This window comes from Coregonus clupeaformis, unplaced genomic scaffold, assembly GCF_020615455.1.
Source record: "Coregonus clupeaformis isolate EN_2021a unplaced genomic scaffold, ASM2061545v1 scaf2373, whole genome shotgun sequence".
Lineage (NCBI taxonomy): Eukaryota > Metazoa > Chordata > Actinopteri > Salmoniformes > Salmonidae > Coregonus > Coregonus clupeaformis.
In genome coordinates this window covers 1963-74051 of record NW_025535827.1, presented here as the reverse complement: position 1 = coordinate 74051, position 72089 = coordinate 1963, and the positions used below count along the sequence as shown (strand labels likewise).

The following is a 72089-nucleotide window of genomic DNA, read 5'->3' as shown; positions in this document are numbered from 1 at the left end:
TCACTGTATCGGGCAAAGCAACGTGAACGCGAGCTGGGTCAGGTTACGTTAGCAACAGCATCACGGAAGTCAGCATCCCACACCCAGCGTAGTAACCAGGCCGCCTAGCGCAGGTCTCTCAATCAACCGACAGCCGCCTCTGATTGGGAATACACTGCCACATAGATCTAAATATACAGATTCCCACATAGACGACACAGCAGATATCACACTCGACAAACCACAGCGACCTCTATGTCAGGCTTCGACAGTACTTCGTGTGTGTGCTTATTTACGTCGACACCCGACCACAGTGAGGTCCTACTAGCTCGACATGTCTCGCTCAAGTGCGACGATCTTCCTCTCGCCTGGCCACCCTTCTTCCTTTCTTCTGTAATTGAAGCCTCGCTGACTTTGGTGTTCGAACCCGAAACCCGCCTGAAGGGAGCCGCCGATCGAAAGCCGAACTGACCTCGCGGAAGGACGTTCTTCCGAGTGGAGCGATCGTAGCTGATTGATTGTCGCGGATGACGTTTGCCCGACGCGATCGAAACAGAACCGTACCTCGCGGGACGACGCTCTGGCATTGGAGCAGCCGATCAGAAGGATTGGCCCGGGCGGATGGCATCGCCTGGCACCGGAGCGGGAAGGAAGCGATCGGTGACACCACCACCGGTTCGGCGCGGTAGTCGCGCGGTCGCCATCGCTGGAACACGCATCACTACCCGGTGCGAGCACGGCCGCAAATGACTGGAGACGCCGTTTGGCAGCGAGAGCACAGGCCGTGTCGACTGGGAACACACACCACGGCATCGGCCATGACATCGCTAATTTCCAGCGAGATAGGCACGGGTCGCAAGCCGACTGGAGATATTACGCCATCGACCGGTGCAGGGAGCAGTGACATACATCATACCGTGATTTGCGCGGGAGCAGCGGGCGTACTGCTGGGAGACTGGTGACATGCGTGAACCGAGTAGGATATATTGAATGGAGAGCAAGATGAGGTTCGAGTAACAATTCGCTTGCTGGACGCCCATTCACACGTTACGGCGGGCACTGGCACAGACGAGCCAAGTTTTAGTCGTACTGAATAGCGCACTTCGATACCTTGCTCAATGAACACACTTGCCGATCAGCCGCGTATCCATCACTTTCCTCTCAGCTTCCGCAGCACCTCCTTCTTGAAGGAGTTTTCCAGCCTGACCATTAACCGATCTCAAGAGGCCTGAGACCTCTAAATAGCTGCCTTCCTCCTTCAGCAGCTGCCTCGTACCAGCCAGTTAATCTCTCGCGTGCCCTCAAAATGTAGTTGGGATCAGCTCGTTTTGATCGCTATTTGCACGCCGCCGCCTAAACACTTCATGAAGGCGATTCATTCCAGCATGGATCTTCTTCCATGCCCATGAAACCTACCACACTTCAGCGTCCATGATTTCGCTTTCGAGACGCGCTATTCCCAGCTTGCGGGATTCAGCCACGCTCACACAAGGCGCAGTGCGTTGCGCGACTCAAATAGTTAGAACGAATAAATACCAGACAAAAACAAGAATGCACGCCGGTTAACATTACACACAACAAGTTAAACACGGTCAAGACTTACACCATAAGTGCACCAGGTGATTTCAACAGAATTTGCTTATTGTGCCGCCTCTGATTAAAGAGATCTGGGGATATCAGATCTCCACATAATTACATTGTTTGAACAAATAGCGCACCCAGCAGTCAGGGGGACACTGAGTGTTTCTATTGCCACAACACAGAGAGACCCAGTCACACATTTTGATTAATCGTGGCAATAAAGATAAACATCAGGTAAAACCTAGGTACATTTGCATCTCGAAAATTCTGACCACACATTAGAATGATCAGTGCCGCGCATTACTCGAGGAATACAGCCAAGATATATCGCTGCCAGACCGATACAGAGAGACTTCATCAATGCCAATGCTGCAGCCGTTGGCCTGGCTCATGTTGGCTATCAACTGCAACATAATGCTGAGAGCGGCAGCGATCAAGACCAGACGCAGAGTACACATTACAAAGCGTTTACATCTTCGTACTAGCCGCCTGGGTGAAAGTTTGCATCAATTAAAGATTGTTTTAAACAATCATTTATTGTACCACAGACATGCTTTTAGTTATGTTCTCAGTAAATTGTGTCTCAGCAGTATTTTTTGTTTCAAAGCCTAGACGGTTATATTATTGATAGCAAAGTTTTTAAAGTTATTATATACCAGTCGGTATAGTTTGCCAGAGAATCTCCAGGGGGTCGAATGTGAATATTAAAAGAGATCTAAACACATCTAGTAGTTGTTGTTGTAGCAGTAGTAGTAGTAGTAGCTGCTGTTGCTGTTTTTGCTGTAGTAGTAGTAGTAGTAATATAGTAGCCATCTTCCTCCTCTCTTCTTTCTCCTCCTCCTTTCCTCCTCTCCTCAGTAGTTGCAGCTGTGTAGCACAGGTACATAGTAGTAGCTGTAGTAGTAGTAGTAGTAGTAGTATAGTAGTAGTAGTAGTGGTAGTATTTGTTGTTGTAGTAGTAGTAGTAGTACAGTAGTATTGATATTCTTCATTCTTCTTCTCTTCCTTCATAGCCAGAGTTGTAGAAGGATCGCCTTGTGTTGTCTTCTCACAGGAGAGGAGGAGAGGAGAGGAGGAGGAGGAGAGAGGAGGAGAGGAGGAGGAGAGAGAGTAGTACCACCTGAAAGCAGTGTTCAGATGGCATAAAGTCGGTTGCTGTGTTCTGTCAGTCTCACACAGCAAATACTTCTTAGAGGCAGAGGCAATATGCAATGAGTGTTTCAAATTCTGGGTAGGCTTCCATCATAAGAATATATTATCTTGTATAAGTTTCAGCTTAATAATATGGTTAGCGGGGTGCTATATTTCGTCTCGCGGATGGGGATATCCTTGCCCTCTCACAGCACCATTATAATGGCGACCGTTATGCCTGTTAAAGGGCACATCGACAGATGCCTTCGCCAGTCACTGGACTACAGTTTGGTAACAATGATAATCTCTACCAACAATTCTGTTAACTTTTAATAAAGGGAATATATACATAGCTTACAAATAAAATGTTATTGATCAAATGATAAATTGTAGGTTGTTCGTTTCGATTTAAAATTGCAATATAATTTAAATTTCGGTATGCCAATTATTTTGTATAGTATTTGATACAGATTCATCGTGCTGTTGCTTGTGCTTATGGTTTTCACGTTTGCGTGAAGATAGTTCGAGTTGCGTTTGTAACTCCATTTCATTTATCTAACATGCTTGATTCGCACTTCAAACACATATGAAACAACATGCAGCAGTTATTTCTTGATCGCATCCATTCCCAATGTTCGTGTGACATTATGTCATTTACTTCATGATAAGATTTGGTCGCTCAACACTACGTTACTAATAACGCTTTCTTAATCATTGGTCATTTAAATTTATATTTGTTTGGTTCATGAATCTGCTTTATATCATATTACTTGATTGTTTTCTCCACATTTTAAATACCTAACTTTACATTCACATTTAAAAGGCATTTCACCACTCTTTGTTGATGTAATCTCTGCCGAAGATACGCTGTAGTTGCATTTCGATGTGTCGATGCAAAATATTTGAACCAGGTAATGCGCCTCACATTTCGCTCCGCCTCTGCGAGCTGGGTTGTTGGTCACACTGATGCCCGGCCACTAGCCGATCATGTCGAGGTGGACGGACCAGTAGCTAGCAGAGGTCAGCTCAAGTCTCTGAGAAGGATCGAGCCAAAGGGAGCAGCATCTCGACTCACTGCCCAGGACTGGGCAGGAGAGGTGATCCCAGCAGGTCTCAGTCACCAAGATCCCAGGAGACACCTGGTAGACTACCTCGTGGAGAGAGGTTGTTGTCTCTTTCTTCTGACTTCTGCACTGAGATCAGATGCCTCGTCTCACGATCTCCGACATATAGATTGAACAGGCTTGCTGACATGTGATCTCGTAGACCGAGTTGTATCAAAGTGCCAGATTGATGCGCCAATACCTTTTGGCCACAGATACTGTAGAATGTTTGCTTGATGCTTTGATACTAGATGAAAATAAACATTTTCCTTGGAACAAATATTTTTCGCTGTACCCTTTTCTCAATACCTTTAGTCAAATGTTGAATGACATGCAGTCATATTGTAAAGCCGATTACAGTTTCTTGAAATATCGACCAAATGTCATAGCCAGTTACCACTTGAAAACACACCGTCATCAGCCGTAGGTCATAGTAACACAAGATACGCTAATGTTGTCGATTAACAGAGAGGTTCAGACATCACAATGTTAACAGATTAACAGGAGAGTTCAGATACCAATGTTAACAGACAAACAGGAGACAGTTCAGATACTACAATGTTAACAGACAACAGAGGTTCAGAGCACACAATGTTAACAGATTGCGAGTGTCTGGCACACTGTCAAAATAACTGACAATACAGAGGTCTTTTGCGCTGAAAAGTGTTTTATTCGTTTATAGACACTTCATTGTCCACATACTAGCTAGAAAATAGATCATAGTTTCAAGATATCATAGGTCTTCTGCTTCCGGGCCTCGGGGAGCGCATCTGGCATAGTATCGTTCTGATTCGCACCAGTGAGAATCACTGGTTTCATCATGAAATTCAGCTACCACAGCTACAGTTCAGTAGTCGAACAGCTTCACTGCCGAAATACCATGAGCCGTCATGTGAGCGGATCAACTTGCGATCCAGAAGCGACATGAACATGCCATCAATACCTATCTGAATTGCTGTCTAGGTATGGTAAATTCATCCATTTCTGCGATTTTAATATTGATTGAGATAGCGTCAGATATCGTTAAAGCGATAACTGATTTTTTTGAAGACGCCTGTCCTAAAGATCAATCAAAATTCATCATTGATGGTCTGACAATGGCCAAAGAATATGTTGCGTTAATCAGCCACTGAGAGTTTGAAAGATTGTCAGTTCGAGTCAGAGATGAGACAGTTGAAGGGAATAATCCGGTTCGCAAACTTTTGAAACTTCAGTCAACAAGCTTATTACGATTTTTATTGTAGCGACTTTGCACCAGTTGGTCTTCATCCGATCGACACAGCTTTTAGTCAACCACAGATAATCATGCCCTCTCAACAATCTTCGAGAGTTAAGACTCCCGTTCACTCCTGTTAAAGTCATTTGTAATATCAAATGCTGCTCGTCAGTTCAGGAAAATAGCTTGGCCCGATTACACTATTTTAGAGGAATCAATGCGTAAGACCATCAGATGCTATATTCAATATTATGTACCACTTCTGATTGCAGCAATTCAGTTGTCAACCACAATAGCCTTGCCTCAACAAATATAAATACATATTTCATTGGAATGTTATTACGGGATGATTTAATACACGCGATTTGGGAATTTTGGAAGATGATTGTACGGTAAAGAGAAGTTTAGATTTCGGCACCACAGAGTGGTTCACCATTTCTGCTGGCGGGATACAAGTTCAACACTGAATCGTGGTCGCCCAGCCTGTCGGCAATGCCTTCGCGATTCGCCGGACGATTGCCACGCAGCCACCACACATCAGTTACTCGCTGCACGATGAATACCGTATTTCACTATGCGATGGTATGTTCATACCGTTATCACAGGATTCAACCGCAGCGTACTACATATTGCATGATTTTTGGCAACAATTTCTTCTTATTTATGACATATTTGATACATCAGAAAGCAGAACTGAAACCTTGCTCTGTACTGTTAGCAGTAGATCATAATGCTTTGTAGTCAATACCGCATATTCACCTCCTTCATACACTTCACTTTCAGCTGGCCACTGCTGGCCATTACCTCATTTTTCATTGACAGCACTGACTTTTCACTCCAGACTCCATGTTTACGGAGCCACTTCGTTGCCCGGCTGTCGCCTTTCGTTAATATGCTGAGACTTCCAGCCACGCTCTACGGGAAGAAGATTCGTATGATATACACCATGGCATTAACAGCAGTCGTTTATGTCCTTTCGCAGCATTCCAGAAGAATGATGTTTCCGTTCACAGCCACTGCTGATGGCGCAAGCTGTATCATCTTCCTCCGAACATATGCAGCGGGAGTTTCAGACCGTGCCTATTGTTCATCAGAGACATGATCTTTCCTCATTCTCTCTTTCCGATCGTTCAGACGTCGCTGGCAAACTCGCAGCTGCTTGCACCGCAGTGATTTTGTCCATGACGCACAGTGTTACTGCTGGAGATTGTGGTCCCAGCTCTCTTCGAAACAGCTGATCAGAACTTTACCAAGCGATCCTCATGACACGATACCATTGAGGTGAGTTTTTGCGATCGCAGGGTGATGATCGTCATCTCTTCATTTTCGGTTACTTATGCACAGTTGCCGTTTTTCAATAAGCCGCCGCTTCATTGCCTTCTGTAGCTCATCCCGTTTTGCATGTCTGTTACCAACTTGATGCCCGTTTTTCGTCTACAGTAGGTTGCCGGCGTGGACAGGCGCGAGCACAACGAAACAGTGCGGTTAATGCTGGTGGTGGACGAAAGCGAAGAACAGGCGGCTTTCAGCCGAAAATCTGGCCAGGTTCGCGAGAGCCGAAGTACCGGTTGGTAAGACGTCATTTCATGTCATTAATTATTTAAAATTTATATCTTTCTGACTTTTGTTTTGTGATTCCCGTCTCTCGGCTGTTGAAGTGTAACATGATAAAACCGCTGGCATTCCTCTACATGCTTGTAAGTAGAAAACCCGTAAAATGGTAGTGTATGAAATACTTCAATTTTCCCCACTGCATTTAACCGTGCCAACATTACAAATTGTTCAAATGGCCGGGTGAAACTTTTGGTTTTTCAGATAATGCACTTTTAAAGTGAATTTAAACGAACAATGACTTCCTCTTTCTAGGCCAGATAATAATCAATAAAGTTAACCCGTGTATCGTGAGGCCACGCAGGAGTGATGTTGGTGGGGAGCGATGAATGAAGCACAGCCCAGATGACAGGCAGATTGCGGGACACAGAACACCCGGGCACAATATCTGACCAGCATTGCCTCGCGCTCACAGGTTGGGCTCAGCTGCTGCGCCAACGATGGATTGCTGCCTTCAGAGATCGAATCGCCAACAGCGCTTTCGTAGCCTTGCTTTAGACGGCAAACATCACAATAGAACTAACCATCAGAGCATCATTTAAACGTCACTGACAACCAGCGTTAAGTGACGGGCATCACGCTTTGTCATGGTTTGGGAAATAATCTCGATTTTTTTGCACACGCTGTATGTGTGCTAGTCACACGCCGAAAATATGTAAAGTGCCCACAAGTCATAATACCGCAAGTGTCGACGACATGTTACGATAAAATGTCATAACACATATTCATGTAATATTGCAGCCAAACTCGCATGTGACATTGACAAAGCCTTCATTTACAGTCACATGTCACCAGACAAATTAATACTGTTATATTTCATTCTTTTGATTACCTATAAGTTTGATGAGCTGTGTTTAAAAAGATGTTCCAGTTTTCTCTGGGCCTTCAGGAGTGTCTCTTGATTTTTTCTTTTTTTTCACCTTGTTTGCTGCAGCACAAGCTGAGAACAAGCTCATTTACACCCGTAATCAAGACAGCAGTGATAAAACAACACAAGAAAGCTAGGCGGCAGGTAAAAGCCAAAACATAAAGTCAAAATACAACAGAAAATATAGTGTGTGCAATGTAGTTAGTTATGACAAGGCAATAAATAGCTATAGTGCAAATAATACAATAGCATATCACTGAATGCGCAAGAGAATATGCAAATAGATATTGCGTAAAAGAAAGCAAAATAAATAATACTATAGGGATGAGGCAGTTAGTGGCTATCTCAGGCCGCTGTATGCAGTGATCGGTAAGGTGCTCTGACACCGATGCTTGCCAGAGGAGATAAGAAATCTCCAGTTTCAGAGATTTGCCTGCGCACGGCGGCCAAAGGAGGTGCCGGGCTGGGGATGACCAGTGGAAACTCTGCCGAGCGCAGGAGCCACGGATGGGTGTTGCCATGGTGATCAATGGTTAAGCATAAGGCGGGGATTTTTTTTCCAGTGACGAGATGGTTTCGGACAGTGCAGCTTCGCTTATCGAATGCTGTAGTGAGACCAGCCAACAAGAGCGCAGGTGGTGGGCAGTGCTTGGTGACAAAATTGCGATATCATACCACCCCAGCGAGCTGAGGCCATAGGTCGACTGCCAATGGGTAGATAGTTTGATGAGAAGGCCAAGTGCTATTTAGTGAAGGAGCCCTTTTGTTGCGAATAGAAGCCGATTCTAATTTTGGAGATGTTAATGTGAAAGTCTGAGCAGTTTACAGTTCAACCAGACACCTAGGTATTTGTAGTTGAACACATACCCAGGCCGTCCCGACTAGAATCCCACTCTCTCGACGGGTCTGTTACCAGAAGTATGTGGACAACTACAAATACCTAGGTGTCTGGTTAGACTGTAAATCTCTCTTTCCAGACTCACATACATCTCCAAAGTTAAATCTAGATAGCTTCCTATTTCGCTTAACAAAGACTCCTTCCACTCATGCTGCCCAAGCATGCCCCTCGTGCAAACTGACTATCCTACCGATCCTTGACTTCGCGAAGTCATTAACAAAAATAGCCTCCAACACTCTACTCAGCAAATTGGATTAGTCTATCACAGTGCCATCCATTTTGTCACCAAAGCCCCATATACTACCACCACTGTGACCTGCTCTACGCTCTTGTTGGCTGGTCCTCACTACATATTCACACAAACCCCACTGGCTCCAGGCCATCTATAAATCACTGCTAGGCAAATCCGCCTTATCTTAGCTCATTGGTCACCATAGCAACACCCATCCGTAGTATGCGTCTCCAGCAGGTAATATCTCACTGGTCATCCCCAAAGCCAACACCTCCTTTGGCCAGCCATTCCTTCCAGTTCTCTGCTGCCAATGACAGAACGAATTGCAAAAATCTCTCTGAAGCTGGAGACTCTTATCTCCCTCCTAACTTTGAAGCATCAGTTGTCAGAGCCACCTTCCGATCACTTGCACCTGGTACACAGCCCATCTGAAATTAGCCCGCCCAACTACCTCATCCCTATATTGTTTATTTATTTTGCTCTTTTGCACCCCCAGTATCTCTAAGCTTTGGCACATAATCTCTTGCACATCTAGCATTCCAGTATTAATACTATTGTAATTATTTTGCACTATAGCCTATTTAATGCCTTTTACCTCCATAACTTGCTACATTTGCACACACTGTATATATATTTTCTGTTGTATTTTGACTTTATGTTTGTTTTACCCCATATGTAACTCTGTGTTGTTTTTATCGCACTGCTTTGCTTTTATCTTCGCAGCCAGTTCGCAGTTATAAATGAGAACTTGTTCTCAACTGACGCTTACCTGGTTAAATAAACATGAAAAAAAAAAAAAAAAAAAAAAAAAAGAAAAAAATCAGAGGACCTCCTGGAAAGGCCAGAAAACTGGAACATTCTTTTTTTAAACACAGCTCTGTAAGCCATTTTAGGTACAATCAAAAAGATAGAGTCATGTGAGTGTGGACGATATTTGTCATTTGTCTGGTTGACAATGGCGGTACATAGGTCAAAATGGGGCTATTACCAGTCAAATGTCCACATGCAGAGTTTTGAAGCACAGCAATAATGCATGAGGCCATGTGTTCATGACATTTTTATCATGGCTGTGATATCCTCATACTTTGAGGCGAAGAACATGGCTTGTGACATAACACATGTTTTCGAGGATGTTATTGCTTTATACAACAGTGGTTACCACTATAAAAATCAAGATTATTTCCCAAACCATACATTTTTCTACAAAACGTGATGCTACATCCACTAACACTGGTTGTCAAGTGACGTTTTAGGTATTCTCTGGGTCGTTAGTTCTATTCTTATTGACTGCCATCTAAAAGAAGCAAAACTACCCAAGCGTGGTTGACAGTTCCATAGATCCTCTAGGGACCAGCTGTCCATGGATTGTGAACGCATGAAACCAGCCCTGGCAGCCACGAGTATGGCAAAAGGGGCCAATGCCCACTTAGTTGGAATATTGTGCCCCCTCAGTTTTGTGTGTTTCTATTCTGTCCCACAATCTGCCCTCTGTCATGCCAATTTGTTGTTGCCAGGCTTCATTCATGCAACTCCCTTGCACGCATCAACCTACGTAATACACATTTTACAGGTTGAAAAAAACAAAAAAAAAAACTATTGATTGGCCATCACAGTAGAAGGGAGGAGTCAATTTGACCGTTTAGGTTCACTTTAAAAAGTTACGTACTACGAAAAAAATCTTCAAAAAGTTTCACCGAGCATTTGGATGGAATTTAAGCTAATGTTAACAGTTAGGAAAGTTTTAAAGTGAGGAGAACAAGTATTTCATACACTGCCGATTTTGCAGGTTTTCCTACTTACAAAGCATTGTAGAGGTCTGGTAATTTTTATCAGGTACACTTCAACTGTGAGAGACGGAATTCTAAAACAAAAATCCAGAAAATCAAATTGTATGATTTTTAAGTAATTAATGACATAAGTATTTGATCACCTACCAACCAGTAAGAATTCCGGCTCTCACAGACCCTGTTGGATTTTTTTCTTATAACCCTCCTGTTCTTCACTCATTACCTGTATTAACTGCACCTGTTTGAACTCGTTACCAGTATAAAAGACACCTGTCCACACGCACTCAATCAAACAGACTACAACCTCTCCACAATAGCCAAGACCAGAGAGCTGTGTAAGGACATCAGGGATACAATTGTAGACCTGCACAAGGCTGGGATGGGCTACAGGACAATAGGCAAGCAGCTTGGTGAGAAGGCAACACAACTGTTGCCGCAATTATTCGAAAATGGAAGCAGTTTAAGATGACGGTCAATCACCCTCGGTCTGGGGCTCCATGCCAGAACTCCTCGTGGGGCATCAATGATCATGAGGAAGGTGAGGGATCAGCCCAGAACTACACGGCAGGATCTAGTCAATGACCTGAAGAGAGCTGGAATTTGCCACAGTCTCCCAAAGAAGACCATTAGTAACACACTATGCCCGTCATGGATTAAAATCCTGCAGTGCACGTAAGGTCCCCCTGTTGAACCAGCCATGTCCAGGCCTGTCTGAAGTTTGCCAATGACCATCTGGATGATCCAGAGGAGGGAATGGGAGCAGAAGGTCATGTGGTCATGATGAGACAAAAATAGAGCTTTTTGGTCTAAACTCCACTCGCCGTATTTGGAGGAAGAAGAAGGATGAGTACAACCCCGAAGGAACACCATCCCAACAGTGAAGCATGGAGGTGGAAACATCATTCTTCTGGGATGCTTTTCTGCAAAGGGGACATGACGACTGCACCGTATTGAGGGAGAGAGGATGTATGGGGCCAAGGGTATCGCCGAGATCTTGGCCAACAACCTCCTTCCCTCAGTAAGAGCATTGAAGATGGATGTGCTGGAGTCTTCAGCATGACAACGACTCCAAAACACACAAAGCCAGGGCAACTAAGGATGGCTCCGTGAAGAAGCATCTCAAGGTCCTGGAGTGGCCTATCCGGGGTCTCCAGACCTGAACCCAATAGAAAATCTTTGGAGGGAGCTGAAAGTCCGTATTGCCCAGCGCCGACAGCCCCACCAAACCCGAAGGATCTGGAGTGGTCTTATGCTGAGTGGGTGGGCCAAAATCCCTGCTGTGTGTGTGCAAACCTGGGTCAAGACCTACAGGAAACGTATGATCTCTGTAATTGCAAACAAAGGTTTCTGTACCAAATATTAAGTTCTGCTTTTCTGATCTATCAAATACTTATGTCATGCAATAAAATGAAAATTATTTACTTAAAAATCATACAATATCATAGGTACACTCACAGTTGAAGTGTACCTATGATAACAATTATAGACCTCTACATGCTTTATAAGTAGGAAAACCTGCAATCGTGCGTGTATCAAATACTTGTTCTCCCCCACTGTAGGTAGCTGATAGTATGATGGATACTATAAAAGTGGCTTTGCCAGGGCTACTTGGCAGCATCGGATCAAAGCGGCGGGAGGAGAAGCCTCCACAGAGGCCAAGCAAGGCCTTTGGGGCAGACCGTTCCTTGGTCAGCTGAGGATTTCTTGGTATCTATAGCAAGTAAGGCATAAAGGACTTATTTTTCTGTGAATTGCGAAATACAAAAAACTTCAATGCTACCATTTTTCCAAGTCAATCTTCAAAATTCCCAAATCAGCGTTTGTGATGATTAAATGCATCAATGATGTGCATTTGTGCTCGTAATGGCCATAATCCAAAAGCATATTTGTTGGGGTAGAGAGGGAGGAAGTGCAACCCTTCAGAGACACGGTTCCCAAATTTAACTAGATTCCCTTACAATCCAGAAAGAGTGGTTACATAATAATCTGATATAGCCTTTCTGATTAGTCTTTACACGTTGGATTCCTCCTAAATAATTCCATCCGGCCAAAGCCTGTTTTCCTGGACTTGACCCAGGCAACATTTCGTATTACAAATGACTTTGGATAATTCAGGAGTGAACCAGGAATTCAAGTGCACCTTTAACTCTCAGATTGTTGAAGGGGCATGATTATCTGAAGGCATTGAGGACATTTACAAAAAAGCTTAACGCTAATCAGGTTCAGAGATAATGGAGATAAAATCAAAGTCACTACAATAAAAATCATGTAAAAAACTTTTGACTGAAGTTTTTAAAGTTCCTCTTATGACACAGACCCAGAATTTATATTCTCACAACTCTGACTCACAACTGAGCATTTCACTAAAATCCAAAGTCAGGAACACTCCTGTTAAAGCAACATATTTCTTTTGGCGAATTTGTCAAGATTAGATCAATGAGGGTAGATTTTGATTCTGATCTTTAGATTGGCGCAAGTGGTCAGTTATCGCTGAGACAGGTTTTAGCTCAGAGCAAATATCTGACACTGGCATCCTCAATCAATAAAATCACCCAAAATTAATAGTTCAGATTTACCATACCTAGACAGCAATTCAGATAAATTGTTGATGGCATATATGTTATGTGTCCCTTCCTGAATCCACTAAAGAGTTTAAAACCGGTCACTCCCTCACACTGACCCAGTCCATGCATATTTCCAGGGCAGTGAAACTGTTCAACTACTAGACTATTGAGCTGTGAGAGGTACTGAGATTTCGTAGACAGGGCTCGGTGGTCTGCTGGTCCCAGAGATAGAGCAGTACTGTCACCAGATGTTCACTCCTGTCCCCAGGGGTTGAGTAGAGAAGACTCCCATGACTATCTTGAAGCTGTGATATTTCTAATAGTATGTGGACAACTAAGTCTCATAAATCCAAAAGCAGGTCAAAATCTTTTCAACAAAGACCTCTAATATTAATCATACATTGTAGGGGTGTCTAGACCTCTCCTGTTAATCTGTGTATTGCCCAGTATCTAGACCTCTCCTGTTAATCTGTACATTGTATCTAGACCTCTCCTGTTAATCTGGGTTAACATTGTAGTATCTAGACCTCTCCTGTTAATCTGTTAACATTGTGTGTCTAGACCTCTCCTGTTAATCTGTTAACATTAGTATCTTGTGTTACTATGACCTACAGTTTGATGACAGTGTGTTTTCAAGTGAATAACTAACTATGACATTTAGGTCTGATCATTTTCAAAGAAATCGTGAATCTCTTTACATAAATATATTTCTATATCATTCAACATTTGACTAAAGTCTAATTATTGAAAGAGACAACGAAAAATTATTTGTTCCAAAGGAAAATGTTTATTTTCATCTATTAATCAAAGCATCCAAAGCAAACATTCCTACAGTATCCTAATAATAAAAATAATTAACACATCAAATCTAACACTGATACAACCTCAGTCTACAGAGAGGATTTGACACATGAACTCAAGCAAAGCCCCCTGTTAGTCTATATGTCAGAGATCAATGAGACCAGAGAACATCTGATCTCAGAACACAGAGTCAGAGAAGAGGACCCAGCAGCTCTCTCCCACAGGGGGTGTGTGTGACTGAGGGGTCCTACCCAGGAAACAGTCAGCCTCCTCAGGGTCTTGGGTGACCGAGTCTGGGGATTTCTGCTGTGGGCTTCACAGGTCACCTCTCCTGCCTTGGTCCTCTCCTGGGCGGTGAGAGTCAGGATGCTGCTCCAGCTGTACAGGCCGTCCTTCTCCCAGGACCCCGGGGACTGGCCTCCTGCCTTCTTGCTGGTCCCGTCCACTTTCCAGCTCATGGTCCAGTCTGAGGGGAAGCCCTTTGTTGGCCAGACACACTTTCAGTGTGACTATTGTTGTACTGGACAGCTCCTCACTAGAGGGGGCAGGACGGTGATGTGGGGGCACTGTTACCTGGAAACAAACAGAACACATCAACTAAAGTAACTACATCAAATACAGCTACAGTAAGACATTATCTTCAGCAAAGGACACATCAAAATAAAGTGAATTGGAAATGCCTTTTAAATGTGAATGTAGAAGTTAGATTGTTTAAAAGATGTGGAGGAAACAGTAAAGTAATATGATACAAAGCAGATTCATGAACCAAACAAATATAAAGTTTAGGGCGGCAGGTAGCTTAGTGGTTATCATACAGTTCTAATTCTAATCAACCAGGTAGTTACCACTTAACTTGTAGTCTCTCTGGATATTGTGTGCTAAATGACAAAATTACTAGTCATGTGGTGTCATGTCACACAGACATTTAGGAATGGATCTGATCAGAATAGCCTACTCGTATTTGACCATATATTAATTTGAATTACGAATCAAACATGTTAGATCATGAAGTCGGTTACAAACATAACTCAGACCCTTTGTCTTCACACAAACAGTGAAGGCTACCATGAACACAAAGCAACAACGATGAATACTATATCAAATACTATAAAATAGTTAACATACCAGAATTTAGAGTTATAGTCTGCAATTTTACAAATCAGACAGACAAATAAACCTACAATTTATCATTTTGATTCAATAACATTTTATTTGACAGAAGTGTGATCCATGTTGTATATTCCTTTATTAAAGATTTAACAGAGTTATTTGAGTAAAAGTTGCTGTTTGATGTTAGAGCGTTGGCCTAGTTACCAAAAGGCTGCTAGTTCAAATCCCCAGGACGACACGGCGAAACATCTGTCGATGTGCCCTTTAGCAAGGCACTTAACCCTAATTGCTCCAGGGTCGCCGTTTATAATGGCAGATGCTGGCTGTGACCCCACTCTCTGAGGATGTCTCAGGGGGAGTTGGGATATCCCCCCCAAAAAACATATCCAATCCCCATATAATACACATGTGTGAAATAGGACAAATATAAGCACCCACTTAATTACTATTATTAGAAAAGCAAACTTATGCAAGATAATTATATTCTTATGATGGAAGCCTACTTGGAAACTGAAATAGATTTGAAACACTCATTTGCATAATGCATCTGCTCTAAGAGTGTTTATAGCGCTGTGAGTTTAACACTTCATGACTGAGAGCTGTCCTTCATGACAACAGAACCCACAACAACCACGACTTTTATCACCATCTGGACACTTGCTTTCAAGGTGGTACTACTCCTCCTCCTCCTCCTCCTCCTCCTCCTCCTCCTCCTCCTCCTCCTCCTCCTCCTCCTCCTCCTCCTCCTCCTGACAGGGAGAGCTAGCTGGAGGAGAGAGGCGGGTCAGCTACCACAACTCTATAGTATGAGAGGAGAGGGGAGAAGAGGAGTGGAGAGGTCATCAACTACTACTATTACTACTACTACTACTACAACAACAAAAACGACTACTACTACTACTACTACTACTACTACTACTACTACTACTACTACTACTACTACTACAACTACTACTACTATTACTACTATTACTACTACAACTACTACAACTACTGAGGAGAGGAGGAGAGGAGAAGAGAGGGGAGAAGAAGAGAGGAGAGGGTCGGCTACTACTATTACTACTACTACTACTACAACAAAAACAACAACAACAACTACTACTACTACTACTACTACAACAACAACTACTACTAGATATGTTTTAAGATCTCTTTTAAATATTTCCACATTTTCGGCCCCCTCGGGTTCTCTGGCAGGCTATACCTGAGGCTGGGGGCATAATAACTAAAGGCTGCCTCTCAATGTCTCTTCGTCCTAGGCTTTGGGGATAGTTAAAGGCCACTGCCAGAGGACCTGAGGGACCTACTGGGAACATAACTTAAAAGCATGTCTGACATGTATTGGGGTGCACAATCGTGGATTGATTTAAAAAACAATCTTTAAATTAATTCTAAAACTCGCAGGCAGCCAGTGCAGAGATCTTTAAACCGCTGTAATGTGTACTCTACGTCTGGTCTTGATCAGTACCCGTGCTGCAGCATTCTGTATGTTTTGCAGTTGACCAATGGCTTTCATGGGTAGACCAGACAGGAGAGCATCACAGCAGTCAAGCCTGCTTGTATTGAAAGCATTGATGAGTCTCTCTGTATCAGTCTGAGAGCGAAACGGCCGCATCTTGGCAATGTTCCTCAGGTGGTAAAAAGCTATTTTGGTCACATTCCTAATGTGTGAATCGAAATTTTATTCAGAATCTAAAATAACACCTAGGTTTTTTTACCTGGTGTTTTATCTTTATTGCCCGTTAATTAAAATGTGTGACTAGATTCTCTCTCTCTGTTATTTGGCTCCAACAATAAGTACCTCGTGTCACGCCCTGACATAGAGTTCGCTAGTTGGTTTGGTCAGGTGTGAGTATCTATGTAATGTGTAATTCTATGTGGAGATCTAGTATGTTTAGATCTATATTGGCGGGTGTGGTTCCCAATCAGAGGCAGCTGTTCGATCGTTGTCTCTGATTGGGAATCATACTTAGGTAGCCTGGTTGCCTACCTTAGTTGTGGGATCTTGACTCGTGTTTGGCTTGTTGTGTGTAGCCACTGTTGAGCTTCGCGTTACGTTGCTTTTGTTGTTTTGTCTAGTGTTTATTCGTTCTAATAAACAGGTACGCATAACACGCTGCACCTTGGTCTGACCCGTCTCTCAATGAACGTAACAGAAGATCCCACCAAACAAGGACCAAGCAGCGTGCCCAGAAGAAGCAGAAATCATGGACTTGGGAGGAGATATTAAATGGTAAGGTTTCATGGACATGGGAAGAGATCCATGCTGGGATGGATCGCCTTCCTTGGGAGCAGACAGAGGCAGCAAGGGAGAAGAAACGGCGACTTAAAAATACTTGGTCACGAAGAAAGCCTGAGAAGCAGTCCCAATACATTTTTGGGGGGGGCACACGGGGTGGACGACGAGGCAGCAGGAGGCCGTGAAAGTGCTGACTGTAGAGGAGGAGGCCGCTATTTTAGAGGTCCTCCAAGACCTGCGGATCTGCAGTTTAAGAGAGGAGGCCACCACATTACGGGGGCTGATAGTGAGAATAGAGCAGGAGAGCTCCCTTCAAGAGGAGGTGCTGCAGGAGGCCCATAGGGAGAAGGAAGTAGTGGATGCACGGAGAGAGGAGCTGGTCAGGCAAAAAAAGGAGTGTGTGTTCATTGAGGAACCAAGGTATGCGGAGATACGCACTGTGTCACCAGTGTGCATTCAGAGCCCAATGCGTCCTGTGCCAGTGCCCCGCACGTGTCGTGTGAATGTGGGCATCCAGCCAGGACGGGTTGTGCCAGCTGTACACTCCAGACCTCCAGTACGCCTCCACGGTCCAGTATATCCTACTCCGGTTCTACGCACTGTGTCACCAGTGCGCCTCCCCAGCCTGGTACGCCCCATACCTGCTCCCCGCACCAAATCAGTGGTGCGCGTATCCAGTCCAGTACGACCCGTACCTGCTCCCTGCACCAAACCAGTGGTGCGTGTATCCAGTCCGGCACGGCCCGTGCCTGCTCCTCGCACCAAACCAGTGGTGCGTGTCGCCAGCCCGGTATGCCCCGTGCCTGCTCCTCGCACCAGACCAGTGGTGTGTGTTCCCAGTCCGGCACAGCCTGTGCCTGCTCCTCGCACCAAACCAGTGGTGCGCGTCTCAAGTCCGGCACGGCCCGTGCCTGCTCCTCGCACCAGACCAGTGGTGCGTGTTCCCAGCCCGGTGCGGCCCATGCCTGTTCCTCGCACCAGACCAGTGGTGCGTGTCCGCAGCCCGGTCAGCTTCTCCACTCCAGTGCCAGAGCAGTCTGCTCCACCGGGGCCCAGTCCAGCTCTGATCAGCTGCTCCAGTCCAGTGCCAGAGCAGTCCGCTCCACCGGGGTACAGTTCTGCTCCGGTCAGCGGATCCACTCCCGGAGCCAGAGCAGTCCGCTCCACCGGTGTCAGTCCAGCTCCGGTCAGCGGCTCCACTCCGAGCCAGAGCAGTCCGCTCCACCGGGGGTCCAGTTCAGCTCCGGTCAGCGGCTCCACTCCAGGCCCAGACGTCAGCCCCTCTCCAGGTTCGGGGCCTCCCACACCAGGGTCCAGACAGGGCTTGGTGCATCGTGGGAGGAAGGAGAGGGGGAAGGATCGCGCCGAGGTCCAGACCAGACCAGGGGTGCAACGGGAGGCAAAGAGGGAGAGAGGTCGTCACGCCCGGAGCCGGAGCCGCCTCCGAGGCTGAATGCCCACCCGGACCCTCCCCTAATGAGTCAGGTTGGTGCGGCCGGAGTAAGCACCTTTGGGGGGAGGTACTGTCAAGCCCTGACATAGAGTTCGCTAGTTGGTTTTGGTCAGGGTGTGAGTATCTATGTAATGTGTCATTCTATGTGGAGATCTAGTATGTTTAGATCTATATTGGCCGGTGTGGTTCCCAATCAGAGGCAGCTGTCGATCGTTGTCTCTGATTGGGGTTCATACTTAGGTAGCCTGGTTGCCTACCTTAGTTGTGGGATCTTGACTCGTGTTTGGCTTGTTGTGTGTAGCCACTGTTGAGCTTCACGTTACGTTGCTTTTGTTGTTTTGTCTAGTGGTTATTCGTTCTAATAAACATGTACGCATACCACGCTGCACCTTGGTCTGACCCGTCTCTCAACGAACGTGACACTCCGTCTTGTCTTGATTTAGCTGGAGGAAGTTGTGAGCCATCCAAGTATTTAAATAACTAATACAGTCTAATAATTTATCCATGGAGTTGAAATCCTCTGGTGCCACAGAAATGTAAAGTTGTGCATCGCTGCGCAGCAGTGAAAATCAATGCTGTGCTTTCTGATAACGGTTCCATATGGTAACAAATGTAAACTGAACAGTACCGAAACCAAAATCGAACCTTGTAGAATGCCACCTGTGATTTGTATTTTCTCTTAATTATGGTCACCAAGGGTGTCTAAAACTCTCGACCGGTTAAATAGGTCCTCAACCAATCCCAGAACTGGACCGGAGAGGCCAACCCACCTCTCCAGTCTGTCCAGAAGGACATCATGGTCAACAGTACAATAGGGACTGATAGTACTGAAGTACTAGTGTAATACAATAGGGACTGATAGTACTGAAGTACTAGTATAATACAATAGGGACTGATAGTACTGAAGTACTAGTATAATACAATAGTGACTGATAGTATTGAAGTACTAGTAAAATACAATAGGGACTGATGGTAATAAAGCACTAATATTATACAATAGAGTATAATACTAGTAAACGCCTTATTTACTATGCTAAAACACTTCAGTCTGGGACAATTGCAATATTAGGCTATATAACCTCATTACAGTTTAATTTCATATGCTACATGGAAAAATGTATTAACAATTGAATGCTATTTCTACATGACATCTCTTTTTCAGAATTGAGAGGCCAGGTCACTGTAACTCAGACCCCTGCAGTGAAAGCTGTTCTACCAGGACAGACAGTCTCTCTGAACTGTAAAACCAGCAGTGATGTGTATTCTAACCATCTAGCCTGGTATCAACCGAAACCTGGAGGAGCTCCTAAACTCCTTATTTACTATGCTACAACACTTCAGTCTGGGACTCCATCTAGATTCAGTGGTAGTGGATCTCATAGTGACTTCACTCTGACCATCAGTGGAGTCCAGGCTGAAGATGCAGGAGATTACTACTGTCAGAGTTTCCACTATCCCAATAGTACATTTGTGTTCACACAGTGATACAGAGCTGTACAAAAACCTCCCTCAGTCAGACTGCACAGTGACTGTACTGCTACAGAAAGCAGATACTATCTGGTCTAAAAGCAGTAATAACTTTATGCTCCACTTGTAGATGTCTATAGTCATTATATCAGTCCCCATTCAGCACTTATATCAGAAACCATATCAGTGATTACATAGCTATCATGTTTCTACATCACATCAGTCTGACTGTCCAGGAAGACTACTTACATGTAGGACACTTTACTGAATAATGGTGGATGGGGAGAAGACCAGAAGATTATTTGCATAGTGATGATGCCCTCAATAGACAGAACATGCTTCAGTGGTCTGGGAGTGTTTATATCCCTGTGAGTTTAACACTTCATGACTGAGAGCTGTCCTTCATGACAACAGAACCCACAACAACCATGACTTTTATCACCATCTTCATCTGGATATTTGCCCTCTGTCTCCAAGGTAATATATTTTACAGAAAACTACCCGGACAATTGCAATATCAGGCTATATAACCTCATTACAGTTTAATTTCATATGCTATATGGAAAAATGTATTAACAATTGAATGCTATTTCTACATGCCATCTCTGTTTCAGAATCCAGAGGCCAGGTCACTGTAACTCAGACCCCTGCAGTGAAAGCTGTTCTCCCAGGACAGACAGTCTCTATGAACTGTAAAACCAGCAGTGATGTGAAAAACAATAACCTTCTAGCCTGGTATCAACAGAAACCTGGAGGAGCTCCTAAACTCCTTATTTACTATGCTACAACACTTCAGTCTGGGACTCCATCTAGATTCAGTGGTAGTGGAACTCATAGTGACTTCACTCTGACCATCAGTGGAGTCCAGGCTGAAGATGCAGGAGATTACTACTGTCAGAGTTTCCACTATCCCAATAGTACATTTGTGTTCACACAGTGATACAGAGCTGTACAAAAACCTCCCTCAGTCAGACTGCACAGTGACTGTACTGCTACAGCTGGGACCTACTGCAGGTGCTGAGGGGGAAGAGACAGTGACATGGAACACTGATCAGTAGAGGAGGTCAACTATGACATGTGACAATATTGTTAGATAGCAATCATTCAGTTCACATGACCATCATCATCACCATTAACATCATCATCATGGTTTTAACTTGTTATATTTGTCATGGCCTTTAAGTGTGTATAACATTTATTTGAAGTTTTGAAACACATTACCTGTCAATATGTAAAGCAAGGTCTACAAATGTAAAACAAAAGGTGTTCTGACCTCAACATTACTTCAAAGTTACAATCACTTCAGCCCCCCAAAACAAGTCCCAAAATGGACCTCAACCAAATGTGTGATTGAAATTGTGATCTTCTACCGTTATATTAACTGTTTTCATGAGCAGGTTACTGACTGTTAGATCTGTGAATGAGACATGATGCTGGGTTCATACATGAGACACATGTACACTACATACACTGTCTATGTAAAGTATAATATCCATTTTATCTGTCATTAATTACATGGTGGCATATCTGTTATGAGTCCCTCCCTGAATCCACCATAGATGTTAAAACCAGTCCACTCCCTCACATTTGGCCCAGTCCAGGGTATTTCAGGCAGTGAAACTGTCCAACTACTAGACTGGTATCTGTGGGAGTGAAACTGAGATTTCCATAGACAGGGCTGGGTGGTTCTGCTTGTCCCAGAATAGAGCAGTACTGTCACCAGATGTTCACTCTGTCCCCAGGGGGTTGGAGGTAGAGAAGACTGTCACTACACTAAATAGCAGCGTTTCCCAAACTCGGTCCTCTGGACCCCAAGGGGTGCACGTTTTGGTTTTTGCCCTAGGTTTACACAGCTGATAAAAAAAGAATCAACTAATCATCGAGCTTTGATAATTTGAATCAGCTGTATAGTGTTAGGGCAAAAAACTAAACGTGCATCACTTGGGGACCCGAGAACCGAGCTTGGGAAACAATGCTATATCTTGAAGTAGCGGCACTTGTAATATTTTTAATTTGTAAAAATATATTTACCTTAGAAAATCAGCCTATAACACACGTGAGAGTCCAAGATATCGGTTGACTTTTAGTTCTTCTTTTATTACTGTCAAGTCTCTCAAGTCAAACACGTCTGACACAGACTCAGTATTCTGATGAATGAAGACAGTCAACTACCACCATGGCAGAACCTCTTCTATTATATCATAGTATATTGTGATAGTATTAAATACTGGTCAATTATGATGTTAGAGTGAGTTTTAGACTTGACCGTTTTTAAAGACATCATTAATCAGCCTTACTGAATACATATTTTTCCAGAATATTACAAATATGCAGTATCCATGATCCAGTTTATTAATAAACACAACAGAAATATGCATTCCAAGAAGAAATATTTATTTTAATCCATTATCACAAAATCGAAGCATCAAAGTAAACATGATAGTGAATAAAAGCAGATCACATCAAATCTAAAACTAACAAAATCTCAATCTACAGAATGGATTGAAACATGAACTCAAGCCAAGCCCCCTGTTAGTCTACACCAGAGTGATCTCTAAATCAGAGAATGACTGATTTTAGAACAAAGCAAGTCAAAGCAGAGGAACCAGCATCCTCTCTCCACAGGGGTGTGTGACAGAGGGGTCCTACCCAGAACAGTCAGCCCTCCTCAGGGTCTTGGTGACTGGAGTCTGGGATTTCTGCTGGGCTTCACAGGTCACCTCTCCTGCCTTGGTCCACTCCTGGGCAGTGAGAGTCAGTGTGCTGCTCCAGCTATACAGGCCGTCCTTCTCCTGGACCCCGGGACTGGCCTCCTGCTTCTTGCTGGTCCCGTCCACTTTCCAGCTCATGGTCCAGTCTGAGGGGAAGCCCTTGTTAGCCAGACACGTCAGCGTGGCTGTTGACTTACTGGACAGCTCCTCACTAGAGGGGGGAAGGACGGTGAGGGTGGGGGAACTGTTACCTGGAAGAAACACAACAATTCAACTAAGTAACTACATCAAGTACAGTTACAGTAAGAGCTTATCTTCAGCAAAGGACACATCAAAATAAAGTGAAATGGAAATGCCTTCTAAATATGAATGTAAAAGTTAGATTGTTTAAAAGCAATATGATACAAAGCAGATATATGAACCAAAGTGGTTAAATAACTAGAGTTACTAGTCATACGGTGTCAGTTATACATGTCATACCGATATTTTTTAGGAATGGATCTGGTCAGAATAGCCTTCCCATATTCATAGTATTTGCAAAATCTGAGCATAGATGAGTTTTAATCGCATATCAACCATGGAAGATAATGAAGTCTGTTACAAACATAACTGAGACCCTTTGTCTTCACACTAACAGTGAAGGATACCATGAACTCAATGCAACAATAATGACTACTATATCCAATGCTATTAAATAGTCATCATACCAGAATTAAGAGTTATAGTCTGTAATCATACAAATCAGACATAAATAAACCTACAATTAAAACATTTCGATTCAATACAATTGTATTAGAAAGAAGGGTCAGTCAAAAGCAATTAAAACATTTTGAAAATCTAGAATCATTGGGCAAGCTATATTTCTTTAGACTGTGGTTGAAATCATTGACTCTAATATGGTATGAATACTTGCCAAAGATGATTTTATCTTGTTCATTTGAAGTAAAGTGTTTTTGGTTTAGTTTTCCCCCCAAAATTGCTAAACCTGTTTATTGAACATTTCCTACAAGGTGCAGTATGTTTATTCATACACCTAATCTAAAATGTAGGCTAATCACTCTCATCATAGAAAAATGCAGGTCAAATTTGATAAGATGTAATAGCGTTCATATTCAAATTGGTCATAGTATGTGTAGGCATAGTATATTTGTCCAGAAATCAACTAAAAAATGTAAGTAAAAAAATCCTCAATATATTCGAGGCTAAATTGATAGAGAAATTGAAACACGAGATCAAAAGGTGAATAAAACAGTTAATTTTGTTGTTTACTTACTTCCAACATCAAGTCTGGTGCCGCTACCAAAAGTCCACCACAGTGATACAATCCCTGTTACTGCTGGTACAAAAACCTCTCTGTGTTGTGATGCTGCAGCTGTTACAGTGAAGATCACTCATACAGAATCATAATCAACACAAATACACTTTAACATCTTCCAGGTAGAACAAACACTTTATATAAGCTGTTTCTAGATAATACAAATATGAATTGTATCTTAAATCCAGATATTAGTATTTTTTCCTTCTTCTGTGTATCAGGTGTTCTCCTAGTCTGTATATACAGTCCAGCATTAGATCCAGTGTTGCTAGTATTCCTCCATATTGTCCATATGAAAGACAACAGCAGCAGCAGTACTGATAGTGATCCATGTTGTATATTCCTTTATTAAAGATGTTGATCTCAGATTTAACAGTGGTGATAAAGTCACAGAGGACAGACAACACTACCAGAGGAATCATACCAGCTTTAGTTTAGAGAAGTGTTCACTAACTGATTAGAGGAACTTACATAAGAGACCAAGCATGAGTGAACAGACAGTTCATTATATCTGATCATCATCAGAATAAAAATAAATGGTGGTGTGACATAAAAGTTGCCATACATTAGTTAGTTGAGTAAAAAATGTGCTGTTTGGTGTTATTAAAGGGAAGGCAGGTAGCTAACGTTTAGAGTGTTGGCCTAGTAACCAAAAGGTTGCTAGTTCAGATCCACAGGCCGACACTGTGAAACATCTGTCGATGTGACCTTTAGCAAGACACTTAACCCTAATTGCTCCAGGGTTTATAATGGCAGATGCTGGCCGTGACCCCACTCTCCGAGGATGTCTCAGGGGGAGTTGAGATATCCCCCCCAAAAAACTTGTCCAATTCCCGTATAATACACATGTGTGAAATAGGACAAATATAAGCCCCCACCTAATTACTATTATTAGAAAAGCAAACTTATGCAAGATAATTATATTCTTATGATGGGAGCCTACTTGGAAACTGAAATAGATTTGAAACTTTCATTTGCACAATGCATCTGCCTCACTGCTCTAAGAGTGTTTATAGCGCTGTGAGTTTAACACTTCATGACTGAGAGCTGTCCTTCATGACAACAGAACCCACAACAACCATGACTTTTATCACCATCTTCATCTGGACACTTGCTTTCTGCTTTCAAGGTTACACTTTTCAGAATCTACTGTTGAAAATTAATTAAATCTACACCATTGAAATGTATATCAATGTTAATATTTCTATTCAGAACTATTGATTACTATATGTAATATTATATTCATATAATTTTTTTAATTCTATTTTTCAGAATCCAGAGGACAGATCACTGTGACTCAGACTCCTGCAGTGAAATCTGTTCTCCCAGGACAGACAGTCATTATTGACTGTAAAACCAGCAGCGATGTGGATGGTAATAACCGTCTAGCCTGGTATCAACAGAAACCTGGAGGAGCTCCTAAACTCCTTATTTACTATGCCACAACACTTCAGTCTGGGACTCCATCTATATTCAGTGGCAGTGGATCTGGGAGTGACTTCACTCTGACCATCAGTGGAGTCCAGGCTGAAGATGCAGGAGATTACTACTGTCAGAGTTACCACTACATCAATAGTAAATATGTGTTCACACAGTGATACAGAGTCGTACAAAAACCTCCCTCAGTCAGACTGCACAGTGACTGTACTGCTACAGCTGGGACCTACTGCAGGTGCTGAGGGGAGGAGATGATCCAGTACAATGGCACAGTGTGTAGTAGAGCTGAACAACAATAGAGTCAAACTAGAGCTATGTCTAGAAGACCTTAGATCATAACTGATCACAAAATGTTTCTCCTGACCATTAACTACATGTTGACTCTGTTGAGTAACTCAAGGAAACCAATCAACCAATCTGAATAGAGATGATGTGCAATGATCAAAACCCCTAAAGATGACCTGTGTTTTGAATAGCTAGAATTTAATTAACATAATTCAAACACATACAATAAAGCCCTTAAACATTACCCATACATCCTCTTTCACACTGTCGTGTATTAGGATTATGCCTTTGTTAAATGTTTGTCATGAAGAAATGGAATGTTGTTTATCTTAGTTCAAATGTAGCGTTGTAGGGTGACGCCCCAGGGGAGACGGGTGATTGGACAGCAGAGGGAGCCACCCATCTTTTTGCATTGTTTATAAGTAGGGGCTAGACAAAGAAAGGGCAGAACGGCCATTGCAATCTGGGACGCCGTTCTCCGGGTGTCATGACATCTGTCACTTATGCTGAAAGCTTGTAATATGAATAAACTTATGATCAAGGTTCAGTATGAGCAGACTCCTTTGTTCATCAGCAATAATTGCCAGCATTTACTCGATACGACAAATGGCGCCCAACGTGGGGCTGGTCTGCATCTCTCCTTTGCTCCATTCAGCCGCCAAGCTAACTCGCTCTGAAGTCATGGCCAGACAAGGGTGAGTTTTTCTAACCGCTTTGGAGGTTGTTAGTTTGGATACTGCTTGTGTACACTGGGGAAATGTACCATACGACCGAAATGTGCCTCGTGTGGCGTTGTTGCTGAGAACGGGGGTCTGGCTAATCATTATCAATTGTTGCACTGGTAGACAGGGCAAAAGGGGGGAGAGTAGGCTTGGAATTTTTGAGCAATCGATGGTAGGGATTAAGGCAGATATTGGCAGAATAAAGGCAGAGAAATACGTATACATTAGGGCATTGTGGATCTGTGAAAGACCTCGAAATGGGGCGACTCCTTAGGAGTGGGCCATAAATCCTTGCAACGCGCTAGGTGTTGTCAGGTTGGTTCTGGGAACTATGAGGTGGACGGTTATATTGTAAGTTATTCTCATCTTGTAGTCGACGGGGTATTTGTTTGGGGTAACCGCTCATATAATATCCAGAATTCACGGCAGCATAAAGTTAGAAGGGGATAAATGGACAATGATTTAGGCACAATGCAAGGTTACTTAGGGCGTGGTGCCAGCCACAGGGTAGCTAAGGGCTAATGCTAATGCTGATGCTAAATGTTGGTTGGGTTTCAGGCTACATTGTACATAAAGGCTAAGGCTAAATGCTAAATGCTAATTGTGTTGCGTGCTACATGCTAACGGGTGTCCTTAGAGGTGCCATTGCGATGGACTAAGCCTCTTAAAATATGTCTGTGTGTGTAGAATTCAGAGTTCTACGCAAATGTGAGCTCTGTTATGTGTAATTGTTCGATTATAAGGTATAAAATAGTGAGGTTGTAGCGGAATGCTAGCGTTCTATTGTCTGGGAATCGTATCATTGAATGCATTTGCGCATGCGTTTAATTTTATGACACTACACTACAAAACGTGGGAGTTGGAGTTTATGGCACGAGATTAGGAGACGTTGGGTTCCGGTACTAAACTAAGGTACTAAGGTGGGTACTAAAACAACAACACGGGATTGTGGGTAAAGTGTCATATTTCTGTGGGGCTTTGCTGCAGGGGGAGACAGAGAAATAGCCACAGAAAAGAGAGATTTGGACACGAATCTTCTAATCGTTAAAGTGACTGTTGTTCAAAAATGAAACTATTTGTTGAGAGGTAGTGAATTTATAAATTAGATATATTGTGACGGATTATAATAAATTAAATTAAAAGATGATTAAAATAAATTAAAATTAAATAAAAATGTTATTGATCTATTTAGCCCTGAGTTTAGTCTTAGAGCGAATACGAGTGGGGGAATATTGAATATGGTTGAAATAACTCAGTGATTGCAGTAACTACTAAAATCTTTTTCTGTGTCTCTGTTTTTGTCATATGAGAGGAACAATAGGACGAGACGACAGGAGAGAGAGAGAGAAAGAGAGGGGGTGCTGACGTAACGTCACGTGACGCGACAGAGGATCAAGTCAAAAAGGTTTTGGTACTGGTCTGTTCACAAAATCTTCCCCTACAGGATATTTGATGTTATGACAATTTCACATAGGCTTGGCAGATACTGATTCATTAAAAATTGCATTTGGGAGGCTCTGTGCATCACTGGGGTTAATTACAGTTGTGTTGGAAATCGAGTACTGACATTATTCTGTAAAATTAAGATAATTAGGTGCTTATAGAGCAAGGAGGTTATGGGAATTGTAGTGTTGTAAGGTTAGAAGGCTTTGTTTTTGGGATTGCTTTGAAGTTGACTAACTTACATTTACTTTCCTGATGGGTTGTGGTAAGATAGCCACTAATTGATAAATGGGTAAGATAGGATATAGAAATAAAAATTGGTTTTAATTATTCATAATTTTTAATTGATTTTTTAATTGATTTTTTATTTTATTAGAAATGGTTTGGGTAAGTTTGGCGTTATACATAGCTTGGGCTTTGTCGAGTAAGGCTTAAACTATGTATTTAGATTGTAGTCAGGTATTATAGGTAGGCATCGTGGGCTGTATATTATTAGGTATTATAGGTAGGCATCGTGGGCTGTTGTGGGTAGTTGTTGTATGTAGTTATTGTAGGTTACTTTTGTATTCGACGGTGCCGGGTGTAGCACTGAAGCTAGCTAGCTAACTCACCTCCTGGACTAGCTGGCTAGTAGCTATTAGCAACGGTAGCAACTAAATACAATATCCTTTTAGCCAGCTACATTCGTTCCGTAGCGACGCCGTTTTTCAAACAAAGTCAACACAGCAGCCATTGCTAGCTAGCCAACACTACCAGCTGGCTGTACTGTGGTAGCTAAATACAATATCTTTGTGCTAGCTAGCCAACGTTTAATCATTGCTGCGTTATGAAAGAACTAGACACGGACACGAATTATCTGTTTAGTGTGTTAACACACTATTGGTAGTTTGTTGTAACCAAGTATTGGTGCTAAACTGTGTGTTATTGGATGCTAGCATGCTAGTTAGCTATGGCGTCATAGTTAGCTAGCTGAATAAAGTAAGTTGAGTCTAGTCCTTGAAACATTGAACCGCTGTAGTTTACAACAATTCTAATTTCTAAAGTGGAAGTTGGGAGAGTTTTATTCGGGTGGTTCAGTGAAACAATTATAGTTTCTGAGGTGGAAGTTGGGAGAGTTATATATTTTTTGGTGAGGGAGGCCTTGCTCTCTCCCAGATGTTTAGCTCATTTCATTCCGATCTCCTCTGCATTATTGTAGCCATCTGCTACAGCCTGTCAACTATGCCTCTGCCTATACCTGTTCTCTCCTCTCCGCACAGGCTACACAAACGCCTCACACCGCGTGGCTGCTGCCACTCTAACCTGGTGGTCCCTGCACGCACCACACACCTGGAGTTCCAGGTCTCAGGCAGCCTCTGGAACTGCCGTTCTGCTGCCAACAAGGCTGACTTCATCCCAGCCTATGCTACCCTCCAGTCCCTCGACTTCCTGGCGCTGACGGAAACATGGATTACCACTGAAAACACTGCTACTCCTACTGCTCTCTCCTCGTCTGACCATGTGTTCTCGCATACCCCGAGAGCATCTGGTCAGAGGTGTGGTGGCACAGGAATCCTCATCTCTCCCAAGTGGTCATTCTCAATTTTTCCCCTAACCCATCTGTCTATCTCCTCATTTGAATTCCACGCTGTCACAGTCACTAGCCCATTTAAGCTTAATATCCTTGTCATCTAACGCCCTCCAGGTTCCCCTTGGAGAGTTCATCAATGAGCTTGACGCCTTGATAAGTTCCTTTCCTGAGGATGGCTCACCCTTCACAGTTTTGGGGGATTTCAACCTCCCTACGTCTACATTTGACTCATTTCTCTCTGCCTCCTTCTTTCCACTCCTCTCCTCTTTTGACCTCACCCTCTCACCGTCCCCCTACTCACAAGGCAGGCAATACGCTTGACTTCATCTTTACTAGATGTTGCTCTTCTACTAATCTCACTGCAACTCCCCCTCCATGTCTCCGACCACTACTTTGTATCCTTTTCTCTCTCGCTCTCCTCCAACACTACTCACTCTGCCCCTACACAGATGGTAACAGCGCCGCCGCAACCTTCGCTCTCTCTCTCCCACTACTCTCTCCTCTTCCATCCTATCATCTCTTCCCTCTGCTCAATCCTTCTCCCTCCAATCTCCTGATCCTGCCTCCTCAACCCTCCTCTCCTCCCTTTCTGCATCCTTTGACTCCCTGTGTCCCCCTATCCTCCCGGCCGGCTCGGTCCTCCCCCTCCAGCTCCGTGGCTTGACTGACTCATTGCGAGCTCACAGAACAGAGCTCCGGGCAGCTGAGCGGAAATGGAAGAAAACTAAACTCCCTGCCGACCTGACATCTTTTCACTCCCTCCTCTCTACATTTTCTTCATCTGTTTCTGCTGCTAAGGCCACTTTCTACCACTCTAAATTCCAAGCATCTGCCTCTAACCCTAGGAAGCTCTTTGCCACATTCTCCTCACTGCTGAATACATTGGGGTCAAGGAAAGGCCAATAGTAAGAAGATGATGGAAGATGATATTTCGAGGACAGAACTTAGAATATAAGCTGTGGAAGAATCCTGATATGTCAACAGCAAGAAAGAACAGGACCAAGAAACTCTCAGAAAACTCAATCATACAACTGGTGGAGAAGAGAAGCTTTAGTTATGAAGAATCAGAGTGAACCAAATCAACAATCACTGCTACAGCTTCAACTGAACAAGATCAAACGCAATTGTACCAGCCACCAAGGGGGGTACCAGGTGTTTCATATCCACAGCCAGTTTCTGGACAGACACAGAATTGGAGAGGAAGAGGACGAGAAGGCTTAGAAGGAGGAGGAAGATTTCAGCTACACTTCCAGCAACTTTCAGAAGACTGTTATAATTATGGACAGGTTGGTCACTTTACCTGTGTGTGCAATGGGCCAGGAGGAAACAACAGAGAACATTTCTAAGGAAGATAAAGGAGCAAGTGAAGATCACCTGTTCTCCAGGTGAACCCCTACAGGGGTCCGGAGCAAGGATTCTAGAGCCTAGAAGATACGAAGGGGGGTGTCAGCTGATGGCACCAATTAGGAAGAAAATATCTAACAATTGAAGTAAAAACAGAGGACTATGAGAAATAATGGTGAATAGTGGAAAAACTTATCTGTGTTGAGCCTAAAGAGGTTAAACATCTCACTATGTAAAATTAACTAATTAGGATAGGGATTTGAGGTAGTAAAACAGTTAATTACTCTTAGGGAACCAATTGAGCTATGCTATAAAAAATCAAAGAGAAATTAAAATAGACATACTAATATTAGAACATATACCTATTGCAGTGTTGGGAAGAGATGCATTGTTTAAATTGAATTGTACAATAAGATGTACACTAAACGGCTGTCTGGTAGAAGATGTTAAAAAGTAGGGTTTTTGGGAATCATATTGGCTTAAAAAGATAATATCATAGGAAGGATGATAATCTATTAGACTGCCTATTAGACAATCTGTCTGGGAAATAAAGTTAAAAGGGGTGACTGTTATTCTGGGTTACATTCTTACACCAAGAGATTTCAGGCTAGGCTAAAAGGTGTTTAGTCGTTTGCCAAGTCTGTGTGTAAAGAAGTCAGAAGCATGTGGGGACTTCCCAATCACATATCCTAAAAATTGGTGGTGAAGGGATTTTGTGAATAAATCAGTGGAAAAGGTTTTTAAAGGTTAGGAGAAAAGATTCGATTAAAATAAGTTAGGAGAACTAGGTTGAAGGAACTCTAAGACAGTAAGCTAAGTTTCAAAGTTAGTAGTAAGAGAGAGAACAGTGGTGAAGGACATTTTAGAGTTTAGTGGGAAGATATGGTAGGAGTTTAGATCTGTTAGGAGCAGATGCATTGAGAAAGTATGTGTTGCTGAATGATAAGAGAAGATTGAGGGTGATTGAGTATCTATATTTACAGTTCCCAGCAGGGAGATCAAGGTAATTATAGGTGTATTTTTTATAATCAAAAGTTTGAAAGTCAGGGATTAGAGGTAGGACTGAGAGTTGGAAAAAGTGACACTAGTGGTGATAGATGGAAGTACAAGCAAAGAGTTCAAAGCTTTGGGGAAACTAGATGAAGTAACAATAAGGACATTAACACGTCAGTCTATTAAAACAACAGTGAGAAGCAATTTAACTCTTTCAACATTGATAGTTATTAAAGCCATAAATATATCGCATTTGATTATATAATTTTAGAGGAAAATACTTATTAGGGTTAGGATGGGGACGTTCCTCCCACATGGAGAGATAATTATGGAGAATAATTATTGTTATCAGGACCAGGAGTAGAAGCTGTTGCACCTAGTCAAAGGAGGTATATTTTGTACAACAATATGGAGGGGAAGAGGGTTATGAGTGATTGTTCACTTATTTTGCGTGATGTTACAGATAAAGATCAGGGAGAATATATGTGTACTTATCTAGTGCAAGCATTAAAATTTGTTCCGGTTAAGAATTATTGGTTAAAAGGCTATGTAGTTCGTAAAATAACGCTTATAATGGAAAAATTGAGGTCTGTTGTAGCCTCCACAGTCACCGAAGGAGTTCAAGATAAGTTTATTACAGTAGTCACTCCAACAATAAATAATACACAGAGTATATCGGTAACTTTCCCACTAGAAGTAATTAACGGTGTTAATTCATCAACTAAATCAACTACTTTAATGGTAACTTTGGAAGGGATTAATGATACGATGGCAATAGCAAATGTAGGAAGTATGACACCGACAACAACTTTTATGAAATTAAAGGGGGTAGCAAGAAGGACTCAGGGGTTTATGTTACAGATGGAGAGTGCTGTCAATGATAGTACGAATAGGGTTAAAATAGGAGAGCAGATAGTAGTAGAGAACGATATAGATTCATCTGAAATAGTGAAGGATACTATCATGGAGGTACAGGATGAGGTCTTTGATTTTAATGACAGACAAGGAGAGGTATCTGATCAGTACCGCTCGTTAGGGAAGAGAAAAACTAAATGCATGTGGTTTGATTCTTCTGTTGTGAAAAGTAAAGATAGATGGGCAGGTAGGAATCTTTGGTTCCAGCAGTTAACTCATTCTGTAAGATCAGTGAGGAATCTTGAGGGTCCATGTCTGTTGAGAATTCCAGCACCAAACATGTTAGAGACGGTCGCTCGACCGCTATCAAGTGTGTGTCAGTATTATGCTTTGTCATGACTGTGGTATCAGCAACAGTCAATAACAGATAAAATAATGTCGTTGTCAAAACATTTGTTTAAGCCTAGGTTTAGGTGTTCTGGGTTAAATGAATTACCCTATGTGAATTTGTTGGATGGTAAGGAAAGTCAGGTAACAGCGAACCCTGAAGCATTTGAGGTGAAAGCAGTGAGGGCTAAAAGTTGTTTTTGTTCTAATAAAACATATGATGTAAAGGGTATGTTCATGGGAATATCAGATTGTGATGATTATATGATGACTTTGGATAAGCATGAACATAAGGTTAGAGATGACAAATATAATGTAACTTTTTATGTACCAGTTAGTAAGAAAAGCAGGACTTTGATGGTTAAAAGATTTGCTTTTGCCTGACAATGTGACTATGGGGAATCTTAGAGATATTTGGAGGGTTTGTGGTGATGAAATATATATTCTTACCCTATTGATGGACAGGATGTTGTTACATGTCAACGTTGAAGCTTCCATATGAGGTTTTTACCATTAAAAGAGGGGTAGCACCGAACACAGATCAATCTGAAACTAGAGTTGAAAATAGGGTGAAAAGAGACATGGCTACATTTAATAGTCTTGAAGCATATCATTGAAGGATAAATCTAAGGGAGAAGGGGGGACTTTTTCCATGGTATGGTGTAACATTTGGGAAGATCATATTGATAATATCAGTTATACTTTGAGTCCAGATAGTTCCGATAATATCACGAGTGTTATAGATGCGTTGAAGAATATAAGGGATGCGTTTGGGAGATCTGAGGGGGCTGGATGGTCAGCGAAGTCTTGGTTGCAAGATCAGGTAGGCCCAGTAGGGGCAGTGATGGTTCAGATTTTAGTTGCAGCTTTGATAGCACTGTGTGTGAGGTTTGTAATTTGTTACTGACCTTTGAGAAAGCTATGATATTGAGATAGGTTGGAGAGTGATGCCTGGAGACAACACTCAGATGCCGTTGTTGACTGTTCCTGATCGGGATGAAGATGGACAAGTGGAACTGGATGGATAAATATCCTTTTTGATGATTTGATCATTTTTCATTTTTTTTTCAATATTAGGGTGATTTTAGTATGATTTTATGAATCAAAGGGGGGAAGTGTATGAATGAATAATTATCCTAGTTCATTATTCTATCATTTATATTGATTCATGCATCATTTATATATCATTTTTATATTCTTAGTTGATATTGATGTTTAATTTGAAAGTGTTGTTTTGCAAAATATACTGTTTGGTCTTTTCTTTTCTTCCAGAAGCATTTGGGGGAATATGTGGAGATTGAAATACTCAAACAAGGACAATATGAAGGGACAATATGAAAGGACAATGACTGGAGGAGATGAAACAAGGAGGGGTGGAAAGGTTCCCATTCCATCATCAACAATGCATTAGAAGAGGAGACTACGGAGGAGATGAAGTGTAGTGGACTACATTCCAGTGTCTGCAATGAAATATAGACATATTTCATGTGTAATACATAATTTGTGTCATACTCTTACGTATTAATTTTTGTAGAATGATATTTGATGTTATTGAATACATGTGGGGATCTTAGATGTTTTTGTTTATTTCGTTGATGCTTAGGGACAGGGTGTCTAGGCAGGGAGAGGTCCACTATAGGGTCCAATGGGTTGACCAGCCTTAGAGTGGATATTTTGTGGATAGTATTTTGTTTGCAGGGGCTTACATGTTTATTTAATTGCATCATAGTTTCAAATGTATTGATAGGGATTTATGAGTTTATCGGGAGTACCTAGGTGGTTGCCTGGGGCAGAGGAACCGTGAGAGAATTTTACTGTCTTGATTGATAAAGATGGCTGCCGGACAGTCTTTCGCTCTTACACTCCATAAAGATTTGTTCATATTTCATAGTAATGTATTCACACTTCATAAACAGTTATTCATATTTCATAGAAAGGTATTTACACTCCAGAGGGAAATGTTTTTGGTTTAATGTTAAAGATACTCAATAAGATAAATTGTTACTTGTCATAATCCTATTCTGTTTGGTTTCGAGACTTTTAGTTAGTCTCGAAGGGGGGAAATGTTGTGTATTAGGATTATGCCTTTGTTAAATGTTTGTCATGAAGAAATGGAATGTTGTTTATCTTAGTTCAAATGTAGCGTTGTAGGGTGACGCCCCAGGGGAGACGGGTGATTGGACAGCAGAGGGAGCCACCCATCTTTTTGCATTGTTTATAAGTAGGGGCTAGACAAAGAAAGGGCAGAACGGCCATTGCAATCTGGGATGCCGTTCTCCGGGTGTCATGACATCTGTCACTTATGCTGAAAGCTTGTAATATGAATAAACGTATGATCAAGGTTCAGTATGAGCAGACTCCTTTGTTCATCAGCAATAATTGCCAGCATTTACTCGATACGACAACACCACTGTGGTAGTTCCAGAGAGCAGCAGGTGAAGTAGGAGACTGGAGACGTCAGAGCTCTGGAGAGCTCCCCTTTAGAGCTGTCATTCAGTGGCATCACACGGTCCACACACAGACTGCAGTTACTAACCCTGACCACTGGAGGGAGACAGAAAACAGAGTGTCTTGTCTAATAACACATAAATAACAACATGCTCCATTTGTAGATGCCTATAATCATTATATCAGTCCCCATTCATCACTTATATCAGAAACGATATCAGTGATTACATAGCTATCATGTTTCTATATATCCCTGTGAGTTTAACACTTCATGACTGAGAGCTGTCCTTCATGACAACAGAACCCACAACAACCATGACTTTTATCACCATCTTCATCTGGACACTTGCTTTCTGCTTTCAAGGTTACCATTTTCAGAATTTGTTGTTGAACAATGATCTAATCTACACAAAAGTATAATGTATATTAATGTAAATATTTTATTCAGAACAATTGCTTAATATATGTGATATTCATTTCATATAAATGTTTTATTCTATGTTTCAGAATCCAGAGGTTAGATCAATGTGACTCAGACTCCTGCAGTGAAAACTGTTCTCCCAGAACAGACAGTCTCTCTGAACTGTAAAACGTGCAGTAATGTGTATCAAGCAGGTTACTCTGATGCCCATCTTGCCTGGTATCAACAGAAACCTGGAGGAACTCATGAACTCCTTATTTACCATACTAAAACACTCCATCTAGATGCAGTGGTAGTGGAACTCATAGTGACTTCACTCTGACCATCAGTGGAGTCCAGGCTGAAGATGCAGGAGATTACTACTGTCAGAGTGAACACTACCCCAACAGTGTCTGGGTGTTCACAGATACATAAACCTCCCTCAGTCAGACTGCACAGTGACTGTACTGCTACTGCTCGGACCTACTGCAGGTGCTGAGGGGGACACAGTGACATGGAACACTGATCAGTAGAGGAAGTCAACTTTGAAAATGGTTAGAAAGTGTCATCATCATCATCATCATGGTTGTAACTTGTTATATTGTCATGAACTGAAAGTGTATATAAAAATGTATTAGAAGTTTTGGAACACATTACCTGTCCATATGCAGAGTAAGATCTACTGAAGTAAAAAGAAAAGTAATGTTAATTCAGCATAGACAGGGCTGGGTGGTTCTGCTTGTCCCAGAATAGAGCAGCACTGTCACCAGATATTCACTCTGTTCCCAGGGGGTTGGAGGTAGAGAAGACCAGGGAAATATAATGGAGAAGTGTAGACCACACATTGTTGAAAACCATTGCAAAAATATCTAATTTAATAAAATCATATTAGGAATTAAACATAATAAATATACATGTCATGGAAAGTAACTGTTTAGTAGTGTGAGTTCTGAGAGCAGATCTTAGAGGTTTATTATCAAATATCACTAATTATTATAACTGGTATTGGTGCTACAGTATAACAGGATCATTCAGTTGTAGAAATGATTGCAGAGTATTTGTTGGATCAGATACCCTTTAATTCTGTTTGAAAACATGAGAGTAGCTATATGCTACAATGCTGAAATTATAAAAGAAGCTGATTGATCTAAATTAGTATGAAGTGTTCTGCCTATTCATGTGATAGTGATCACTGGAATGATGATTAAATCAATTATTTGATTATTTTCTAATGAAAGCAAGCTTTATTTGAACTCAGAGGCAAGAAGACATGTACAACATAATCTCAAAATACTTCATTTAGCACACAGCACTACTGATATTATTCACTATTATACTGTAACATTCAGCTCTAAAACACTAATGTTTCCAGAACTAGCATCATGTGGGGATTCTCTAGAACCCTACAATTGCTTCTCCGGTCTCTAGACACTATATTGACTTTTCCTGATGGCGGCTGAATCACTGGTGTCGTCGTCGTGCAGGTGTACACCTCTCCATCTTCCCAGCGTGCCTTGCTCAGGGTCAGGGTGCTACTGCGGCTGAAGTGGCCGCCCTTCTCTTCTTCTGTGGTGGTCAGGACCCCATCCTTGACCTCCGCCCGTCCACCTCCCAGCTCACCATCGCCCCCTGGGGGGAGTAGACTCTCAGCAGGCAGGCCAGTTTGGCCGAGCCCCTGGAGAGTTACTCAGAGGACAGGAGGGAGCAGAGACACTGTGTGCCTGACAGAGGGAAGAGCTGGAGAAGAGGAGAGATGATAGAGGAGAGTGAGCTACTACTACTATTGTATAACAGAATATATTAGGAGAGGAGAGGGAGAGGAGAGGAGAGGAGAGGAGAGGAGAGGAGAGGAGAGGAGAGAGAGGAGAGGAGAGGAGAGGAGAGGAGAGGAGAGGAGAGGAGAGGAGAGGGGAGGAGAGGAGAGAATACACACAGGATAAACAACTAGCTACAGTACTGAGAACAACCGACAACAACAAAACACTTAATCTATAAAGATAAAGGCAAAAATAAACTCTGGAAACATTTCTAGACAAAACAATTCATCAGATAAATGTATGTTACATTCATGCTCTACAGTTTAGCACACCAAGAGCAACAAAACACTAGGAGGGGGTTTCCTGGACACAGATTAAGCATTGTCCTAGACTAAAAGCTCTTTCAATGAAGATTATCCAATTGAGTTTGCTTTTCAGTCCAGGACTAAGCTTAATGTGTCTGGCAAACTGCCCCTAAGTCTACAAAGACATGCAGTAAACAGATAAACTACATTACCTCATCAGGTATATGCTTAACCATTTACATTACATTTACATTTACATTTCTTAAACATTACAAAGCACAACTGATCATGACCTGGGATTGTATATCCACAGCCTATTAAGGCTGAACGCATGTCATGTATGGTAAAATCAGCATCCAAAGAAGAGTCAACAGTATCCCTTTTCTTATACACATTAACATGAGCATTTCAAATCTCACACCTACGTTGCTTTTATACTTCATCCAAAGTAACCCCACTATGTACACTAGCAAATGTCTTCCCCAACAAGTCAGCTTTTTCTTTATCATTTTTTGACCCACAACCAAAACTGGAATTCGAGTGGACTTGCTTCTTCCGGTCATCTTCTTCAACATAGACCATACATCCCCCAGCTCAGTACCCCTGCCTATTGTAGAGCAGAACTGCCTCCATGCATTTCTCTTGACAGACTTAATGACCCTACGTACTAAAGCTCTCTTCCTTTGGAAATAAATTATATTCTCAGGAGTCATAGAACCTACGCAACACTCTGTAAGCCCTATTTCTTTCTCTAATAGCCGCAGTGCACTCTTCAGTCCACCATGGAAACACCTTCCTTTTCTCACCCACTTCACTCTCTGATACATACACATTTGTAGCACTCAAAATCAGTGATGTCACAGAGAAAGCACATACATCAACCAGCCTCTCTAAAGACAACTGTCCAACATTTAAGCAATGATCACCAAATTTTCCCAGTCTGCATTATGAAAGCACCATCATCTGAACGGTACCCTATCTGGAGTAGTAACATCAAAGTTCATGGTACACGAAATTGGGAAATTACCACTTCCAACAGTAGAATCATCCATTCCATTCACACATAGATGCAATAGAGTTAGAAGCCAGCGAGGTCCAGGCAGGATGTAACCCCTCTAACAACATAAACTCTTGTACCACATCCATCGTTAACACATATGCTCTTGTTTCCATCATATCTTCCACAATAGTACCATCAGCATCAGTATGTGTGCTTCCCCATAAACTATTATGTGCATTAAAGTTGCCGCACCATATCTCTCTAGAGCCCATTTCTCCTGATATTTCATCAAACAACGCTACAGACAGTTGTAAAAATTGTGCAACTTAATATTACTACCTGCAATGTATATTTCCACCATCACACATTCATATTCAGATGGGACAGGTATATTACGATATTGTCACACCCTGGTTCTGGGGACTCTATATGTTGAGCCAGGGTGTGTAGATTCTATGTGTTTATGTTCTGTGTGGGAGTTCTAGTTGTTGCTTTTCTATGTTGGCCAGAGTGGCTCCCAATCAGAGGCAACGAGTGTCAGCTGTTGCTGGTTGTCTCTGATTGGGAGCCATATTTAAACAGTCTGTTTCCCGTAGTGTTTGTGGGATCTTGTTTCCGTTTGGTTTGTTTCCGTGTTAACCGTATGACTGCACGTTTCGTTTATTGTTTTGTTGTTATATTATCACTAACGTTAATAAAGTTTAGTATGTTCGCAACTAACGCTGCGCATTGGTCTACTCTCTACGACGATCGTGACAGAAGATCCCACCATACCAGGACCAAGCAGCGTGTCCAGGAGCAGGCAGCCTGGACGTGGGAGCAAATATTGGACGGGCAGGGGTCCTGGACCTGGGAGGAAATCCTGGCCGGCATGGATCGCCGTCCATGGAGTGAGACGGTAGAGGCGCGACGGAGAAAGGAGCAACGGCGTCAACAGTGAGGCACGAGGGACGAGAGGCAACCCCAAAAAAAAATTAGGGGGGGGCACATGGCATGGACGACGGGGCTGCTGGAGGCAGATAAGGGGCGAATTCAGAAGGCCACCAGGTTACGGGAGCCATTGGTGAGAAGAGGGAAGGAAGATGTAGAGGCACGGCGAGAGGTACTGAGGTGTATTGCCAGTCCGGTCCGGCCCGTTCCTGATCCCCGTGTAAGGCCAGTGGTGTGTGTTCCCAGTACGGTCCGGCCTGTTCCTGCCCCTCGCACCAAGTGTACGATGCGCGTCGCCAGCCTGGCCCGGCCTGTTCCTGCTTCTCGCACAAAGTGTACGGTGCACGTCGCCAGCCCGGCCCGGCCTGTTCCTGCCCCTCGCACCAAGTGTACGGTGCGTGTCGCCAGCCCGGCCCGGCCTGTTCCTGCCCCTCGCACCAAGTGTACGGTGCGCGTCGCCAGCCCGGCCCGGCCTGTTCCTGCCCGTCGCACCAAGCCTACGGTGCGCGTCACCAGCCCGGCCCGGCCTGTTCCTGCTCCTCGCACCAAGCCTACGGTGCCCGTCGCCAGCCCGGCCCGGCCTGTTCCTGCACCTCGCACCAAGCCTACGGTGCGCGTCGCCAGCCCGGCCCGGCCTGTTCCTGCTCCTCGCACCAAGCCTACGGTGCGCGTCGCCAGCCCGGCCCGGCCTGTTCCTGCTCCCCGCACCAAGCCTACGGTGTGCGTCGCCAGCCCGGCCCGGCCTGTTCCTGCTCCTCGCACCAAGCCTACGGTGCGCGTCGCCAGCCCGGCCCGGCCTGTTCCTGCCACTCGCACCAAGCCTACGGTGCGCGTCGCCAGCCCGGCCCGGCCTGTTCCTGCCACTCGCACGAAGCCTACGGTGCGCGTCGCCAGCCCGGCCCGGCCTGTTCCTGCTCCCCGCACCAAGCCTACGGTGTGCGTCGCCAGCCCGGCCCGGCCTGTTCCTGCTCCTCGCACCAAGCCTACGGTGCGCTGTCGCCAGCCCGGCCCGGCCTGTTCCTGCTCCTCGCACCAAGCCTACGTTGCGCGCGTCGCCAGCCCGGCCCGGCCTGTTCCTGCCACTCGCACCAAGCCTAAGGTGCGCGTCGCCAGCCCGGCCCGGCCTGTTCCTGCTCCTCGCACCAAGCCTACGGTGCGCGTCGCCAGCCCGGCCCGGCCTTTTCCTGCCACTCGCACCAAGCCTACGGTGCCCGTCGCCAGCCCGGCCCGGCCTGTTCCTGCCACTCGCACCAAGCCTACGGTGCGCGCCGCCAGCCCGGCCCGGCCTGTTCCTGCCACTCGCACCAAGCCTAAGGTGCGCGTCGCCAGCCCGGCCCGGCCTGTTCCTGCTCCTCGCACCAAGCCTACGGTGCGCTGTCGCCAGCCCGGCCCGGCCTTTTCCTGCCACTCGCACCAAGCCTACGGTGCGCGTCGCCAGCCCGGCCCGGCCTGTTCCTGCCACTCGCACCAAGCCTACGGTGCGCGTCGCCAGCCCGGCCCGGCCTGTTCCTGCCACTCGCACCAAGCCTACGGTGCGCGTCGCCAGCCCGGCCCGGCCTGTTCCTGCCACTCGCACCAAGCCTACGGTGCGCGTCGCCAGCCCGGCCCGGCCTGTTCCTGCCACTCGCACCAAGCCAGGGGTGCGAGTCGTCAGCCTGGTAAGGCCCGTTCCTGCTCCACGCACCAAGCCAGGGGTGCGTATCGTCAGCCCGCTCCGGCCCGTTGCTGCTCCACGCACCAAGCCAGGGGTGCGCATCGTCAGCCCGGTCCGGTCCGTTCCTGCTCCACGCACCAAGCCAGGGGTGCGTATCGTCAGCCCGGTCCGGTTCGTTCCTGCTCCACGCACCAAGCCAGGGGTGCGTATCGTCTGCCCGGTCCGGTCCGTTCCTGCTCCACGCACCTAGCCAGGGGTGCGCGTCGTCAGTCCGGCACAACCCGTGCCTGGGTCACCGGTGCTTGATCAGGTACCGGTCAGCTGCTCCACAACGGAGCATAAGCAATCCGCTCCTTCGATGTCCAGTCCAGCTCCAGCCAGCGGGGCCAGACCGGACCAGGGGCGCTACGGGGGGATTATTGAAGGGTGGTGGTCAAGCCCGGAGCCGGAACCGCCTCCGAGGAGGAATGCCCACCCAGCCCTCCCCTGTTTGGGTTTTGTTGAGGCGCGGTCGCAGTCCGCGCCTTTGGGGGGGGGGGTACTGTCACACCCTGGCTCTGGGGACTCTATATGTTGAGCCAGGGTGTGTAGATTCTATGTGTTTATGTTCTGTGTGGGAGTTCTAGTTGTTGCTTTTCTATGTTGGCCAGAGTGGCTCCCAATCAGAGGCAACGAGTGTCAGCTGTTGCTGGTTGTCTCTGATTGGGAGCCATATTTAAACAGTCTGTTTCCCGTAGTGTTTGTGGGATCTTGTTTCCGTTTGGTTTGTTTCCGTGTTAACCGTAGGACTGCACGTTTCGTTTATTGTTTTGTTGTTATATTATCACTAACGATAATAAAGTTTAGTATGTTTGCAACTAACGCTGCGCATTGGTCTACTCTCTACGACGATCGTGACAGATATACAAGACCTTCTCGTATGAACATAGTACAAATACCACCCTGTCCTGTTGATCTATCGGATCTGATTGAACAATAACCAGGAATAATCAAATCAAGATGTGGTTTAAGCCACATCAGGTTTAATCTCTAAATCAATAATATATTTCTTAAACGCCTGACCGTTAGTACAACACCTCATTCCTGCCACGCCCTGCTATCTTCCAGCACCTTCCCAGTCTTTAATTGATTCCAGCTGAGGCTCATTTACCAATCAAGGCCATGATTGGCTGGACAATCAGCTCTCAACCTTTTTAAAGGTCAGCGGCTCACACATCTCTTCAACGAGGGGAGAGATGGTGGAAGAAGAAGTGTCGTTTGAAACTGAAAGCGCGGCTAGTACAGTTAGTGAGAAATATGAGTGGACAACAGTGAAGTCCAAGAATGGAACAAAATTAATGCGATAGTGATCACTGGAATCATAACTAAATCAATGATTGGGTTATTTTCTAATCAAAACTAGCTTTATTTGAACTTAGAGGCAAGAAGACAAATTGTTGTGGAAAATGAGTCTGATGAATCGTTCCTTGTTGGAGTATGTTTTTGGATAAAGATGTTTATTTGGGAAACCCTTTTGAAGTCACGAGGATGGTGAAGAAGGCGTTGGGAAAAGTGGATGCAGTCAAAGTAACCAGGAGTGGTATGGTGTTGATATCATAGTAACCAGGAGTGGTATGGTGTTGATATCATAGTAACCAGGAGTGGTATGGTGTTGATATCATAGTAACCAGGAGTGGTATGGTGTTGATATCATAGTAACCAGGAGTGGTATGGTGTTGATATCATAGTAACCAGGAGTGGTATGGTGTTGATATCATAGTAACCAGGAGTGGTATGGTGTTGATATCATAGTAACCAGGAGTGGTATGGTGTTGATATGGTGTGTATCTAAAGAGCAAAAGGAATGTGCATTGTGGCTCGCTAAAATATCGACACATGAAGTGAACAACTTTGGTTTTCAGAGCAGGGCACCGGTAAAAGGTGTTATTTCTGGCGTTCCGTTGGACATTGATAATCAATATCTTAGGCTAAAAATACCAGGAGTAGTTAATGCACGTCGCTTGACCCGTATGGAGAATGGGAAAAAGGAGCAAAGTTTATCTGTATTATTGATGTTTGATGAGTATTTACCACCTTATGTAAAGATGGGATATAAGATACGCTGTAAGAGCATTCGTGCAAAACCCGAAGCAATGCAAAAAGTGTAAAAAGTTTGGCCATGTGTCAAGTGTTTGCAGATGGAAGGAATATGTTATTGAAGAGTCTGTGAATGTAAAATGTTTCAACTGTGGCGGGGATCATAATTCTGAATACCCTGAGTGTTCTGTTAGGGTGAAAGAGGTTGAGGTGTGTCAAGGATCAGGGCTGTACAGCAAATCTCCTATGTGGAGGCGGTGAAGAGCATTGAAGGGGCAAGAGGCCACAGTTCTGAAGAAGATATGGTGGTGGATGCACCACAACCAGTTGCAAATGTTATACTTCAATCAAGTAATCTGGATACACTTATTGTGAAAAAGGTGTATTTTGTAGCATTTATAGCCACAGTTATTAATTGTACTGCACACGTGTCTAAGAAGCTGGACATCATTATATCTGCAGCCGAGAAGACTTAACAGGAGAAGCACTGCAAGGACTACTGTCGCCAGGAAATGTCCCGCCATCACAGGATCCTTCTGAGCCTGTGTAGGGACCTGATTAAAACACATTTCGTTTTGATTTAGTTGAATTAACATTTTGTTACTGATAATTTGTATGGATTTATTTTTTTTATTTTATTTTTTTTTACCCCACATTTTTTTCCTTTTTGGATCCTTATTATCAATCTGTACAGTAGGTGGCGGAATACACATAATTGTTGCGAACACCATTATACCAAAGAAGAAGATCTCTTCAACTACAGTTTCTCTGTGGGACCATGAAAGTCTGTTTGCGTAGAGAGAACACTTTGCATTGCCAGCACATGCTTCAGAGGTCTGGGAGTGTTTATATCCCTGTGAGTTTAACACTTCATGACTGAGAGCTGTCCTTCATGACAACAGAACCCACAACAACCATGACTTTTATCACCATCCTCATCTGGACACTTGCCCTCTGCTTTCAGGAAAAAGATTTTGAGCTCAGACATTACACACATATCCGTAACCATAGAATTAGGAATTAGAATGTGATGTCAGTAACTATCAATGCCTATATTTAGTAATACCCATATTTTATGTCATCTATTAAATGGTGGTTTATTCATTGTAAGAAAGTCCCCCTCCCTGAATCCACTATAGAGGTTACAGTAAAACCAGTCCACTCCCTCACATCTGGCCCAGTCCAGGGTATTACAGGCAGTGAAACTGTTCAACTGCTAGACTGGTATCTGTGGGAGTGAAACTGAGATTTCCATAGACAGGGTTGGGTGGTTCTGCTTGTCCCAGAATAGAGCAGCACTGTCACCAGATGTTCACTCTGTCCCCAGGGGGTTGGAGGTAGAGAAGACTGTCACTACACTATATAGCAGCGTTTCCCAAACTCGGTCCTCGGGACCCCAAGGGGTGCACATTTTGGTTTTTGCTCTAGCACTACACACCTGATTCAAATAATCAACTAATCATCAAGATATGATAATTTGAATCAGCTGTGTAGTGTTAGGACAAAAAACTAAATGTGTACCCCTTGAGGACCGAGTATGGGAAACGCTGCTAAATCTTGAAGTAGTGCCACTTGTAATATTTGTATTTGTATTTTATTTTTTTTAGCTTCAAATCAAAGCCTATAACACACGTGAGAGTCCAAGATATCGGTTGACTGTTTGATAGTTCTTCTTTTATTACTGTGAAGTCTGTCAAGTCAAACAGGTCTGACACAGACTCAGTATCCTGATGAATGAAGACAGTCAACTACTACCATGGCAGAACCTCTTCTATTATATCATATTATATTGTGATAGTATTAAATACTGGTCCATTATGATGTTAGAGTGAGTTTTAGACTTGACAGTTTTTAAAGACACCATTAGTCAGCCTTACTGAATACATATTGTTCCAGAATTTTACAAATATACAGTATCTATGATACTGTTTATTAACCCTCCCGTTGTCCTGTCCGGGTCAAAAAGACCCAGGCTACGTGTTAGAGTGAGTGGCTGTATATCCCCTCCCGCTGTCCTTTCCGGGGTCAAAAAGACCCAGGCTACGTGTCAGTGCCTAGGTGTTAGAGCGAGTGGCTGTATATCTCCTCCCGCTGTCCTGTCCTGTCCTGTCCTTTCTTGTCCGGGGTCAAAACGACCCAGCCTACGTGTCAGTGCCTATGTGTTAGAGCGTGTGGCTGTATATCTCCTCCCGCTGTCCTGTCCGGGTCAAAAAAGACCCAGGCTACGTGTCAGTGCCTATGTGTTAGAGCGAGTGGCTGTATGACCCCTAGCGTTGTCCTCTCCTGTCCTGGCTGGGGTCAAACGACCCAGGCTACGTGTTAGAGTGTTAGAGCGAGTGTGTGCTGTGAACGGGACCCTTGCAAATGAAATTAAATCAACTTTTATTGGTCACATTGTAGGTCCAGACATTACAGTGAAATTTTTACTTTCTAAAGAATCTGGTGATTTCCTTGTAATATTGTAGGTGTGTGTCACTACTCGACGACAATGCTGGAAACCCAAGATGTCCATTTCCTCAAGAAGTGAATACATGTCATCTGGTCTTCGGCTTGCTGACAATTGTACATCTGCGCACGTGTTTCATTCTGACAGTCTGTCAACTTGTATACTTGCGGTACAATATTTTGGGGTTTTCGTGAAATCACAAGGTATGCCTCGAAACGGATCCTCGTCATGGCGTGTTGTTTGGGGGGCAACAGAAAAGCCTTGAAATATCCAGGCGACTTTCTTCATCAGAAGTGTCTGTTCCTCATCTGAGAGATCTGTCATGTGGACACCGCTACACACGGAAGAGATGTCGCATGGCATTTGCCGATATGTCCGATATGTCAACAAATGGTCTCGGACGTGGCTGTGATAACGTCCATGTCCCACATGTCGTAGTACAAAGCACAAGTACAAGACTTGCTGTCGTCGAAACCGGTCAACGTTGCAGCACAGGGACACCATCCCACAGCTTCACGGTGTATCTTCTGCACATGGTCCCGGTGTGTCACCATGATGTGTGACACTGCACCGTGGGTAAAACCACAAGAGCAGAGCCTGTCCTACGACCCGACGAGCCACAGCTCATACCTCAACAGACTATATTTGGGTTCGACAAATAGTCTTACCTCCAGTTTGTTGTTGGGCATGACCGAGAGGCTTTTCACCATGTATGTCTCCTGAGTGGCGCAGTGGTCTAAGGCACTGCATCGCAGTGCTAACTGTGCTACTAGAGATCCTGGTTCGAATCCAGGCTCTGTTGCAGCCGGCCGCGACCGGGAGACTCATGGGCGGCGCACAATTGGCCCAGCGTCGTCCAGGGTAGGGGAGGGAATGGCCGGTAGGGATGTAGCTCAGTTGATAGAGCATGGCGTTTGCAACGCCAGGGTTGTGGGTTCGATTCCCACGGGGGTCAGTATAAAAAAAAAAATGTATTCACTAACTGTAAGTCGCTCTGGATAAGAGCGTCTGCTAAATGACTAAAATGTAAAATGTAAATGTATGTACCCGAGAAGTATGGGTATGTTGTTCACTACTCGATTGAACGCAGAATAGATGTCGTTGAAGTTGATGGTGCTCAGATTCAGTCGAGTCGACCCTCCGATGCCCAGACCGATCACGGTGCCGACGACGGTGGTGTTTGTGGGATCTTGTTTCCGTTTGGTTTGTTTCCGTGTTAACCGTATGACTGCACGTTTCGTTTATTGTTTTGTTGTTATATTATCACTAACGTTAATAAAGTTTAGTATGTTCGCAACTAACGCTGCGCATTGGTCTACTCTCTCGACGATCGTGACAGAAGATCCCACCATACCAGGACCAAGCAGCGTGTCCAGGAGCAGGCAGCCTGGACGTGGGAGCAAATATTGGACGGGCAGGGGTCCTGGACCTGGGAGGAAATCCTGGCCGGGCATGGATCGCCGTCCATGGAGTGAGACGGTAGAGGCGCGACGGAGAAAGGAGCAACGGCGTCAACAGTGAGCCACGAGGACGAGAGGCAACCCCAAAAAAAATTAGGGGGGCACATGGCATGGACCGACGGGGCTGCTGGAGGCAGATAAGGGGCGAATTCAGAAGGCCACCAGGTTACGGGAGCCATTGGTGAGAAGAGGGAAGGAAGATGTAGAGGCACGGCGAGAGGTACTGAGGTGTATTGCCAGTCCGGTCCGGCCCGTTCCTGATCCCCGTGTAAGGCCAGTGGTGTGTGTTCCCAGTACGGTCCGGCCTGTTCCTGCCCCTCGCACCAAGTGTATCGATGCGCGTCGCCAGCCTGGCCCGGCCTGTTCCTGCTTCTCGCACAAAGTGTACGGTGCACGTCGCCAGCCCGGCCCGGCCTGTTCCTGCCCCTCGCACCAAGTGTACGGTGCGTGTCGCCAGCCCGGCCCGGCCTGTTCCTGCCCTCGCACCAAGTGTACGGTGCGCGTCGCCAGCCCGGCCCGGCCTGTTCCTGCCCGTCGCACCAAGCCTACGGTGCGCGTCACCAGCCCGGCCCGGCCTGTTCCTGCTCCTCGCACCAAGCCTCACGGTGCCCGTCGCCAGCCCGGCCCGGCCTGTTCCTGCACCTCGCACCAAGCCTACGGTGCGCGTCGCCAGCCCGGCCCGGCCTGTTCCTGCTCCTCGCACCAAGCCTACGGTGCGCGTCGCCAGCCCGGCCCGGCCTGTTCCTGCTCCCCGCACCAAGCCTACGGTGTGCGTCGCCAGCCCGGCCCGGCCTGTTCCTGCTCCTCGCACCAAGCCTACGGTGCGCGTCGCCAGCCCGGCCCGGCCTGTTCCTGCCACTCGCACCAAGCCTACGGTGCGCGTCGCCAGCCCGGCCCGGCCTGTTCCTGCCACTCGCACCAAGCCTACGGTGCGCGTCGCCAGCCCGGCCCGGCCTGTTCCTGCTCCCCGCACCAAGCCTACGGTGTGCGTCGCCAGCCCGGCCCGGCCTGTTCCTGCTCCTCGCACCAAGCCTACGGTGCGCGTCGCCAGCCCGGCCCGGCCTGTTCCTGCTCCTCGCACCAAGCCTCGTTGCGCGTCGCCAGCCCGGCCCGGCCTGTTCCTGCCACTCGCACCAAGCCTAAGGTGCGCGTCGCCAGCCCGGCCCGGCCTGTTCCTGCTCCTCGCACCAAGCCTACGGTGCGCGTCGCCAGCCCGGCCCGGCCTTTTCCTGCCACTCGCACCAAGCCTACGGTGCCCGTCGCCAGCCCGGCCCGGCCTGTTCCTGCCACTCGCACCAAGCCTACGGTGCGCGCCGCCAGCCCGGCCCGGCCTGTTCCTGCCACTCGCACCAAGCCTAAGGTGCGCGTCGCCAGCCCGGCCCGGCCTGTTCCTGCTCCTCGCACCAAGCCTACGGTGCGCGTCGCCAGCCCGGCCCGGCCTTTTCCTGCCACTCGCACCAAGCCTACGGTGCGCTGTCGCCAGCCCGGCCCGGCCTGTTCCTGCCACTCGCACCAAGCCTACGGTGCGCGTCGCCAGCCCGCCCGGCCTGTTCCTGCCACTCGCACTCAAGCCTACGGTGCGCGTCGCCAGCCCGGCCCGGCCTGTTCCTGCCACTCGCACCAAGCCTACGGTGCGCGTCGCCAGCCCGGCCCGGCCTGTTCCTGCCACTCGCACCCAAGCCAGGGGTGCGAGTCGTCAGCCTGGTAAGGCCCGTTCCTGCTCCACGCACCCAAGCCAGGGGTGCGTATCGTCGCCCGCTCCGGCCCGTTGCTGCTCCACGCACAAGCCAGGGGTGCGCATCGTCAGCCCGGTCCGGTCCGTTCCTGCTCCACGCACCAGGCCAGGGTGCGTATGCCGTCAGCCCGGTCCGGTTCGTTCCTGCTCCACGCACCAAGCCAGGGGTGCGTATCGTCTGCCCGGTCCGGTCCGTTCCTGCTCCACGCACCTAGCCAGGGGTGCGCGTCGTCCAGTCCGGCACAACCCGTGCCTGGGTCACCGGTGCTTGATCAGGTACCGGTCAGCTGCTCCACAACGGAGCATAAGCAATCCGCTCCTTCGATGTCCAGTCCAGCTCCAGCCAGCGGGGCCAGACCGGACCAGGGGCGCTACGGGGATTATTGAAGGGTGGTGGTCAAGCCCGGAGCCGGAACCGCCTCCGAGGAGGAATGCCCACCCAGCCCTCCCCTGTTTGGGTTTTGTTGAGGCGCCGGTCGCAGTCCGCGCCTTTGGGTCTGTCACACCCTGGCTCTGGGGACTCTATATGTTGAGCCAGGGTGTGTAGATTCTATGTGTTTCTGTTCTGTGTGGGAGTTCTAGTTGTTGCTTTTCTATGTTGGCTAGAGTGGCTCCCAATCAGAGGCAACGAGTGTCAGCTGTTGCTGGTTGTCTCTGATTGGGAGCCATATTTAAACAGTCTGTTTCCCGTAGTGTTTGTGGGATCTTGTTTCCGTTTGGTTTGTTTCCGTGTTAACCGTAGGACTGCACGTTTCGTTTATTGTTTTGTTGTTATATTATCACTAACGATAATAAAGTTTGAAGTATGTTTGCAACTAACTCTGCGCATTGGTCTACTCTCTACGACGATCGTGACAGATATACAAGACCTTCTCGTAGAACATAGTACAAATACCACCCTGTCCTGTTGATCTATCGGATCTGATTGAACAATAACCAGGAATAATCAAATCAAGATGTGGTTTAAGCCACATCAGGTTTAATCTCTAAATCAATAATATATTTCTTAAACGCCTGACCGTTAGTACAACACCTCATTCCTGCCACGCCCTGCTATCTTCCAGCACCTTCCCAGTCTTTAATTGATTCCAGCTGAGGCTCATTTACCAATCAAGGCCATGATTGGCTGGACAATCAGCTCTCAACCTTTTTAAAGGTCAGCGGCTCACACATCTCTTCAACGAGGGAGAGATGGTGGAAGAAGAAGTGTCGTTTGAAACTGAAAGCGCGGCTAGTACAGTTAGTGAGAAATATGAGTGGACAACAGTGAAGTCCAAGAATGGAACAAAATTAATGCGATAGTGATCACTGGAATCATAACTAAATCAATGATTGGGTTATTTTCTAATCAAAACTAGCTTTATTTGAACTTAGAGGCAAGAAGACAAATTGTTGTGGAAAATGAGTCTGATGAATCGTTCCTTGTTGGAGTATGTTTTTTGGATAAAGATGTTTATTTGGGAAACCCTTTTGAAGTCACGAGGATGGTGAAGAAGGCGTTGGGAAAAGTGGATGCAGTCAAAGTAACCAGGAGTGGTATGGTGTTGATATCATAGTAACCAGGAGTGGTATGGTGTTGATATCATAGTAACCAGGAGTGGTATGGTGTTGATATCATAGTAACCAGGAGTGGTATGGTGTTGATATCATAGTAACCAGGAGTGGTATGGTGTTGATATCATAGTAACCAGGAGTGGTATGGTGTTGATATCATAGTAACCAGGAGTGGTATGGTGTTGATATCATAGTAACCAGGAGTGGTATGGTGTTGATATGGTGTGTATCTAAAGAGCAAAAGGAATGTGCATTGTGGCTCACTAAAATATCGACACATGAAGTGAACAACTTTGGTTTTCAGAGCAGGGCACCGGTAAAAGGTGTTATTTCTGGCGTTCCGTTGGACATTGATAATCAATATCTTAGGCTAAAAATACCAGGAGTAGTTAATGCACGTCGCTTGACCCGTATGGAGAATGGGAAAAAGGAGCAAAGTTTATCTGTATTATTGATGTTTGATGAGTATTTACCACCTTATGTAAAGATGGGATATAAGATACGCTGTAAGAGCATTCGTGCAAAACCCGAAGCAATGCAAAAAGTGTAAAAAAGTTTGGCCATGTGTCAAGTGTTTGCAGATGGAAGGAATATGTTATTGAAGAGTCTGTGAATGTAAAATGTTTCAACTGTGTGGGGATCATAATTCTGAATACCCTGAGTGTTCTGTTAGGGTGAAAGAGGTTGAGGTGTGTCAAGGATCAGGGCTGTACAGCAAATCTCCTATGTGGAGGCGGTGAAGAGCATTGAAGGGGCAAGAGGCCACAGTTCTGAAGAAGATATGGTGGTGGATGCACCACAACCAGTTGCAAATGTTATACTTCAATCAAGTAATCTGGATACACTTATTGTGAAAAAGGTGTATTTTGTAGCATTTATAGCCACAGTTATTAATTGTACTGCACACGTGTCTAAGAAGCTGGACATCATTATATCTGCAGCCGAGAAGACTTAACAGGAGAAGCACTGCAAGGACTACTGTCGCCAGGAAATGTCCCGCCATCACAGGATCCTTCTGAGCCTGTGTAGGGACCTCGATTAAAACACATTTCGTTTTGATTTAGTTGAATTAACATTTTGTTACTGATAATTTGTATGGATTTATTTTTTTATTTTATTTTTTTTACCCCACATTTTTTTTCCTTTTTGGATCCTTATTATCAATCTGTACAGTAGGTGGCGGAATACACATAATTGTTGCAAAACACCATTATACCAAAGAGAAGATCTCTTCAACTACAGTTTCTCTGTGGGACCATGAAAGTCTGTTTGCGTAGAGAGAACACTTTGCATTGCCAGCACATGCTTCAGAGGTCTGGGAGTGTTTATATCCCTGTGAGTTTAACACTTCATGACTGAGAGCTGTCCTTCATGACAACAGAACCACAACAACCATGACTTTTATCACCATCCTCATCTGGACACTTGCCCTCTGCTTTCAGGAAAAAGATTTTGAGCTCAGACATTACACACATATCCGTAACCATAGAATTAGGAATTAGAATGTGATGTCAGTAACTATCAATGCCTATATTTAGTAATACCCATATTTTATGTCATCTATTAAATGGTGGTTTATTCATTGTAAGAAAGTCCCCCTCCCTGAATCCACTATAGAGGTTACAGTAAAACCAGTCCACTCCCTCACATCTGGCCCAGTCCAGGGTATTACAGGCAGTGAAACTGTTCAACTGCTAGACTGGTATCTGTGGGAGTGAAACTGAGATTTCCATAGACAGGGTTGGGTGGTTCTGCTTGTCCCAGAATAGAGCAGCACTGTCACCAGATGTTCACTCTGTCCCCAGGGGGTTGGAGGTAGAGAAGACTGTCACTACACTATATAGCAGCGTTTCCCAAACTCGGTCCTCGGGACCCCAAGGGGTGCACATTTTGGTTTTTGCTCTAGCACTACACACCTGATTCAAATAATCAACTAATCATCAAGATATGATAATTTGAATCAGCTGTGTAGTGTTAGGACAAAAAACTAAATGTGTACCCCTTGAGGACCGAGTATGGGAAACGCTGCTAAATCTTGAAGTAGTGCCACTTGTAATATTTGTATTTGTATTTTATTTTTTTTAGCTTCAAATCAAAGCCTATAACACACGTGAGAGTCCAAGATATCGGTTGACTGTTTGATAGTTCTTCTTTTATTACTGTGAAGTCTGTCAAGTCAAACAGGTCTGACACACGACTCAGTATCCTGATGAATGAAGACAGTCAACTACTACCATGGCAGAACCTCTTCTATTATATCATATTATATTGTGATAGTATTAAATACTGGTCCATTATGATGTTAGAGTGAGTTTTAGACTTGACAGTTTTTAAAGACACCATTAGTCAGCCTTACTGAATACATATTGTTCCAGAATTTTACAAATATACAGTATCTATGATACTGTTTATTAACCCTCCCGTTGTCCTGTCCGGGTCAAAAAGACCCAGGCTACGTGTTAGAGTGAGTGGCTGTATATCCCCTCCCGCTGTCCTTTCCGGGTCAAAAAGACCCAGGCTACGTGTCAGTGCCTAGGTGTTAGAGCGAGTGGCTGTATATCTCCTCCCCGCTGTCCTGTCCTGTCCTGTCCTTTCTTGTCCGGGGTCAAAACGACCCAGCCTACGTGTCAGTGCCTATGTGTTAGAGCGTGTGGCTGTATATCTCCTCCCGCTGTCCTGTCCGGGGTCAAAAAAAGACCCAGGCTACGTGTCAGTGCCTATGTGTTAGAGCGAGTGGCTGTATGACCCTAGCGTTGTCCTCTCCTGTCCTGGCTGGGGTCAAAACGACCCAGGCTACGTGTTAGAGTGTTAGAGCGAGTGTGTGCTGTGAACGGGACCCTTGCAAATGAAATTAAATCAACTTTTATTGGTCACATTGTAGGTCCAGACATTACAGTGAAATTTTTACTTTCTAAAGAATCTGGTGATTTCCTTGTAATATTGTAGGTGTGTGTCACTACTGACGACAATGCTGGAAACCCAAGATGTCCATTTCCTCAAGAAGTGAATACATGTCATCTGGTCTTCGGCTTGCTGACAATTGTACATCTGCGCACGTGTTTCATTCTGACAGTCTGTCAACTTGTATACTTGCGGTACAATATTTTGGGTTTTCGTGAAATCACAAGGTATGCCTCGAACGGATCCTCGTCATGGCGTGTTGTTTGGGGGCAACAGAAAAGCCTTGAAATATCCAGGCGACTTTCTTCATCAGAAGTGTCTGTTCCTCATCTGAGAGATCTGTCATGTGGACACCGCTACACACGGAAGAGATGTCGCATGGCATTTGCCGATATGTCCGATATGTCAACAAATGGTCTCGGACGTGGCTGTGATCGAACGTCCATGTCCCACATGTCGTAGTACAAAGCACAAGTACAAGACTTGCTGTCGTTGAAACCGGTCAACGTTGCAGCACAGGGACACCATCCCACAGCTTCACGGTGTATCTTCTGCACATGGTCCCGGTGTGTCACCATGATGTGTGACACTGCACCGTGGTAAAACCACAAGAGCAGAGCCTGTCCTACGACCCGAACGAGCCACAGCTCATACCTCAACAGACTATATTTGGGTTCGACAAATAGTCTTACCTCCAGTTTGTTGTTGGGCATGACCGAGAGGCTTTTCACCATGTATGTCTCCTGAGTGGCGCAGTGGTCTAAGGCACTGCATCGCAGTGCTAACTGTGCTACTAGAGATCCTGGTTCGAATCCAGGCTCTGTTGCAGCCGGCCGCGACCGGGAGACTCATGGGCGGCGCACAATTGGCCCAGCGTCGTCCAGGGTAGGGGAGGGAATGGCCGGTAGGGATGTAGCTCAGTTGATAGAGCATGGCGTTTGCAACGCCAGGGTTGTGGGTTCGATTCCCACGGGGGGTCAGTATAAAAAAAAAATATGTATTCACTAACTGTAAGTCGCTCTGGATAAGAGCGTCTGCTAAATGACTAAAATGTAAAATGTAAATGTATGTACCCGAGAAGTATGGGTATGTTGTTCACTACTCGATTGAACGCAGAATAGATGTCGTTGAAGTTGATGGTGCTCAGATTCAGTCGAGTCGACCCTCCGATGCCCAGACCGATCACGGTGCCGACGACGGTGGTGTTTGTGGGATCTTGTTTCCGTTTGGTTTGTTTCCGTGTTAACCGTATGACTGCCGTTTGTTTATTGTTTTGTTGTTATATTATCACTAACGTTAATAAAGTTTAGTATGTTCGCAACTAACGCTGCGCATTGGTCTACTCTCTACGACGATCGTGACAGAAGATCCCACCATACCAGGACCAAGCAGCGTGTCCAGGAGCAGGCAGCCTGGACGTGGGAGCAAATATTGGACGGGCAGGGGTCCTGGACCTGGGAGGAAATCCTGGCCGGCATGGATCGCCGTCCATGGAGTGAGACGGTAGAGGCGCGACGGAGAAAGGAGCAACGGCGTCAACAGTGAGGCACGAGGGACGAGAGGCAACCCCCAAAAAAAAATTAGGGGGCACATGGCATGGACGACGGGGCTGCTGGAGGCAGATAAGGGCGAATTCAGAAGGCCACCAGGTTACGGGAGCCATTGGTGAGAAGAGGGAAGGAAGATGTAGAGGCACGGCGAGAGGTACTGAGGTGTATTGCCAGTCCGGTCCGGCCCGTTCCTGATCCCCGTGTAAGGCCAGTGGTGTGTGTTCCCAGTACGGTCCGGCCTGTTCCTGCCCCTCGCACCAAGTGTGCGATGCGCGTCGCCAGCCTGGCCCGGCCTGTTCCTGCTTCTCGCACAAAGTGTACGGTGCACGTCGCCAGCCCGGCCCGGCCTGTTCCTGCCCCTCGCACCAAGTGTACGGTGCGTGTCGCCAGCCCGGCCCGGCCTGTTCCTGCCCCTCGCACCAAGTGTACGGTGCGCTGCCGCCAGCCCGGCCCGGCCTGTTCCTGCCCGTCGCACCAAGCCTACGGTGCGCTGTCACCAGCCCGGCCCGGCCTGTTCCTGCTCCTCGCACCAAGCCTACGGTGCCCGGCCGCCAGCCCGGCCCGGCCTGTTCCTGCACCTCGCACCAAGCCTACGGTGCGCGCGTCGCCAGCCCGGCCCGGCCTGTTCCTGCTCCTCGCACCAAGCCTACGGTGCGCGTCGCCAGCCCGGCCCGGCCTGTTCCTGCTCCCCGCACCAAGCCTACGGTGTGCGTCGCCAGCCCGGCCCGGCCTGTTCCTGCTCCTCGCACCAAGCCTACGGTGCGCGTCGCCAGCCCGGCCCGGCCTGTTCCTGCCACTCGCACTCAAGCCTACGGTGCGCGTCGCCAGCCCGGCCCGGCCTGTTCCTGCCACTCGCACCAAGCCTACGGTGTGCGTCGCCAGCCCGGCCCGGCCTGTTCCTGCTCCCCGCACCAAGCCTACGGTGTGCGTCGCCAGCCCGGCCCGGCCTGTTCCTGCTCCTCGCACCAAGCCTACGGTGCGCGTCGCCAGCCCGGCCCGGCCTGTTCCTGCTCCTCGCACCAAGCCTACGTTGCGCGTCGCCAGCCCGGCCCGGCCTGTTCCTGCCACTCGCACCAAGCCTAAGGTGCGCGTCGCCAGCCCGGCCCGGCCTGTTCCTGCTCCTCGCACCAAGCCTACGGTGCGCGTCGCCAGCCCGGCCCGGCCTTTTCCTGCCACTGCACCAAGCCTACGGTGCCCGTCGCCAGTCCGGCCCGGCCTGTTCCTGCCACTCGCACCAAGCCTACGGTGCGCGCCGCCAGCCCGGCCCGGCCTGTTCTGCCACTCGCACCAAGCCTAAGGTGCGCGTCGCCAGCCCGGGCCCGGCCTGTTCCTGCTCCCTCGCACCAAGCCTACGGTGCGCGTCGCCCAGCCCGGCCCGGCCTTTTCCTGCCACTCGCACCAAGGTGCGCGTCGCCAGCCCGGCCCGGCCTGTTCCTGCCACTCGCACCAAGCCTACGGTGCGCGTCGCCAGCCCGGCCCGGCCTGTTCCTGCCACTCGCACCAAGCCTACGGTGCGCGTCGCCAGCCCGGCCCGGCCTGTTCCTGCCACTCGCACCAAGCCTACGGTGCGCGTCGCCAGCCCGGCCCGGCCTGTTCCTGCCACTCGCACCCAAGCCAGGGGTGCGAGTCGTCCAGCCTGGTAAGGCCCGTTCCTGCTCCACGCACCAAGCCAGGGGTGCGTATCGTCCAGCCCGCTCCGGCCCGTTGCTGCTCCACGCACCAAGCCAGGGGTGCGCATCGTCAGCCCGGTCCGTCCGTTCCTGCTCCACGCACCAAGCCAGGGGTGCGTATCGTCAGCCCGGTCCGGTTCGTTTCCTGCTCCACGCACCGCCAGGGGTGCGTATCGTCTGCCCGGTCCGTCCGTTCCTGCTCCACGCACCTAGCCAGGGGGTGCGCGTCGTCAGTCCGGCACAACCCGTGCCTGGGTCACCGGGTGCTTGATCAGGTACCGGTCAGCTGCTCCACAACGGAGCATAAGCAATCCGCTCCTTCGATGTCCAGTCCAGCTCCAGCCAGCGGGGCCAGACCGGACCAGGGGCGCTACGGGGGATTATTGAAGGGTGGTGGTCAAGCCCGAGCCGGAACCGCCTCCGAGGAGGAATGCCCACCCAGCCCTCCCCTGTTTGGGTTTGTTGAGGCGCGGTCGCAGTCCGCGCCTTTGGGGAGAGGTACTGTCACACCCTGGCTCTGGGGACTCTATATGTTGAGCCAGGGTGTGTAGATTCTATGTGTTTATGTTCTGTGTGGGAGTTCTAGTTGTTGCTTTTCTATGTTGGCCAGAGTGGCTCCCAATCAGAGGCAACGAGTGTCAGCTGTTGCTGGTTGTCTCTGATTGGGAGCCATATTTAAACAGTCTGTTTCCCGTAGTGTTTGTGGGATCTTGTTTCCGTTTGGTTTGTTTCCGTGTTAACCGTAGGACTGCACGTTTCGTTTATTGTTTTGTTGTTATATTATCACTAACGATAATAAAGTTTAGTATGTTTGCAACTAACGCTGCGCATTGGTCTACTCTCTCGACGATCGTGACAGATATACAAGACCTTCTCGTATGAACATAGTACAAATACCACCCTGTCCTGTTGATCTATCGGATCTGATTGAACAATAACCAGGAATAATCAAATCAAGATGTGGTTTAAGCCACATCAGGTTTAATCTCTAAATCAATAATATATTTCTTAAACGCCTGACCGTTAGTACAACACCTCATTCCTGCCACGCCCTGCTATCTTCCAGCACCTTCCCAGTCTTTAATTGATTCCAGCTGAGGCTCATTTACCAATCAAGGCCATGATTGGCTGGACAATCAGCTCTCAACCTTTTTAAAGGTCAGCGGCTCACACATCTCTTCAACGAGGGGAGAGATGGTGGAAGAAGAAGTGTCGTTTGAAACTGAAAGCGCGGCTAGTACAGTTAGTGAGAAATATGAGTGGACAACAGTGAAGTCCAAGAATGGAACAAAATTAATGCGATAGTGATCACTGGAATCATAACTAAATCAATGATTGGGTTATTTTCTAATCAAAACTAGCTTTATTTGAACTTAGAGGCAAGAAGACAAATTGTTGTGGAAAATGAGTCTGATGAATCGTTCCTTGTTGGAGTATGTTTTTTGGATAAAGATGTTTATTTGGGAAACCCTTTTGAAGTCACGAGGATGGTGAAGAAGGCGTTGGGAAAAGTGGATGCAGTCAAAGTAACCAGGAGTGGTATGGTGTTGATATCATAGTAACCAGGAGTGGTATGGTGTTGATATCATAGTAACCAGGAGTGGTATGGTGTTGATATCATAGTAACCAGGAGTGGTATGGTGTTGATATCATAGTAACCAGGAGTGGTATGGTGTTGATATCATAGTAACCAGGAGTGGTATGGTGTTGATATCATAGTAACCAGGAGTGGTATGGTGTTGATATCATAGTAACCAGGAGTGGTATGGTGTTGATATGGTGTGTATCTAAAGAGCAAAAGGAATGTGCATTGTGGCTCGCTAAAATATCGACACATGAAGTGAACAACTTTGGTTTTCAGAGCAGGGCACCGGTAAAAGGTGTTATTTCTGGCGTTCCGTTGGACATTGATAATCAATATCTTAGGCTAAAAATACCAGGAGTAGTTAATGCACGTCGCTTGACCCGTATGGAGAATGGGAAAAAGGAGCAAAGTTTATCTGTATTATTGATGTTTGATGAGTATTTACCACCTTATGTAAAGATGGGATATAAGATACGCTGTAAGAGCATTCGTGCAAAACCCGAAGCAATGCAAAAAAGTGTAAAAAGTTTGGCCATGTGTCAAGTGTTTGCAGATGGAAGGAATATGTTATTGAAGAGTCTGTGAATGTAAAATGTTTCAACTGTGGCGGGGATCATAATTCTGAATACCCTGAGTGTTCTGTTAGGGTGAAAGAGGTTGAGGTGTGTCAAGGATCAGGGCTGTACAGCAAATCTCCTATGTGGAGGCGGTGAAGAGCATTGAAGGGGCAAGAGGCCACAGTTCTGAAGAAGATATGGTGGTGGATGCACCACAACCAGTTGCAAATGTTATACTTCAATCAAGTAATCTGGATACACTTATTGTGAAAAAAGGTGTATTTTGTAGCATTTATAGCCACAGTTATTAATTGTACTGCACACGTGTCTAAGAAGCTGGACATCATTATATCTGCAGCCGAGAAGACTTAACAGGAGAAGCACTGCAAGGACTACTGTCGCCAGGAAATGTCCCGCCATCACAGGATCCTTCTGAGCCTGTGTAGGGACCCTGATTAAAACACATTTCGTTTTGATTTAGTTGAATTAACATTTTGTTACTGATAATTTGTATGGATTTATTTTTTTTATTTTATTTTTTTTTACCCCACATTTTTTTCCTTTTTGGATCCTTATTATCAATCTGTACAGTAGGTGGCGGAATACACATAATTGTTGCGAACACCATTATACCAAAGAAGAAGATCTCTTCAACTACAGTTTCTCTGTGGGACCATGAAAGTCTGTTTGCGTAGAGAGAACACTTTGCATTGCCAGCACATGCTTCAGAGGTCTGGGAGTGTTTATATCCCTGTGAGTTTAACACTTCATGACTGAGAGCTGTCCTTCATGACAACAGAACCCACAACAACCATGACTTTTATCACCATCCTCATCTGGACACTTGCCCTCTGCTTTCAGGAAAAAGATTTTGAGCTCAGACATTACACACATATCCGTAACCATAGAATTAGGAATTAGAATGTGATGTCAGTAACTATCAATGCCTATATTTAGTAATACCCATATTTTATGTCATCTATTAAATGGTGGTTTATTCATTGTAAGAAAGTCCCCCTCCCTGAATCCACTATAGAGGTTACAGTAAAACCAGTCCACTCCCTCACATCTGGCCCAGTCCAGGGTATTACAGGCAGTGAAACTGTTCAACTGCTAGACTGGTATCTGTGGGAGTGAAACTGAGATTTCCATAGACAGGGTTGGGTGGTTCTGCTTGTCCCAGAATAGAGCAGCACTGTCACCAGATGTTCACTCTGTCCCCAGGGGGTTGGAGGTAGAAGACTGTCACTACACTATATAGCAGCGTTTCCCAAACTCGGTCCTCGGGACCCCAAGGGATGCACATTTTGGTTTTTGCTCTAGCACTACACACCTGATTCAAATAATCAACTAATCATCAAGATATGATAATTTGAATCAGCTGTGTAGTGTTAGGACAAAAAACTAAATGTGTACCTTTGAGGACCGAGTATGGGAAACGCTGCTAAATCTTGAAGTAGTGCCACTTGTAATATTTGTATTTGTATTTTATTTTTTTAGCTTCAAATCAAAGCCTATAACACACGTGAGAGTCCAAGATATCGGTTGACTGTTTGATAGTTCTTCTTTTATTACTGTGAAGTCTGTCAAGTCAAACAGGTCTGACACAGACTCAGTATCCTGATGAATGAAGACAGTCAACTACTACCATGGCAGAACCTCTTCTATTATATCATATTATATTGTGATAGTATTAAATACTGGTCCATTATGATGTTAGAGTGAGTTTTAGACTTGACAGTTTTTAAAGACACCATTAGTCAGCCTTACTGAATACATATTGTTCCAGAATTTTACAAATATACAGTATCTATGATACTGTTTATTAACCCTCCCGTTGTCCTGTCCGGGGTCAAAAAGACCCAGGCTACGTGTTAGAGTGAGTGGCTGTATATCCCCTCCCGCTGTCCTTTCCGGGGTCAAAAAGACCCAGGCTACGTGTCAGTGCCTAGGTGTTAGAGCGAGTGGCTGTATATCTCCTCCCGCTGTCCTGTCCTGTCCTGTCCTTTCTTGTCCGGGGTCAAAACGACCCAGCCTACGTGTCAGTGCCTATGTGTTAGAGCGTGTGGCTGTATATCTCCTCCCGCTGTCCTGTCCGGGTCAAAAAAGACCCAGGCTACGTGTCAGTGCCTATGTGTTAGAGCGAGTGGCTGTATGACCCCTAGCGTTGTCCTCTCCTGTCCTGGCTGGGGTCAAAACGACCCAGGCTACGTGTTAGAGTGTTAGAGCGAGTGTGTGCTGTGAACGGGACCCTTGCAAATGAAATTAAATCAACTTTTATTGGTCACATTGTAGGTCCAGACATTACAGTGAAATTTTTACTTTCTAAAGAATCTGGTGATTTCCTTGTAATATTGTAGGTGTGTGTCACTACTCGACGACAATGCTGGAAACCCAAGATGTCAATTTCCTCAAGAAGTGAATACATGTCATCTGGTCTTCGGCTTGCTGACAATTGTACATCTGCGCACGTGTTTCATTCTGACAGTCTGTCAACTTGTATACTTGCGGTACAATATTTTGGGTTTTCGTGAAATCACAAGGTATGCCTCGAACGGATCCTCGTCATGGCGTGTTGTTTGGGGGCAACAGAAAAGCCTTGAAATATCCAGGCGACTTTCTTCATCAGAAGTGTCTGTTCCTCATCTGAGAGATCTGTCATGTGGACACCGCTACACACGGAAGAGATGTCGCATGGCATTTGCCGATATGTCCGATATGTCAACAAATGGTCTCGGACGTGGCTGTGACGAACGTCCATGTCCCACATGTCGTAGTACAAAGCACAAGTACAAGACTTGCTGTCGTCGAAACCGGTCAACGTTGCAGCACAGGGACACCATCCCACAGCTTCACGGTGTATCTTCTGCACATGGTCCCGGTGTGTCACCATGATGTGTGACACTGCACCGTGGTAAAACCACAAGAGCAGAGCCTGTCCCTACGACCCGAGCGAGCCACAGCTCATACCTCAACAGACTATATTTGGGTTCGACAAATAGTCTTACCTCCAGTTTGTTGTTGGGCATGACCGAGAGGCTTTTCACCATGTATGTCTCCTGAGTGGCGCAGTGGTCTAAGGCACTGCATCGCAGTGCTAACTGTGCTACTAGAGATCCTGGTTCTAATCCAGGCTCTGTTGCAGCCGGCCGCGACCGGGAGACTCATGGGCGGCGCACAATTGGCCCAGCGTCGTCCAGGGTAGGGGAGGGAATGGCCGGTAGGGATGTAGCTCAGTTGATAGAGCATGGCGTTTGCAACGCCAGGGTTGTGGGTTCGATTCCCACGGGGGTCAGTATAAAAAAAAATATGTATTCACTAACTGTAAGTCGCTCTGGATAAGAGCGTCTGCTAAATGACTAAAATGTAAAATGTAAATGTATGTACCCGAGAAGTATGGGTATGTTGTTCACTACTCGATTGAACGCAGAATAGATGTCGTTGAAGTTGATGGTGCTCAGATTCAGTCGAGTCGACCCTCCGATGCCCAGACCGATCACGGTGCCGACGACGGTGGTGGTATTGTCGGTAGTAGTTACGTGACTGGAGTCTGACGTGTGTATGTCAAACACTGCAGTGATGCAGCGAGAATCGCCCTTTGCGTTTTCTGTGTTCTGGAAAGTCGACATAGCTTCGATGGATGTTGTTTGACTGTGAGACACGAACCTGTTATATTGTGGATTCAATGACCACTCCCATAAAAATAATTAATTATATTATATTAATTATTTTTTTTTTGGTTAATGTTAGAGCCTAGGTGTTAGAGCGAGTGGCTGTATATCTCCTCCCACTGTCCTGTCCTGTCCTGTCCGGGTCAAAAGGACCCAGGCTACGTGTTAGAGCCTAGGTGTTAGAGCGAGTGGCTGTATATCTCCTCCTGCTGTCCTGACCGGGTCAAAAAGACCCAGGCTACGTGTTAGAGCCTAGGTGTTAGAGCGAGTTGCTCTATGTCTCCACCTGCTGTCCTGACCGGGCCAAAAAGACCCAGGCTACGTGTCAGTGCCTATGTGTTTGAGCTAGTGGCTGTATAACCCCTAACGTTGTCCTGTCCTGTCCTGTCCGGGTCAAAAAGACCCAGGCTACGTGTCAGAGCCTAGGTGTTGGAGCTAGTGGCTGTATATCCCCTCCCGCTGTCCTGACCGGGTCAAAAAGACGATGTCCAAGTAGAAGAAGGTCAAGGCGTAGAAGACGAACGAGACGACGACGACGACGACGACCAACAAGAAGAAGAAGAACAAGGGGAAGAACAAGGGGAAGAACAAGGGGAAGAACAAGGGGAAGGTGAAGGAGAGCGAGGAGAGCGAGGAGACCTCCGCCGCTGCCACAGCCGCCGCCGCAGCATCAGCCCCAGAACACAACACGATATCCCTCGAGTGGAAAGAGAGACATTCGTGTCGAGAAACGGCCAAATCCAATGGTGCTCGGTGCCCTGTGACAACAATCAGGGCGTCCGAGGGGCCGCCGCAGCGGCAAAAATTAACAGGCCGGTTGCTGAGGTGCCGGAGGACATGAGGCCCGGGCCTACTAGGCAGGCCGTAGGCCAAGCCCACGACATCCTCTCCACGTTCCGCTTGTTTTTCACACCCGAGATAGAAGACATCATCCTGGAGATGACCAATCTGGAGGGCGTTCGAAAATACGGAGCCCGAGGCGACGGCGGCGACGGCGACGACGACCACCGCCACTACGCCGACGACCACGAAGACCACGAAGACCACGAAGACCGCGACCGCGGCGGCGGCGGCGGCCGCTGGAAAGCGATGGACTCCACAGACCTGCGAGCCTACGTAGGGCTGCTCATCCTAGCCGGCTTATACAGGTCCCAAGGCGAAGCGGCCTCTAGTCTCTGGGACGCCGAGAGCGGAAGGACCATTTTCCGCGCAACCATGCCGCTCAAAGTCTTTCACGCTTACTCGAGACTCCTTCGCTTCGACGACCGCCAGACCAGAGCCGAGAGACGCACAGCAGGCGGCGGTGACAAACTTGCGGCCGTGAGAGAGGTCTGGGACAAGTGGGTCGAGAGGCTGCTGCTCCTCTACAACCCCGGGCCCGACGTGACGGTGGACGAGCAACTGGTCCCTTTCAGAGGTGTGCCGGGCCAACAACACCGTACAAGAGCACAACAACAACACTGAACACAACACTGGAACACAACACAACACAACACAACACGCTAAAGCTAATCTCTTGTCTTTCCTCTCTCTCTCTCTCTCTCTCTCTCTCTCTCTCTCTCTCTCTCTCTCTCTCTCTCTCTCTCTCTCTCTCTCTCTCTCCTCCAGGCCGATGTCCTTTCCGCCCAGTATATCCCAAGCAAGCCGGCCAAATACGGCATCAAGACCTGGGTGGCCTGCGACTCCAAATCCAGCTACGCCTGGAAGATGCAGGTCTACACCGGGAAGGCCACATGCGGAGGCCCCGAGAAGAACCAGGGGATGAGGGTCATGCTCGATTTGACGCAGGGACTCAGGGGTCACAACGTCACCTGCGACAATTTCTTCACCTCCTACGAGCTCGCTGCGCCAGCTCCTGACCAGGAACGTCACCGTGGTCGGCACAGTCAGAAAGAACAAGCCAGAGCTCCCGCAGGCGCTGCTCGCCTCAAAGGACAGGCTCCTCTTCTCCTCCAAGTTCGCCTTCACGCCCACCACCGCTCTAGTGTCCTACCTGGCAAAGAAAAACAAGAACGTCTTACTCCTGAGCACGCTGCACACCGAGGCTCACGTTAGCCGTCGCCAGGACAAGAAGCCGGCCATCGTCCTAGACTACAACAGCAACAAGGGAGGTGTGGACAACCTAGACAAGGTGATTGGAACCTACAGCTGCAGGAGGATGACCGCGCGCTGGCCCTGGTCATCTTCCACAACATCCTTGACGTGTCCTCTTACAACGCTTTTTGTCATATGGCGAGAGCTCAACCCTACTTGGATGCCTGGTAGCGAAAAAAGAGGAGGGTGTTCCTCGAGCAGCTGGGAAAGGCACTAGTGACTCCGTTCATACAAAGAAGGGCCCGTCTCCCTGCACCTTGAAGCCTCTGCGGCGCTCGTCAAAGCTGTTCAGAGGGCTACATATCGTGATCAGCCCCGGCGGGATCATGCCCCCGCAGCACCGGACCACGCACCGGCCCAAGCACCCAACCCCGCACAACCCAGTAAGAGGAAGAGGTTCAGGTCTGCCCCACAAAGAAGGACTGTAAAACACACACGGTGTGCACCAGGTGTAACAAATACATCTGCAAAGGCTGTTCGCACGCATACTGTCCACATGTTCCAATTGGGCCTTTAGTGAGAGGGGGGGACAGTTCGACCCGGAGGGCACGGCGTGTGTACAGAATACCAGGACAACGGGAGGGTTATCATCCATACTCAAACAGTACAGCGGTACAGTCCACGGAATGTGGTCCAATAGGGGGGTGTTTTTAAATCGCATACCCAAACTCACACAGTCCACAAGCCGGTGAAGCAACTCAAACAGTACAGCGGTACAGTCCACGGAATGTGGTCCAATAGGGGGGTGTTTTTAAATCGCATACCCAAACTCACACAGTCCACAAGCCGGTGAAGCAGGTATTAATGACTGTACTAATGACAATAGCAAAGACCTCTAGAGTAGAATAGACTAATTGATGGCAGGGTGTCAGGATACTATGCTTGCTACTGGGGACCCATGTAGAGAGAAGCAGTTCAACCCTATCGGGGCTGCAGATGCGCAGGTTCTTTGCAACAGGCTGAAGGTGAATTGCTTCAAGGACCAGTCTGTACTGAGTACAGTCACTGGTGAGTTAGGGGCTCCGTGCAAAAACATACCGATAAAAGGCGACGGCAATTGTTTCTTCAGAGCGGTCAGTGAAGCGGTTTGTGGTACAGATGAGTTTCATAGAACCATTCGAAATGTCGTCGTGGAGCAGCTACAAAGCAATGATGTGATATATACCAGCATGTTGAGAAGTGGCTACCGTTCAGTATCAGACTACATTACCAAATCACAAATGGCCTCTCTAGGTACTTGGGCTACGGAAGTGGAGATTCAAGCAGCTGCAGATTGTTTGGGTGGTAAGCATATATACATACTACACCGGGAGGTGGCTTATACACCGTTGTAATGGTGTAAAGGTGTCTAGCCAGGGATCTATTTGGAGAATGTTGGTAACCACTTTGAGACAGTTGTTTGCGTCCAGAGGCATCAGATGCTGTCTTGCTACGGGTACTGCAAAGTAGATAGAAGTAGGACCAGTGTTACGCCACTAAGAGACAAGTGTTCAGCCTCAGACTGGTCCGATTTTGAGAGTGCAAGGCTATCACCAAGCTCAAGTTACTACAATGATTGGACGTATGAGGAACATCACGGAGACCCAATAGAGGACAATGGAAATGTATATGAAACTCTAGGTGATAATGTTGACGACACCATGCTTCAGGAAGCTGAACCCCATGACCAGTACTTGTCAAACAACAGCCCTGTAGATGACCAAATGTTTTTACTGGAGCAGATTCATGCGAGAACGGTTGTACGCAAAAAACATTCAACCCTTCCGATTCCGATAGGTGCGATTCCGAGATCGATTGGGAAGGAAGTATGATGTATGCATTTGAATACGAAACTCTAGGTGACCAACTGGAGGACACCAGGCTTCAGGAAACAGAACCCTGTGACCAGTACGAGTCAAACAACAGCCTTGTGGGACGGACCAGCACCTATATGACTCAGATGCATGCGGGAACAGTTTTAGACAACACACATTCAGCCCTGCAGATTCCAACCGGTCCGATTCAGAGACCGATTGCCAAGCAACAATGGCAGGTGACTACAATGATTGGACGTACTGAGCACGAACACGACACTCTAAGTGATACCGTGGAAGACACCAGGAGTCAGGAGGAGGACACCCTCCCCAGTACGGGTCAAACACCAGACATGTGGACAGGGACGATGTTTACAAAGAAGCGGTTGACGACTACTACGACGTTGACGATGACGATGTTGAAGATATGGTTCGAGCCGAGGAGGATGCTAAAAAACATCAGCAGATACATCTCATGCTTAAGTGGTCGATATTGAACAGAACGTGCACTCCTTTCCTAGAATGGCTAGGTGCAGCTGGTGGGGCTCAGTCTCTGCAGATCAGATTAGCTCCTTCATGGGCGGACGTAAGATTCGCTTTGGAGATATTGTTATTGCGGCACACTTTGGTGACATGCCCGGAGGAGTATGTTCGGTTACGGCGAACTCACAACGAAGTACTGACATTTCATGTGGCCATCTGTGGAGGCAGTTACATATGTAGGGACTTGGTAGAGGGCGACTTCTCGCCAATTGACATATACGACATCTGGTCGATAAGCTGGGTGAAGGGCGCATTCTGCGTCAACATTGGACAATACCTCACAACCCAGACTACTTTTCCGTGACACATATAGTGGGACAAATGTGTTACATGATGAAGGTGCTGAAAGACTCATGGTGGGGAGCGTCATACGGCAACGCAGTATGGTCACCCCATTACCGTGAAGTAATAGAGCATCTACGAAAGAAAGGACCAATGCACGAGAACCCGGCTGCAGCAATTCATTATATGGACGATGTCAGCCTGGGATACCTGTTTGACATTGTCACTGCATTTGGGAATAGATTCAAGGTGACGTTCGATACCTTTGGTTTTACAGTAGGGACAAGGCACGCTTCTCAGATATCGCAGGTGTGCTGTCCTACATCAGCAGGATTGACAGAGTCACATTTGTATCTCGACCCTGTTCCCTGATGCACGCGGACCAGAGCTTAGGGGATGTAGATTACATTGCCAATCCACAGCCCAGTACACTCACGAGCAACCTGTAATGTATTGCAGACTATAGGTGCTTATGTGATGAGTGGTGTATCCCTGTTGTACTATGTAATGTACATTGTAATGTAAGGCTCCTTGTGTTGTAATACATGTCTTTGGATATCTGTGAATAAATACAAAATACTTGTGAAACTACGAATGTCCATTCACGTTTATTGAAATAGTACATTGGACCCTTCAGTCTGACAATATCCATACACAAACAGTCACTTTGCACAATATACAATCTGGAACATAAACATACATAATCATACAATGGGTCATCAAAGGAATAAACAGGGCTTCTCCTTAGTCATCTTCCTCAATTGGCACGTAGGGCGTCCTCATACTCTTCTTCGTCATCGGCCATGTACTTGGGAGACAGAAGAGTAATCACATTACCCATAGTCCATACACACAGTGAATGTGCCATCACATTACACATTTCAATATCTACCATGTCATCCTCTCCATTGTTACCCTGGTGAAGAGGAGGCAACGCTGGTTGAGGGTGAGGTTGTGCATGGTTGAGGACCTCGGGGGTGCAACAGGGGATGCGTTGGTGTAACTCAGGATGTTGAGGTTCCTCTCTGTCAGACGTTAGTATGTAATCGCTCTCCTAAGATGTATATTGTATGGAAAGAAATAGCAAAGTATAATTTGCAAATGGTCATGGTATGTACAACAGTGCATGCAATATGATCAGCAAAGTCATCCACAATATATCTGAGTACCTACGAACGGCTCAGTAGTACGGTAGACACCTGTGGAGTGGAGAGTAATTTCAGAAAGCATACCAAGTACTTAGGAGTATCATCTCGTGCAAGCATAGTGCGTAACCTAGGGTGTAATGACTTTATCCCTACCGGTGCTGAGCTCGCTGTTTTCGGTTTCTATACCACTCTCCTCAGACATCATGCAGACTGTGATATGAACAATGGGTTGAGTGAACAATATACAGGTTTATACCCATCGGATATAGTAACCCAAGATTAGTACCGAAATGTTAATTTAGCTCAATCACTTTACCAGTAGGTACTACTTACGATGCGTGTAGCATACTATAGCCGATGCACATGAAACATATAGCAAACATATTAGGGACTATGGTGTATGTGAAGACAAGCAACTTCGATTCACTCCGTTTCTGTAGGCAAAGAGTAGGAATGGAAAACAACTATGGCAACTGGCATCTATTGAACAACACATGGGCGTCATTTGTAGGCTGGATGCAAGACCGATGTTGGTGGGGGATCCGTATCTCAACAGCAGATTATGTCTCTGATGAACAGACCTGAGGTTAATGTAGGAGCCATTGTAATGGCAGGATACTTTGGTGCAATGCCTGGAGGAGTGTGTTCAGGTATGGTGAAATATGATGAGAATACCGTGATCACATTTGGTGTATACCTCACAAGAGGACATTACAGATGCACCGACTTTGTACAATTCCAATATAAAAACCCAGTTAGAATGATACAAGATCTGATTGCAGAAGTCCCACCACGGGTACTTGATGGCTAGACCGGGGAGACATTCTGGAACCTCCGAACCTGGGTTCCTGCTGCAAACGCATAGTGGAAGACATGCGTGACATGATACAGTCCCTGAAAGGTGCATGGTGGGGACTTTCACCTGGCAGTTCCCCAGGGTCATGCGAGCACATAGAAGTGATAAAGGATCTAGAAAAGATGGAAGAGGAATACCAAAATCCGGCTGCCTCAATCTGTTATATGGATGAAGAGCGTCCTGGCTACCTCTTTGAAATTGTAACAGCAAAAAGACAAAATATATAAGGTAACCTTTGATCGTTCGGGGTTTACTTGTGGGACCGGTGACCACTTCCCCACATTGAGAGGTTTGCTGCACTACATGACAACGTTTGAAAATGTGACATTCGTAACCAGGCCCTTTCCTACGATGCAAGAGCTCTGCAGGAGCACAATGGAAAGGGCTGAGTATATCGAGGGTGACATGCCACCTCAGCTATAACGCTTCATAAAGGCAAGCCCTTATGAACGTGAACAGAGATGGAGGAAACCGTAGAATGCTATGCATAGCACATCTCAACTGAAGTATTTACACCTGTAGTACTACTGATGTGTGTATCAAGTAGCATGTGGCAACCAGCAAAGGACCTCTGATGAGCATTACATTTACATTTACATTTTAGTCATTTAGCAGACGCTCTTATCCAGAGCGACTTACAGGAGCAATTAGGGTTAAGTGCCTTGCTCAAGGGCACATTGACGTCATTTAGCAGACGCTCTTAGCCAGAGCGACTCCAAATTGGTGTCGTTCACCCTATAGCCAGTGGGATAACCACTTTTACAATTTGGGGGGGTTAGAAGGAATACTTTATCCTATCCCAGGTATTCCTGAAAGAGGTGGGGTTTCAAATGTCTCCGGAAGGTGGAAGGGTGACTCCGCTGTCCTGGCGTCGTGAGGAGCTTGTTCCACCATTGGGGTGCCAGAGCAGCGGACAGTTTTGACTGGGCTGAGCGGGAGCATGCTTCCACGCAGAGGAAGGGAGCCAGCAGGCCAGGAGGTGGATGAACGCAATGCCCTCGCTTTGGGTGTAGGGACTGACTCAGAGCCTGAAGGTACAGAGGGCCGTTCCCCTCACTGCTCCACAGGCAAGCACCATGGTCTTGTAGCGGATGCGAGCTTCAACTGGAAGCTCAGTGGAGTGTGCGGAGGAGGGGGTGACGTGAGAGAACTTGTGGAAGGTTGAACACCAGACGGGCTGCGGCATTCTGGATGAGTTGTAGGGGTTTAGTGGCACAGGCAGGGAGGCCAGCCAACAGCGAGTTGCAGCGTAGTCCAGACGGGAGATGACAAGTGCCTGGATTAGGACCTGTGCCGCTTCCTGTGTAAGGCAGGGTCGTACTCTCCGAATGTTGTAGAGCATGAACCTGCAGGAGCGGGTCACCGCCTTGATGTTGGCGGGAGAACGACAGGGTGTTATCCAGGCTCACGCCCCTAGGCTCTTTCGCACTCTGGGAGGAGGACACAGCGGAGTTGTCAACCGTGATGGCGAGATCATGAACGGCCCAGTCCTTCCCGGAGGAAGAGCAGCCCGTCTTGCCAGGGTTCAGCTTGAGGCTGGTGATCCATCATCCATATTGATATGTCTGCCAGACATGCAGAGATGCGTATTCGCCACCTGGTTATCTAGAAGGGGAAAAAGGAGAGATTAGTTGTGCTATCGTCAAAGCGTGGCAACTGATAGGAAAGGCCATGTGAGGATATGACAGAGCCAAGTGACTTCGGTGTATAGGGAGAAAAGGAGAGGTCACTAGAACTGAGCCCTGGGGGACACCATGGTGAGAGCACGGTGGTGCGGAGGACAGCTTCTCGCCACGCCACTTGGTAGGAGCGACCGGTCAGGTAGGACGCAATCCAGGAGTGAGCCGCGCCGGAGATGCCCCAGCTCGGAGAGTGGTGGGGAGAGGGAGATCTGATGGTTCACAGTATCAAAGGCAGCAGAGCAGGTCTAGAAGGACAAGAGCAGAGGAGAGAGAGTTAGCTTTAGCATGTGCGGAGAGTCTCCAGTGACACAGAGAAGAGCAGTCTCAGTTGAATGACCTCGTGTCCTGAAACCTGATTGGTTTGGATCAAGAAGGTCTTCTGAGAGAGATAGCAAGAGAGTTGGCTTAAAGACGGCACGCTCAATAGTTTTGGAAAGAAAAGAGAAAGGGATACTGGTCTGTGTAAAGTTGTTGACATCAGTGGGATCTAGTGTTGGTTTTTTGAGAAGGGGAGCAACTCTCGCTCTCTCTTGAAGACAGATGGGACAATGGCCAGCGGTCGGGGATGAGTTGATCAGCGAGGTGAGTAGAGAAGGTCACCGGAGATGGTCTGGAGAAGGGAGGAGGGGATGGGGTCAAGCGGGCAGGTTATTGTGGCGGCCTGCAGTCACAAAGTCGAGGATTTTATCTGGAGAGAGAGGGAGAAAGGGGGTCAAAAGCATAGGGTAGGGCAGTGTGAACAGGACCAGCAGTGTCATTAGGACTTAACAAACGAGGATCGGATGTCGTCAACCTTCTTTTTCAAGTGGTGTGGCGGTCATCCACAGAGAGAGAGGAGGGGGGATTCAGGAGGGAGGAAAATGTGGCACAAAGAGCTCCTAGGTTAGAGG

General features: G+C 46.3%; 1 gene segment (V, D, J or C); it reads right to left on the bottom strand.

The window, feature by feature from the left end:
- Positions 1-22612: 22612 nt before the first annotated feature.
- Positions 22613-62759, bottom strand: LOC123488534. The segment is given in 4 exon segments: positions 22613-23002; positions 24025-24141; positions 37433-37625; positions 62547-62759. Coding segments are annotated over 4 exon segments (840 nt in total).
- Positions 62760-72089: the final 9330 nt, after the last annotated feature.